The 64801-nt window shown below is 39.5% G+C and overlaps 1 protein-coding gene across 5 annotated transcripts; it reads left to right on the top strand.

The window, feature by feature from the left end:
- Positions 1-22910: 22910 nt before the first annotated feature.
- gabra1 (gamma-aminobutyric acid type A receptor subunit alpha1) lies at positions 22911-51680 on the top strand. 5 transcript variants are annotated; one of them, XM_029448482.1, is made up of 11 exons: positions 23110-23124; positions 23360-23900; positions 25364-25466; positions 29469-29581; positions 30716-30783; positions 32503-32723; positions 34396-34478; positions 35645-35788; positions 36617-36769; positions 46624-46826; positions 47568-51680. In XM_029448482.1, exons 3-11 carry the CDS (start codon positions 25387-25389, stop codon positions 47886-47888), a joined length of 1386 nt encoding a protein of 461 aa, XP_029304342.1. In that variant the 5' UTR covers positions 23110-23124; positions 23360-23900; positions 25364-25386; the 3' UTR covers positions 47889-51680. The 5 variants fall into 5 exon arrangements, with proteins under 5 accessions (XP_029304341.1, XP_029304344.1, XP_029304342.1 ...); XM_029448481.1 differs by lacking the exons at positions 23110-23124; positions 23360-23900 and adding an exon at positions 22911-23064; XM_029448484.1 differs by lacking the exon at positions 23360-23900 and having other exon boundaries at positions 23005-23124.
- The last annotated feature ends 13121 nt before the right edge of the window (positions 51681-64801 follow it).

Here is a 64801-nt window from a genome sequence, read left to right as displayed (position 1 = left end):
ATCTTAAGTGGAAGATTGATGACAGGCCTCATGCTGTGGACAGAACCTATGCTAATGAGGAACACGGGAGACCTCCCCCGGGTTTGGAAAGCATGTTGAACGAAAGAGGCAACAGTGACTCTAAGCACAGCGGGTGCTGCCTGATCCTGCTGGAAATAGGTGTGTACATACTGTACGTGTGTGGGCAAAACGGGTAAGAGCGTGTGTGTTTTTTTGTGAGTTAACTGTGTGTTGAAATAGATATCCATGTATGTGCCCATATGTGTGTATAAGTATGGACATATATGCCTAGATTATAAAAGAAAAAAAGATTTGATGAGATGGTTGGGGGGGGGGGGGAGGCAGTAGAAATATTAGACACAAATAAGGTCAAATCCACATTACCATGGTAACCCACCAGAAGACACCAGCTGGTCCATCTGTTCCTCTGCTAACTTTGAGTCGATTCTCCCACACCTCATACCAGCTGCTGTTGTTATAGTCATACAGGATCTGTGCAGTCAAGCAGCAACATCCTGCGCTATGCATTTTCACTGGAATCCAATTCTGGAGAATGGATTCACCAAAAACACAGAAACAGCTAAAGAAATAAATCCTACCCAGAATACATTGTGGCCATTATTTTTATTTAGGACAAACAAATAACACTTCCTTTTTGGTGATGGACATGGTCAGACAAAACAGGGGTACAAGTTTTATGTTTTCCATGGGTCATAAAGTTTAGCAAAACTTTGTATGTACCAGGGTTATATTTAGAAGGCCTAATATGTCCATTTTAAGAAATGCAATACATATGGATCTAATTAATACTTAGTGATTAAATCTCATCTTTTGACTTGTCTCCACACTTGTCGCTCATTTTTTCTGCATCCGAGCAGAATCCAAAGCATCCTACCTTCCACAGTTAGCTGAACTGTAACAAAGTGACACTTGAAGTTTACATTCAAGTGTCACTTTGGTCAAAAATCCAAATCAGCGTGTAACGGTGAGGCCGATGAGAGTGTGAGTCATGCACAGTTATCTTCCTCTATTCTGCAAGTCGGTGACTGGGGACTCGATATTTGCAGTACAAACTTTGGCTTAGCTATGTTAAGGCAACTAAATCTGACATTATGTAAAACATAGATATAATCAATATATTACAATATTATTTGAAATGAAGCAAGAGTGAAGTGAAAATATTATGGTGCTCAGGCGTCTGTATCCAATTCAGTAATTTAGTGGAAGTTGTAATGTGTTGACTTAGTAGCTCTTAGATAGATAGACGTATCTGGTAAACAACAGGTAAACATGATGCATCATTTGTTTTCCATACATTTGGCAATTGCCAATTTCCTTTCTAATGTATATTGTGGCACATATTGAAAAAAAAAATGTTCTATAAAGATAATACATTCAAATATTTATGCCTTTCCCCCTTTTAGTTAATAATGGCTAAATAAATTGTACCACTCCATAGTGTCATATGATTTTGAGATATTGTGGGGAAATATTCAGGTTTTTTAAAGTCAAGGAAAAGTTTTAAAGCAAATATGAATAATGCTGGAGTGTGATTTGCTTTTTTTTTAAAGTGAAACTTTGACACCAACCAAGTCAAATCATTGACTGGTGACCACCTATACCAGTACCTGCCTGGAAGCTGTTTTCTACAATAAACTGAAAATCTTCATTTTATCCTGGACCATCTGGATTTGGATCCTTCTCCTTTTGCCTCTCACACACCAGCTGTGGCAAAAAGTTAATCGTATAGTTACATTTATAAGGTCATACCTGAGTTTTCCCAATACCAAACCTAACAATTTTGCAATGCAAATATGAAGCATCATCCAGCACATACTGCCACATTAAGTGTACCCTGAGTCGATAACCATTCCCATAACACAGGCAATTTCAGCGACATATGCTCTATTCAACCACAACTGCTCCATCGGTTACCCTTAAAATTGGCAGATGAGGTACAGTAACAACCTTCTGTTGAGGAATTAAATCATATCATAACACAGCGTTAGCTTCCCAAACCCAAGTTTAAGAAGTGTCTCTTGTGCAAAACGTGCCAGTTTAAAAGGGTAGACAAATAAAGCCCTTTTTATTTGTCCCTTCAATCAACAGACTTGCCCTTTCTTTCCCACAATGCCTTCCCTGCTGCAGCGCACAGAGAGCGGGGTCACGGTTGCATAGCATTTCCGGCTGGAGAGTTTTCAGTCTGTATGTCAAATGGATACTTTTCTGGGTAATTTCTCACCATGGCGGCCACTCTGATTATCATGTGAGTGTGGGGGTCCGGAGCCGAGAAACTAATGAACTGCTTACACAAAGTCTTGTGCCAAGGTTGTCTCTCTCCGTCAGGATGTCTGGGGAAAAGGCTCACTGCTCACTGGAGCGAGACGTTCATATCATGGATGGGCTTTGGGAGAGAGAGAGAAAGCAAGCAAGAGAGAGAGATAACAGATGAGAGAGGTGGAAAAAGAAGAGGAGCGGAGCAAGGGGAAAAGTTGAGAAAATAACAGATGGCTAGCTATAGCTGGCTGGCTAGTTATGTGGATGGATGAGGGGATGAGAGGGGGATAGATGAGTGGATGGATAGAGTTATTCATTCTTGGATGTATGGTTGGATGGTTTTGGTTTAGATATCTAGAACATGTGTAATCCAAAATGGCATGGGCAGTTTGGGTGAAAACTTTTTTGTCGTCAAAAATAATTTCATTGTCCACTACAAACTACAAAGCAAAGAGAGAATGAGATTGAATTGGCAAACTAGCCCTGACCAGACAGTTGTGTCACATGGGTCAAGGCTTGGTTGATTGACTAGCTTGTCTGCCTGGACACTTGACCTAATCTTGATATCCTGATAATGTGTAAAAAAAATTATAATATGCAGTGTGTTAAGTGTGGAATTACAACATGGGCAGCTGATTCATGTTTCTATTGTCCCCCTACAATGATCATAGTTTCACCATTAAGGCTACTGCAGATCAAAACGAGGACTTGCAGTCATTAGTGTTGTGATATGTAAAGCAGAGCAATGTAAGTACGGTCTCATGTGACTGCAGCACCATAACTATTTGTTTACAAAAGTATTATGGCTCTTAAAGGATTAGTCTGGTGGTCTAGCGGGAAACGTATTAATCCGCAAATGAAAATAGTCCCCAATATAATGCACTGTTTCATCTATACGCTTTTTCAGACTTATGTCATGCAGTGGTAAAGAGAATGCACAAAACAATGTTGTATTTTTATCAGAAAGATGAATTCTTAAAATATCCCTAATTATGATGCCCCAGAACAGCTTAACATCGAGGCTACATTGGAAGGCAAGGCTTAAAATTGTATTGTTTAGGTTCAGGGGTTTTGTTTTAGTTTGTTTTTGTTTTTTGTAAACTATAAACCTGAGGTCCCTTCCTGATTTCCAACTGGCTTCCCACCCACAACACCGCCGATGGTTGGAATTCACATTCAAGCTTTAAGTACCGCTGCCTGGAACTGGACCCTGGATCTCTGTAGAAGTGTGCCCCTGGTAAAAGTTATGTTTGTGGTTATGACAAGAATATGTCAGGGACTTCTGTCAATGCACTTTTACCAAACACAATAAAAAACATACACAGCAGTACCTTCGATGTATCTCACACAGCATGCTAGAACAATGTTCCATGAGAAATATTGTGAAGGGAAATCAACATTTTGGCTTTTCAAATTAAATTGTTTAAAAAGTAGTTTGTGTTTTCAAGAATAATACGCCATTGTCTTTGACTGTCACGTATGGAAACAACATGATAATTCCCTTCGGACTAGCCATAAATCCAAACCCTTTTTTAGACTTCATGTGATTAAAGTGTACGCACAAAGAATGTTACTGTTGTGTAAGTCAATAAATTAAGCTCAATCAATACCATCACTGATTCCTGACAGCTTGCTTTAGGCTATGTAATTGATCATATTTAAAAAGCTTTGTGATTACTACTGCTGGGTGGTTTTGGATGATCAAGCTGAAAGCAAAACCTAAATAATCGCTGTTGAGTTTACAGTGTGAGATTGATATTTTTCACACTAATTTAACAGATTTGTTTTACTGGCAGTACATTGCTTGTTTCATAATATACCCCCACTGCGTAACAGGCTATGGCACAATGTGGCTTGATATGGAGGGAAAAAACATTTTGTGACAGTGTACCATTAGTTGTACAACAAAGCTTTTTCATGTGTTCATTTATGAGTCATTCGCCAACAAGACTGCTAAAAAAGATTGCCTAAAGAAGAAAAAGGACAGTGGGGGTGAGAAGAGAAGGAGAATGAGGGAGAAGTGTGTCCATTTTATAATGTAAGTAAGGGGCTGGTAGTGGAAACATGTCGGGGAGAGGGGCAATGAGGGGATGATGGAGAATGATGAAGAATGATATTTGGAAGACATGGGCAAAAGTTAAAGGTTAATGAATTTGCAGGGAAAAGGGACCAACACAAGGAAAAGGGAGGAGGGAAAGGAAAAAAATCCAGCCTGCAATGAGCAGGGGAACTTGGGGGGGACAAGTATCAAGGCAGGGCCAGAGGCAAGATTGTGCAGAGTGGTGTTACAGGTTAGCAATTGAGGAGGCAGAGGAGAGGAAAAGAGGCAATATGGGAAAGTAGTTCCCACATTGTCAAAATGGTGAAAGGAAACAGGGGAAATGTACCTTTTGTGAAATCTCCTGTGAAATGAAAAGAAAGAAAGCAAAAGGGAGAGAAAAATGTTGCGGATAAGACACGATGAGTCAAGAAAAAAGAAAGGAGGAAGGCCGAGCAAAGACTGAATTGAAAGAAGATAAATTAGCATGGCGCGTGACAGAGGAAGCAGAAGGATGGAAGACATATAACAGCACTGGTGAACACGGGATAAGGGATGAGGGCTGGACGTAATGGACACTGTAGGACGAAGATAACGGATTGGTTGGATCAACGGACTGAACATCTACGGGTGAATAAATGGATGTATGGATGGGTGGATGGATGAAGCTTTTAAATGAGAAAAGAGGAAGGTTGCCAGAGACAACAAATGAGAAGGGAGGGATCTGAACACGGTCAGTGTGCTGAACAGATAAGTGAGAGTGGATAAGGGAAGCAAATATTAAATTATAACGGAAACTGATCAGGGCAGAGACACATTAGGAACAAATTAGTATAGTGATGTAGTGCACTTATTGGTAAACAACAATAACAATGATGATGATGATGATGATGATGATTATGCTTTGCCTATTCAAGTCAACCCTCTCTATTCTCTGTGTTCGCAGAATGGATGGCCTGCTTGGCAGAGATTGCGTCCCATAGAAAGACACATAAAAACTTGTGCAGCCGAATTCTACATCAACCAATTTATCGCTTGGTCCAATATGCTGACGGTGCTCTAGTAAATACCTGCTCCAAGGAGAACCTTCAGGCCAATGTTGAGTTGACATATTTCACATCAGCATATATCACTTAAGGCCCGACACTCAACCCAAACAAAAGAAAACATTCCTCTTCCCGTATCCCTCGGAAGCACAACTGTCATCGCACAAAAGCTCAGCAAACAATAGATCGCTTGGAAATGATTACTTCCAGGAAATTTAACATAGACAGCCTATCCCGTAACATGAAGGTCACAGGTTTGATGTAATTCAGCATAAAGTGGAGTTTCTAGTCAAAACATTTGCCTTAATGTCTTAACTTAATGGTCCTAAAGAAGCTATTAAAATATAATATGCAAGGATTTGTGTGATCAATGATACAGCATGTCAGTCTATGATATATCTGTTTCACCTTCATGTTACTACTACAACTACTCACAAGCCTCCAAGGACAGAGCTGGGTAACACTGACCCAAAAATACGTTTTTCCTTCTGTACTCAATCATTACAAAAGAAGCAGCAGAATATTTTACAATATGTTTTTCAGAGTTAAAAACACGTCAAAGTGACCTTTTGTAATATCACACGTTGTATCCATTTAACTGTAAACCAAGGAATCTAAGTTTGTCTGTGTCTGTGTGTGTCCTTCACATATATCGAGAACAGTTTATCTGATCTACTTCACACTTGGCGGGTGTCTCTCCCCCATGAACAACCTCTGTCCCCCACCCCTACGCCTCAAAAAGAAAATGTGGCTTCAGGGCTGCAGGGCCGTGCAGACTGAGCGGATGTTCATTGACTGCAGTTCGCTTTTGCTGCTGCATTCTAGATATACTGACGTTACAACCAAACTCTTCCCTGAAATCAACGAGCAATGAGCGGTTGTTGAGGATGCTTTTCCAGTGCCACAAATATATCCTCATTTTAATCACTTGCAGTAATGTCTGCCTAATTTTGTCTTCTGCCAAATAGCAACTGTCAGTGAGTGATAACTGATCCAAGAGCAGGAAGAAATATTGTTTTGCAATTGTTTTACTTGGCTAAGCACTGTTGTTTAAATTACATAATGTACATCTGGTTTACCAGGTGAATTAAGTAGCTTAATTCACTGCAACCTTAATCAAACTGACTTTGAAATACCACTGTCAAAAGGCTTTATTCACAGCAGACATTTTGCCTTTTCATCAACATTGGCGCCCATTCTCTGTCCCAGTAAGTCATTGTGACAGTGAGCCAGCATGCATAATACCAGGACCCTAAAACTGAATCACCTAAATGGAATTCAGTCATCGTGAAATGTATTCTTTACACCTGTGTTTTTCTTACATTTACAAATGTCTTCCCTGAAAAAGACTCACAAAGACCCAGCAAAGACTTTATACTTAATTTTCCAAGCTCTTCGTGCAGTTGTTTCACCTGCAATTGCAATTGAATTCAACCACTGTAAATCCATTGATTGAGGTTTAAACTGTAGAGCGGCTTTGTCTCAAGGAACTGTTTGTAGAGCTCATCAAACTCACTGTGTTAACTCCGTCACACTGCTATTGAGCAACACACGACCATTCAGTGCACATGTTAAAGAGAACTGGGTGAGAGCATCAGCTGCATGCGGACATGTACATACATATGGGCAGCCGACTATCCAGTGATCTTTTAGAAATAGATACAAGAGTAAATCCCTACCTTACAATTTTGTCACAAAACAAACATTATTGAGCAAATGATCTCAACCATAACCATAAAGCAGTGACAAATTCCAATAACACTGCCTCAGAAAGATATTGGCCATCAACCAGGAAGTTAAACTAACAACCAATGTCCTGGAATTTACCACCCACTTTGACACCAAGTGCCATCACCATAAAGTGGATAAGTCACCTTAGCAGAGTGAATGGCTCCAGGTGTCCTACACAAATCTATTCCCTCTTCAGAGATTGATGTCTCGACCCCGGAGGTCAGAAAAAGCATTAATATGACAATTCCAAATCATAGCTTGAGAAATGCCACAGGTGCAGGAAGCACACAGGACACAGGGGATAAAGCTGAGGAGGATTACAGTGTTGGCTTTAGGGCCGATGTGATATATGATGAGTCAATCAGCCTCTGAAAAGGGAATACACTTTTTTTTTCACAGGACCAAATGTTCCTCAAATGTGCATCGTTTTAACTGACAAGAATCATCATGCATCCCATGAGTAGTTTACATCAGTCAAAGCTTACGTTCTTTTTCTTTAGATAATGTGAACATGTGTACAAAAACAGATGCTTAGACATAACTATGTTTGAATATTTAACATGCATATGTCCAGATGTGGAGGCACTAATATCATAGATTTCAACTGATTAGGTAGAAGCCTGAGCACCAGTTCCCAACCACATAGAAACATTATATATTTACTCTGAGAAACAAATCTCACAAGTGCCTTCACAATGAAAAGATGGCTCCTTAATGCTAATAGAAAAAAAGCAATATGATACAATTAGTCTTTAATAATAAACAAATGCATCTTTAATAATAAGGAAATGCCTCTTTAATATTAAGCAACAGTGTATGAAGGGGTTTTTGATAAATAAAATAAATAAATGGAGCTGGCAGGTGTTAAGTTACCATTAGGTTAGCATAAACGAGTATAACTAAAGTTTGTCCTGATGCATGTAACCAAATGGAAAAGTTTTCTTTAATATTCAAGTCAATAAATCAAACCGACCAATTCTTCTAACCAATTGCAGTCAAAGGTTCAGTCACAAATATGAAGGTTGCACATTCATAAGGTTAAACACTTTTGTGATGAAGATCTAGTCTGGATCAAAATGCACAATTCAATAGTTAACTAATTACATAAAACCCACAAAAAAAACATTTTGTTCAAGGAAACAGCTCCAACATAGTGTTCATGCCAGGTACAATGTTATTATGTGTTACTAAAAACAGTTTGAATGAGATGAAAAATAATAAAGGACACAAGGTTAGTGGGCTTTATTCACAAACATGTACTTTGAATGTAATGTTTTATCATTCTAACAAAGGCTCAACACACAGAATGTTGTCTTGATAACTGTTTGAAACTGAGAGCATCATAACAAGCAACGGTATCTGCAACTGGCATCTAGTGTGAATTCAAACCTTGCCTGTCAGAAATGCCATCCTTACAGTATTTAATTGAATTATGTTTTGGGTATTTACCTTCTGCTGTGGCTGTTATCCTTTGATTATGTAATTACATTTTTAATGCACCGTACATGCACATGCACTTCAAAGACTTCAATGATGTGAAGCGGTGTAAGTGCAATAAAAGTGCACTGACATACATACTTCAAATACAGAAGGTAATGAATAAAGAACAAAACCATTGCAAGTATGTTATATTCCATACGCACACACACGCACACGCACGGTGCTGTGAGTCATGTACCGCTGCTGAACACCCACACCCTAGAATTAACCTTAACCCTAACCATACATTTACTGGGAATCAAAAAACAGTATTAATTGAGCCTCTTTCCCTAAGTATAATCTTTAAACTGATACGAATACTCTTCCTGTTCTTGACCTTAGCCTTAACAATGACATCACTTTGGTGTTTCCCCCTGATGTCACTTTAAATGCAACATTTGATCCTCGCTAAGACAGAAATAGAGACACGGGACTATCCCTCCCTTACAGCGTTCCTTCATGCAACAGTTTGATCCGTTGCCATGTGCCTTTGGCAAATAAGAAAAGAAAAAAAGCCATTGTATTTTTTATATCTTGTTGTTTTAGCTTCACTACATGTTAAAAATGTGATCGACGAGAAATTTAAAGTGTCACAAAAGTACGCAAGAAATGTTAACATGGCCAGTTATCCTGAATCTTGATGAAGAATGGCTTTATAGGATTTACATGGGCAGATTGTTCAGCCTCACCATGAAGAGCATCCTGTCACGTGTGCCCTGGTAGCTGACCTGGTAGAGCATGCCCCCCATTTATTAAGGGTTAGACATTTACTTTCATTTACTGCACGTCATCCCCTCTCTCTCTCTCTCTCTCTCCCTTTCCTGTCTCTCTTTGAAAAAGGAAAAAAGAGCACATGTTTAAAATACTTCTCCCTATTTTGAGTTAGGATTTCATTTTTCCATCATCATCATCAAAGAGGGACGAGCTCTTTAAACACATTAAAGCCACAAGTCTCGTTCTCAAACTGTCATAACGTGTAAGCTCTTTTCAGCCGGAGCATTTTTTCTGAAATGGGATTGATGCTTAAGAGAATGTGAAGCTACATTCTGCTGTGTGTGGGACTAATACATCCACTGCAGCCATCTCAACCACCATCACACCTTATTACCTCTGTAAGCTCCAGTGGTCACCTCTCCCTCACCAATGTGGTCTATTGCCTTTCATCAATCATGGTCAACTAGCTATGGAGGCTGAATGGAGGCTGTAAGGGGGTTGAAAAGCAATTGGGACAAGCTGTGTAGCCTAAACACACAGCCTGTAAACACTGTTTATAGATACATGACGTCTGATCTGAATTTAATTCACACTTCTGACACAGTCTCTGTGTGACATAAACAATCCTAAGGGCAATTTTACACACGTTTGTCTTTCATTCTCACTTTTCAAAATGTTCTCGTGCCTGTTTACACACACACACACACACACACACACACACACACACACACACACACACACACACACACACACACACACACACACATACGCAATGCTGCACAGTCAATGCTGTCAATTTAAGTCCACATCACACCAACATCAATCTTCATTAAGCATCTGACCTTGGAGAAGAAAGGATGACATCACCTATAGCACAACACTAGAGGATCATTGTGCACTACATGCTTTTATGTCCATGTGTGTTCATGTGTTGTTTACTGTGCAGCACTGCATTTTCATTTCACAGCAGCAGAGTTTGTTTGCGTGCATCTTTATTTACAGAACAGAAAGAAAAAAGCAATCTTGTTTACAGGACTACTACGGCAGCAATGCATGTCAACACAGAAATAAGGCAGGCAGTGTCTTCAATCAAGAAATCATTTATAGCAGCTATGAGGAATCTATTTTAGTGTTTATTTAACAGTATTGTTGATGCCTCACGTGGCACAAGGCAAAAAAACAACAATCGGATGTTTGTATATTACGATTCCATATGCCTGCCACTGGGTCGGCAGCAGGTCGGCCCCCGGCTTTCTAATACTTTCAAATTAGGAAGCTAAAGCTGTTATTTATATTCCAGAAATGGGTGAATGAACATCTCAAAACCGTATTAGAACTTTTACTTAATGAAACTTTCACTGGTTATTGATCTCCACACAATTAGAGGTAGGATACCTCATCAGTATACAGTACATCCCGTAAGCTGTTTATCCAAAACACTCTTCTGTTTCCAGCTCTTCAACACAGTTGCATGTCTGAAGGTCAGGGATGAAGGCAGCTCTTTCTGACAGGAGGCGATGGTACTCATGCTAATCTCTGGGGGTTTTGTCCACAGGGGCTTAGAGAGTGAGCCAAAAGCAAAAGTCTAAGTCTGGTTTTCATTTTCCATTAAATCACAGGCTGCACTGTGATGTTTTATTAACACGACTGCTTTAGATTTGTTAGTGATTGGACAGCAGAGCATTTTCCAAGTGCCATTTTGTTGATGGTTTGTTGCATGCTGTCATGGAATCTCTATTAAGTTTGTTGACCAGTCAAAGTGACATCTCAGACTTTGTCAGAGAGTCCCAGTCTCATAAATGACGTGGCCCACATTGCTCTCGAGGGGGCTCAGCTCAGGATACCTCATTGTGGCTTTTAGAGACTCGTTTATTTCATCATCTTATGCAAATGCTGATGTCAGCTGATCGGGAAGAAGCCCTGAGAACCAGTTCCCAAACACGTAAAAACAAAAAAGTAAAAACAATGCCTCCCTGATAATAATAATGAAAAAATACCTCTTCAATTATATTAAAATGCCTCTTTAATAATAAGTAAATGTGTACGAAGGGCGTTTCGATAAAAATAAACCAATAAACAAAGTAAAGCCTGAGGGAAGTAGGTCATCGTTGGGAAAGCATAAACTCTTGCATAATGTTACTAAAATCTGCCCTAGTACAGGTAACCTAGGAAAGGTGTTATTTTATATTCACTCCAACTAGGTTTCAGAACGCTCATCCTCGATCAGAAAAGCTAAGGTAGGATATGTACCAAGCTGCACTCAATTCTGTTGTTTTTTGTGGGAGCCAGTCCCCACATCCTGCGCAAAGCAATCAATTCAGGGGAATTGTGACATTCAGCTAAAATGAATTAGGAAAAAGTGAAATGACAACAAGTACCAAAGTACGAGGCCAAAATCTAACCGCTTATTACAAGTAAAGAAATGCTTGTTGTAGTAGAGAACCAATCGTGTTGCTTGAATCACATGGAATGAATTATTATGTAAAAGAAGAATATGTACAGCGTTGATATTTGACACTGGAGGCTCTGACCTCATCGCTCCCCACGAGGAGACACCATAGCCTCAGAGCCTACAGGTGGATGTTACGGTGGAGATGTGTTTTTGTGAAATGCCATACTGTATGAGCAAAACAGCAGTGACGGCAGCTGCAAGCGACCGCATCGCTTTCAGGAAAGCACGGTTAGTTTGCTTTTTGAACATTTGTAATGAGCATTGTTTACATAATGGAACCGATGGAAAACAATGGGTGTCAATTAAAATCAATTAGTACATCACATTTGTTCAAATAAGTCTAATGAGCCGGTTACTTGTGGTTTATCATAACTTTACGCAAAACTCTTTGTCGTGCATGACTTTTTCTCTCTGCAGTTTACAAGGTTTACCCTCTATTTAACAACATGTATGGAGAGCTGCTGAAGACCAATCAGCTGTATCTGACAGCTGTGAGGCAGACTTATATTGCTGTTATTCCAAAATATGACTCTCTCTCTCTCTCTCTCTCTCTCTGTTTCTCTTTCACTGCCTTTAACACATTCTGAGTGGCAGCTAAAAGAGCGAAAACTAAAATATAACATATTTTTCCCCTTGTGTTCCTGTTAGACTCGGATCAAGGAGGGTTAATCGTAGGTCTGTGTCTGTTCGATTTGCTCATGCCAGCGACAAGAGATGAAAGTGACGATGTCTGAAGTACGGCAAAAAAAAAAAGGCCACGTAATAAGATGTCAGAAGTTTTGTCTGGTGTCTTATGACGTCTCATTGTTTAACTCCTTCTGCATCTGAGTGACCCTGCTTATATTTCTTCTGTCTCTACCTTCTTTGTTTGTCTGTTAAACTTAACCTATATGTCAGATATGTGGTAACCAATGACAATAATAACATAACACTTTAAATAGTGTTGCTAGTAGCGTGTTGTCATTACTTTACCCTTTTATTATATTGTAGGCAGTTAATATATATATATATTTTAAGTTACATCATTTACATTACATTACCAGTTTCTATAGTGGCTTCAATACTACAGTATTATCTTTTTTATAATACAGCATTTAACACAGAGCAATGTAAAACTGCTTCTCTCGTTAATCCATATAAGCAGGTTTTTCTTTTTCCTACAGGGGCCTTACGGCAAGGGCTAACTTCAAAGCACGCTGCATTGCACAACAGCAAAAGCGGCATCACTTTCTACACATTTCATTCAATAGGGGGTGGAAATATGTGCTTGTTCCAATGAAATTCAGGACAGTAAAGTGATCTTCAGAAAGACATAGATACATTCAATTGATGTCTTTCCAGTGTGTGCTTTCTTCATGTATATAGGAGAAGATGATGAGGATGATGATGTATGTTGAGTTGTGTACTGTATGCTTTTTTCTTTTTGCACTTAGGTTTATTATGTTTGCACTGATGTTATATGTGCTGGACTGTCCCAGTCATTCCGTGTGTACTGAGATTAATTCCACCAGCCTCGCCTTTTGGTAATATAAGAAACTTAGACTTGAGCGTGTACAGCAGGCCATTGCTCTGCATATCTTACCATTTGACATTCGGACATATGCTAAGAACAACTCTTAAGGCTTTCCTCATATTGATATTAAGAAATATCCGCAAGCTTTGCTGCGTGACGGGAATCGAAGAGCAACTTTTTTTTTGGTGGCTTCAACCCAGAATAGCATATTCACAGTTTTACTGAATGACTGAATGATAGGCTCTAATGAGGTAGGAGATGTGTGAAAAAATCTTTCTTTTCCCTCCATTCCCTCTCTCTATTATGTCACTTTCCTTCTTTCACAGACACACACTCTCTCTCTCACACACACACACACACACACACACACACACAAACACTCCTACACCTCCAGAAATAGCGGTAGCAACAGTCTCACTGAATTTCTCAGCCCACATGTTGATAATGTCACCTTTTTCAGTGTTTCATTACCTTGTGCTAACAATGAGAGAACATCACTCTCTCCCTCTCTCTCTATCTTGCTCTCTCTCTCTGTCTTTATTTTGGGATCAGTGGGATGTTTGAGAGGAGCTGCCATTCCATATAATTGCAGTAGTTACATTAATGGTGCTACACTGCAATTTCTCCATCGCATCTGGAGAGGAAAGAGAGTTTATGATGCATTAAAGTCAGAATGCTAACTTGTAAACTGCACTCAGAGGAAATGCTGGACAAAGGCAAGGAGGTCACATGGAAGCGAGGTCTATCGCAGAGGAGGCTGAGTCATAATTACGGATGCAGAGGGCTCCTCGACTGTAACATTCTGTTGATGTTCATAACGCTAACGACCGCTGACATGATCACATATCAGTTCTCAGAGAAGCGCAACTCAATAGGGTTGCATCCGAAGCGTTAACCCTAATCTTGTTTTTGAGAGCATAGCAGACGGACACAACACATACTAGGTAATATATAATATTATATATTAATATATAATAGTCACAGTCGAAAGTCACAAAGCAGTTTTTCTTTAAAAGTGTATATGAAAAAAAATGAATATACACAGCAAGGTGCATTACACTTGACATAACACGCTAGTGCTCACCCTGAAACATTTTCAGTACATGTTCCCAAATCTTACTAAACACCTCTGTGTCCTGTATCTTCTCTCCAGATGTGATGTTTTTGTTATTTCTCTCCACCACAAATCACGCATGGCTGGAGTCCATTTTCCACACTCGCAAGATTTACTTTTTTTTTCCAATCACCGTTCCAAACCAAAAGAGAGCCATTTTTTTTTTCAAACTTATTGTCAAGAGATAAGGAGCTTGTTGCTCTAAGGATGGCTTTGAGCGGATCGGGTTCCAAATTCGTTCGAAAAGCCTACGAGAAACAATGAAAGATGCTTTTCCAATATGTGTACAGTTTACTGCATGGCCAGAAAGGATGTGTTAAATTACAGATCAATGACTTACATCGATTCATCAGTCTGTGTAACATTTTAAACTGTATGAGACCATGTATAACGGTGACCAAACAATCACGTATACTTCTAAAACACTCGTCCCAGACCTAGTCTTTTAGGTTTCTACATTCAGCCCGTCTGCCTACGCCTGTTTGAGTCCTGACGTGTTCAACAGAGTTCTGTTATGTAGAAAAGTGATACCGCCCTGCGAGTAACAGGATCACATGTATTTATTGCCTCCGGGGACTCATGCTTCTTCAAGATCTCAAAGTTAGGCGTATGCTTCCTGACATAGTACGATGTCCTTGTTGTTGTGACACTTGCAACAGTTTGATTTCATAAACACTGATGACTACAGTCAACCTACATCACAGAGAGACATAAAAAGGTAGATAAACTGAGTGTAGCTTTACCCTTGACTGCATCCCTGGCCACTATTTCTCATAGACCATGTGAAGACAAATGGTCACTGAAGGGTCAGCTAACTTTAGAAAAATGTACAGAAATGAAGACTTCATAGGTTTGTGCTGGAATAGCTTCTTTTTTTTTAAAAGATGAGCAGTTATTTCTGGTTGTATCCCAGAGCTGGCTGAGATAACTTTCACTGATCTTAAGGTGCTGCCAAGCTATCTTTGTAGAAGCAGAGTAATAAGTATCAAAATGCAATTAACATATCAATGTAGCTGTCACTGAAATAATACCTGGTATGCAGTGTAGAAGTTATGAAATGAAAACTACATATTTGCATGACACATTCCTGTACATTCATGTACAGTCATAAGATTACTAGCATTATAAAAGTATGGTAAAGAGAGAGAGAGAGAGAGAGAGAGAGAGAGAGAGAGAGAGAGAGAGAGAGAGAGAGAGAGAGAGAGAGAGAGACGTATCCATTATCAAACAACTATTAGATACAATAAATACCAATAAAACATTCATTAAGACTGTATAATAATACTAAAATAGAGCTCTTTCTCATTCTCAATCAGCATATTTATGTATCTGTCATCAATAAGTTAATCAGTCTGTGATCAGTCTGCAACGCTGAACATTTAATTGTCTACCAATTTTTAGTATTTCCTCAAAATGTGGATATTTTGTGGGTGAAGTCAAAGTGTGAACACAAACCTGGTAACCATCATATTGAGTGCAGCGAGCTCCCTTTGTCTCTACAAGCTCCTTATATATTTAATATCAGTCCTGCAAATCCACTGTGACATTAAAATGATTGAAAATAGTGATCTATCCCATTATAGCAATATAAAGGGATATGGTCACTGTCAGAAAGATAGCTTATGGCAAATATGGTTTGCAATTTTCTTTTCAGCCATGTTGTTTTAGTGAACATTAAATTGCTTCAACCTCCAAGAGCATATTGATAACTTACCAAGAGTGTTCACTCAACTTTAAATGTGTAGCTACACATAAGATACACACGTTATGCACGCCAATATCCACATAGACTGCATTCATATAGTGCTTTTGAAATCCTTGGACATATTGACAGCAGGGGACGGGGACTCGAACCGCTGACCCTCTGACTGGTGGAGGACCACTCCTCCTGAGCCTCAGCTGCCCCACAGAGGATAAGAAATGTGAGAGAGCAACCCACTGTCATATACCTGCTATTTTGAATCATACATTGGAAATAGCTCTCATGTTTTTTTATAATCATGTATTCCCATATGTATTTATTACAAAGGAAGTACAGGAGCTCAAAGTGCTTTACGACAAGGAGAATAATTTGAGAAAGTAAATTCCCATTATTGCTCTGTGATGCTTAAGTAGCGTACAGTTTCAAGAGGTAGAATCAAAATCCAGGAAAAGTATTTGAAGGAAAGAAACTAAGCAGTAGAGCAGATGGTCAGTGAGATTGTAATGCCTAGGCCAAACTAAACTGTTGCACGTCGGTTGGCTAAATCTCAGGGTTATAATCAGTGTTATGTAAACTGACGAGTGAGAGTGCTGCTGCTGTGCAGTCTGCCTCCGCTCAGTGGCCCTACTCGCTCGCAAACCACAGCGCTGTGAGTGTGTATATGTTCAGAGTGTATGCACTGGTCAGACGTCAATGTTGGACGTAAACCAAGAAGCATCAGATGGAGAAACCTAGAGAAAGATCAATGCCAGTAGGAAGAGGACATTTAATGGAATTCAAATATATTTTCTAAAGCAGGGGCATTTGAATAACACCTACATGTCTAAAGGGAACATGAGTTCATCACAGCATGCAGCAACGACCACCACTGAATGCTGAAGCCAATGCCAGAGGGTCGACTGAATGCACTTCTTCTAATGGCCACTAGAGGCTGGCTCCAAGAAGCTTTGATTGAAGTGACTGGGAAAAACCCCAGTATATCCAAGAGATTTATAAATCCACTGCACAGGATAACAAAACACAGCTCCTAGACGGTTCCATCTTTTACATTTCTGACCACATAAATATACTGAATATCCGTCCACTGAGAACTGTACATGTGAATGGCTTCATAGAACGCTGAGGTAGAATGAACTAACAGTGAGTGGGAAACTACTGAATTGTTATAACATGAAAAATCAATGTAACCTTGCTGGAAACTGTGTCACTGTTAAGATAAGATGCTGACATAGTAGTACAAAAATATAATACAAAAATGTTTCTTTATTCGTCTCCACGGGGTCTAATACCTGCTATTCCTTTTGAAAGATAAGGTATGAAAAGGAGTAACTATGTGAACATACTGAGAAGTACAGGCTTATTGTAAGTCGAGAGCGTTCACACACATTATGTAAAGTGTATACATGCATGCACATTTCCACCCAGTATGATAGAAGTAGTCAATTGGGTGTCTTGGTGTACAAATAAATAAATGGTATACTGTGTGTACTTGAGGCAACAGAGAAGTCTCTGAATTCTTTATCCCAGGTTAGCACATATATTCTAAAATTAGAGCTGAGCAGTGTACTTTGTTTTAATATTCATTCGCATTGTGTTTATAAATTATGACGTTTCATTGCCAATCATGAATATTTGAGTGTGAAAGAATCAACTGGTTGCCTAGTGGAGAGATTTGCAGACTATCTCTAGCTTTAGCTTTGCATTTAACTCCTTATTTTGTCCTACATTGTGTTGTGCACGTGTGTGTTTGTGTGCGTGTCAGTAGACAGACGTGGCTTTGCGTATGTTTGAGGCTAATTCTCAAGCCTTTATCATTGTGGACATAATGGAAGATAAAAAGGATTTGTGTGCACAACCTTTAATGCATGCATATGCAGAATGAATGAATAATTATCTAAATAATTATTAATTAATATAATTATTAATTATATTAATTAGTATGACTTGATTTACACCAAGTCGCCTCGATAGGGCACCACCCTATGACAGACAGTTAATGTAGTTGCATGAACTAGCCTCATAAAATATACTAGACAATTAATTACTTTAATTATAATAAACAAAAGTTAGCTCCTTGCTTGTTACTCCCATTGTGAAGGCTAGCCGGCTGCTGCATGGACTAAACTTGTTTACTTCGGGTGCTTGCGGAGAGAAAGGAGAAAGTCCAGAGATCAGAGAGATCACATACACACAGGATATGTTTGTATGTGCTTCTGCAAACACACACTGTACTGTAGATTTGCTTTAGCGTTTGTAAAAGGTACTAGTGACTATTGTTGTGCAATGAAGCTGTACAATATACACTGGTAAATGATTTATTTTTAAGCTGGGATATTAAATATGGACCATTGCAGAAATACATTTGACTTTTATTACTCCGATGGTTATTACATCATCATCTCTATCACTTACGGCACAATAACTGTTATTGTTTAGGTGTTATTTCAGTTACTTATTCATGGGTGGGGATGGTCCTAGTGGTCTAGTGGTACGCCTTCCAAACAAAACTCTAGAAGATGAGGAGTTCAATGCCAGGCTTCTACCATTGTACCCCTGAGCAAGGTACTTAACCCTGAGTTGCTCCCTGTCCCTGTACTTGGTTCAATGTAAGTCCCTCTGGATAAGAGCGTCTGCTAAATGACCTGTAATGTCCAGTTGTGAGAGTAACAGTACGGGGGGGGAATGCAGCAGTAGAGAAGGAGCGTGCACCTTTAATTTACAGTAAGATCTGTGCAAGAGAAACCACTTATTAGCCACAGCCCTCACTTTCTTAATTATGTGCAGTATGGATAGTCACAATACATTTTGTATATGTTTGTTTCAAATACTGTATGTAAATATATGTTTTTGACTATGTGGAGTCATGTCTATTATAATTCAGGACTGTATTGGTCAAGTACAATGTCAAACATAAATGTTTTTTGTAATTGCAATTAAAACCTAAAGATGGAATTCTTCACCTTCTCTCAGAGAGTTCCCCTGGGCAGTGGCTTACACAGACTATCCTTGATTCCAAAATGTGTTATGGCCAAAGGGTATATTTTAATCTGTTATGGAAAATATTCTACAAAATTAAATGTATTCTCAGACCAAAGAGAGTTATTTAAAATCCTATGCAGCAGACTTACATTTAAATAAAAGCTGTTTGTCTCAGAACTTGAAATATTTGTATTGAATTGTTTTGTATTTATTGTGCTGAAACTGAAGGGACTTTTTTTATACAAGGTTTACCCACCACCAAACTTTTAAACACTGGTGCCGAACCTACTTACGCCACTAAAGTGTTTGACATGTCGTTTAATACTCAAGTAAACAAAAGTCATTAATGCTTTCCGGTGCTGTTAAATGTTTGTTTACATCAGTAATGTGGGAAAGGATCAAGTGATTTATAAACGCTGTATGCTGGCAGCACTGATGCAAAAATAATTCCTCGCTTATCAAAAAAAAAAAAAAGGCTTTCATTTCTTTACATTTTAAGTCTAAAAAGATACTTTTGAGTCAATAACTATACCAATCCTTTGGCTTTTTTTTTTTATCAAACAAGAAACATGCCCATCACCGTTTTCACAAAATCTTATTTTAACACACAACTGACCAAACCACTGAACGATCTTTACCATAGATGTTGTAAGATTATCCACAGCAGTCGTACACATCTGTATATGTGTACACGTACATAAAGTGCTGTTAATTTCACGAGTGCACGTGCAGTATTTCTGTGTACATTATACCTTTATGTACGCATATAAACATCCACATAGGTATTTATATGTATCTACATGTGAGCATCTCTGTCTACATGAGCAAGTGTGTATGAGTATGTAATAATGTGAACATTTGCACCTGTGTGTGTGTGTGTGTGTGTGTGTGTGTGTGTGTGTGTGTGTGTGTGTGTGTGTGTGTGTGTGTGTGTCGTATTGGACCTTGCCTGACACAGGGAGTCAGAGGAGATGCCAGATTATGGCTGATTGCAGGGAGCAGCTCACAGAGGGGAAGCACTCTTTTGTCTTTAACAACAGCCTGATTTATTCCTCAGGACGACTGATTGAGGCAAGTCACCCTTAATTCTTTGCAGAAAAGGAACTACAGGCTACAGCCACAAATTGCTAAAAGGGCAGATACCCAGCAATTTGGCAGAATCAACTTCTAGCACTCTAAAATCATTCTGGTCCACTCTGGTGCCTTCATTCCTTCTTTTTTTTTTTGCTGTCAGTATTTCTCCCCCTCTTGGTACCAAATGTGGGTAGCATGTCACCGAAAGAAAATTCCCGGGATTCATCCTCACCTGTGGAAAGTCTTAATTAGCCTGCTCCAGAATGGATGGATGATGCATAACAGATGAAACCGTGAGCTCGACAGGAGGGAATTTAGACACCAAGTCCGGGGTTCAAGAGAGTTTTTAACCCGCTGGCACTTTTAAATGCACAAGCCCAAGGGGCGAAAAAGGCAAGCAGAAATGAAGCTTTACTGCAGTAATTGAACTGAAGTACTGCACTTGGGTTTATCTCTCTCTCTCTCTCTCTCTCTCTCTCTCTCTCTCTCTCTCTCTCTCTCTCTCTCTCTCTCTCTCTCTCTCTCTCTCTCTCTCTCTCTCTCTCTCTTGCTACAGGCTCAGTTGAAGGCCAGATGGGAGCCCTAACCGCTGTTGCATACTGGACAAAGAGTGGTCTTGAGCGACCTCTTCATCGAAGAGCAGCCCCGACCTAACAGGAGCTACAACGTACCACTCTCCACGAGCAGAGAGACTCACAGAGCCTCAGGAATCTCCAATTGAGTGACATCACATGCCAAATTAAAACATTCCTCCCCTGTCAAGAGTGCTCTGGTCCACCTCAGGAAAAAATAAAAAGCTGAAGAAGCCCTCTCCTGCTTTTATCCTTTTTAGAAACGTTATTTACTGCCTACAAAAAAAACTGAAGCTGAGACTTCATCTGCTGTTGTACGTGTGTTTGTGGACCAGGATTCTAAAATAATCTGGGGTTGTTACGATTGGGACAGCGTCATTAAAAGGAATGTGTTCACTGAACTAAAAAGAGGTCAGCAAATCCTTTCAGGGTCACCAGTGTTCACAAGACCACTTTTCCTTTGAGAGTCAACAATCCTGCTGGACAAAGGCTCCATCGGACTCCCCGAGGAGCAAATGGTTGTCCACTTGCATGTGATAAAATGTGAATGACTTCACTTTAAAAGGTCAAATGGACAAATACTAAAAACACGCTGACATGTTTAAGATTGATTGTGCACCTGAGAAAAACATACACATTCACAAACACACATGCACATTGACACCAATGTGAAGCGCGACCACACGCAGGTTACCACAAGATTGACTCTGCCACACATTGCTTCTGAATATCAATTCACCACAGTTGGTGCTAAGTTTGTGTGAAACAAAACAAATGATTACCACATATGGCCCCATGATGGATGTACAAACAGAGAGGGGAGGGGGGGGGGGGGGGGGGGGGCGTAGTCCGTCAATATCAGATCTTTTAAAATTCAAAAGCACTGTTCACAGCGAGTGATTATTTCTCCATAACCTGCACATCTCTCACCTAAATTACCGTCATCCATCTCTCTCCGTTTAGCCCTGCACACACACTCACACACGCACACGCACACACGCACACACCTCACTTAGCTATCCGTTCCCATCACCTGCCCAGAGATGGAGCTGCCTCTGCCTGTCCTTATTTGTTAAGCGCTGTCACTGGACATTCGTCTAAAGAGATCACTTACAGCGTTTTGGGGAAGATGGGTTTTGTTGCCCACGAAGAAATGATCCTCGTTGGCACAACGGAAGGTTATTAAAAACGTGAGGAGGCGGGTGGAGAGAGTCGTATACTTGTTCTCCTCTCCACTATCCGTCTCGGGCGTGCTCGCCAACACAACACGCACGCGGGCACGTGTTGGTTATGCATGCCCGCACGTGCACGCGCGCGCACAGGCAATTCGAGTCACATGCAGCGGTGGCGTCTGGCTTAAAAGAGAAGGGAAGCAGCTTGAAATGATACTCCACTTGCATTACAATAGCATTAATTCCACGGGAGGAGCCCGGTGGGGTTGTGAAGGGTTTTTCTTGTTGTCATTATTTAAAAAAAAAAGAAATGTGCGCGTGCACCGGCAGCATCAGGTTATAGGGACAGAATATGAGCAGAGCGCAAGAAGAAGGGAAAAAAGTCCATGTCAAATATTTGGGTTGATTTCTTGTCATTGTTGTCATTCTTTGAATTATGTTGTATTCAGAAGGTTTGGAAATTATTTTAACATGTATATCCTTAGACGTCGAACAATTTGATTTGAGATAGATAAAGATATAAATATGTATCTATATATATAGATATATATATATATATATCTATATAGATTGAGAGATTGATAGATATATAGATAGATTTGTCATTGAATACGGACGCAAATATAAGCCCGTGACGTCCCTCATAACTAATAACGCTCATGCACTACTTTAACCACGCGTGAGGAGGCAACACACACACACACAAACACGCACACTCGGTGGAAACGTTGCACTGCAGACCAGACTGACGTGACTACACTGCCAGCTCACTCTGCCTGCTCTGATGAAAATAAACCCCTAGTCAGAACTAAAGGCAAAAAATGAGTCCTCTGTCAAAAGCATTCTAAAATCAACAGCTGGGATTTATAGGAGGCTTATGCAACCATGAATTACACTGATGTGATATAAACTGGCCATAAGAATGTCCTTGTTTTCCTCTTATGCCTCCTGCTGTAGTCCTTGGAGATGAAAATGTCTTCTGATTTGTAGTTTAACTTGAAATACGCAGATGACTACAAAAATATACGCTGGGTATCATCAGCCCAATTTTTTTTTCCTGCCTTGCAGATGCACGCAGCTCAGCGCTCCTCGCCGTTCTGAGCTCAGTCTGGAGTGGCGCGGCTGTAGCAGCAGAATATTTGGCTGTAAACAGAGACACAGTGCTGTTGTCTCGATGCGAAACGCAGGCTTTTAGGAGACGGTGAGTGATTCAAGGAGGATTTTTATTGTAGAGAGAGGCTCGTCTCATCAGTGCAAGCTGGTGAGAGAACACGATTTTCTTAACATTTTGGAGGTGTCTGTTCCGTTGCTTGTGTGCGCGCGTATCCGAACCGTGTAATCCATTCGTGTTTCATTCGCTTTTTTTTTTGCTTCATCGTAAATACTTACTGTCCGTTTTATGACTGCTACTCTTGTCCATAAGATGTCCTAGCTGTCTTGGTTGCAACGGTCTTTTGATGTATGTCAATTTTATCTCCTTGGAAATCATCACGTAGGAGCGAGACAGAGAAAGCGCGATGGGGAAAAAACAAGGGATCCCAGTTGAAAATGTAAGAGGATTTTTATTTAGCAGCCACTGAAAAGAGATTAGGGCGACAGCAGTGGAAGTTAAATTGTGCTGCATATAAAATGGGCGGGCTAGTCTTTATATTAGGTTGGTACAGCCTATTCCAAAATTAAATGGTCTGCGCTTGGACACAGTCTGTTTGCCATGCACTTTATTTTCAGGCACGATTGATGAACTAAAACCCTTATTTTGGATAGAGACCTCGGTCCACAGACCATATTTGTTAGTTTAGAAGAACATTTTTTTTTGTTGCTGACAGACTGAGAGAGTTCAACTCACTACAGCACCACCAATGAACAGTGAGAGAGACCTGCGCATATCGTCAGCAGCCGCTTCTCCAGCCTCAAGCTAAAATTCGTCAGATCTGAGATCACAGAGGATTTTTCTCATTCAGTCCGGCTAGAAAAGATATTCTCAAAAGTTTGAGGATATAGCCAGCGGACACCGAATATACCCCCGACTCATCTGCTGTAAGTGATTTTCTCCATTTTTCTCGCCTTTTTTTTATCAGGCACAAGAAGAGGAGAGGGGAGTAACACTCGTATTTAGAAAGGGATGGTTTGTGCTGCTGGACACCGCTAGAATTGAAGACGAGTTTTATTGGGGAGAAGGGGGAGTTTGCCGTCGAAATTGGGACCGTTTAAGAGGTATTTTATGGCAAAGAAGAGCCGTTTGGTGTTTTTAACGGGAGGCAGCCTGGTTTCAGCACTACGGACAGCGCTCCGAATAAAACAGCATCAACGCACATTTGCTTAATTACTCCGCCACGCACCAATTGGATCGCCATGCATGCATTTAGACCAACCTTGCAGGGATGCCAGTTGCATGCTAAATGTCTACCCGGCTCAAATATATGCATGTATTGTAGAGGAGCGGGTGACATTTCCTCTGAATAACTTAGAAAGTGTGCTTGTGCGGGATTTTCTCTTCCAGTCGTTAATCTGCATCATCCCCGCTTTGTCAAATCCTTGTCAACCAAAGGATTTATTTTATTTGTATTTCATTTTAGAAGAGCATTGTACGTCCACTGACTGCCATCCGCTCACAGTTGCACCTTGGAACATCACAAGCAAGTAGCAGGGGCATTGTCTTCTGTATGGGCTGTGTTTCACTGGCAGGATTTGTGGTCGTGAAATACTGGTTTAGCGCTTTTCTATAAGTAAGTAATTGGTGCTCGCGTCGACACATCGATTATGCCTTCAAAAATGGACCGTGAATCTGAGCATTATGTTATGCATGTAACAGTAGCTCAGGCTAATTGCTTACATACTTTATGACCCGGCTGACATTATTGCTTAATGATTAAGGAGGAAGCAAGCGGTCTTCTTTTAGGTGGATTTGATATGATATTGCGGTAATGCGCGTTTCACATTGCAGAGCATCAGAGGAGGTTGTGTACAGGTGCTACAAGCTCACACAGGGTGTTATTTGGTCGATGATGTGTTGCTTTGTTATTTCGTCTCAATTATTATGCGTTACATATGCAACCATATCGTATGCTGGTGTTGTGAGTCTCAGTTATGAAAGTCGTTTTTCCACTGTGTCCCTTTCTGATCATCGAAATGCTGAGCAGCTATTTAAATTCGGTCTTCCACATAGTTAGGGTGCCTGTCAACGTGACACATCATTCTAAATGATGATGTGAAATCTTTGAGGGGTGCGTGTGTCAAGTGGCACGTGATGGCCCAATGCATGTGGCAGGGCCATTTGGTTTGATTCATGTGCTGTCAGTGAATCTGTGAGATGTTAAGGAGCTGGACTAAAAAACCTAATCTCTACAGGAACAAGCCTCCACCTCCACATCGGCTGTTGTTTCAGCACATCTACATGTTTGCTGACACTTGGTGTGATGACATGTTTGGGATAATGGTGGACCATTGGCTCACATGACTTGGTAATGATGATCATTCTCTCTCTCTTTGACCTCCAACAGTGAAAGGTCCTCATATTGCAACTATGTGTGGACGGAGCAGGACGGCCTTTCTGTGTCTGTGGGCTTGCTTGCTTGTGGCCAACAGCGTACTGGGTGGGAAAAGGTAAGAACAAAACTTTAACTTACAAATGCATATGTACCTGTACTTTGGATCGCTTGGTAATTACAAATATGTGAACGCCACAAATATCATAGACACTGTTCATATGATTTGGTTTTGAAGCCTTACGCAGTGCATACTAAATATTGCCTTTATGATCAAGATATTACTGGAACACTGCAATTGCACCTAGTGACATTTGGAGGACAAAGTGTGGAGACCACACTGCATTGGGCAAAATGTTGAATGCACTTTTGTTGAAGAGAACAAATTACATTGTATTACTGGTCTCAGTTCTTGCCGAATGGTTTGTAAATGTGTCATTAAATCAGTCAGGCAGTCAACCAAAGAAGGGGGAAAACATTGGTACACCTGCTGAGCTGGAATTCTGTCTTCCTGCCTATTGCTTGGTTTATTGGGTTGCACCCTTACAAAGCATATTCACTGTGTTTGTAACTGGGGCATCCCCACAGGACACCTCCATGCTTATAATTGCATGCAAGGAATAAGAAGTGCAACGCAGAGAGAGGAGATGAGAAGGCAACAATTCCACTATCAATGCTACCATAGTATTGCACTCCTTTTTTTGTTTCACTCGCCGTTCAGGGACAACATCTACATTCTCAGTATTCAGACCTGGGTTATGTACAGTAGATGATGTGTGTTGCATTGGAAAATTTGGCAGCGATTTGTGCACGTGTTTCTCACAGTGACTGCGGGGATGGTAGGGTCGATGTACAGACACAATCTCAATGTCAACACTGAGGTGTCGGATGTCGCCTAACCACGAGAAGACAAACAGAGTGAGAGAAAGAGAGAGAATGATTGGATAAGAGTGTCAGCAATTCACCGTCATATGTCTGCAACTGCATTAATTCCCACATGAGTCAAATGCCGGGCAGCCATTCGTGTGTAGCATACCTCAAAGTATCTTATTCTGACTCCACTCTTTGGATTAATGTGGATGACTTTGACTGTGAACCCTACAGTAAATAAACACGCAGACCATTCACGGTCACAATTAAAACACCCAAAAGTGCAATTCATTAGCTGTTGCAGCTGCATGAGATCATCTCAGCTACCCCACTGTGGTTCTTCTGGAGAATCTTGGAAAGACTCAAGAGATCAGGCTTTTTCGCCTGGTTGAATTATTCAGTAGAACTGTCACAGACAGTTGACTTGAATGGCGATGTGTTGAGATGGACCTGCTTGCTTTTCTCTCAGTTACTACAGCTACACCACAGAAACACACATGCACACGGTATACAGTACATGTTTCAGCTCACACGCTCTGAGCACATGCAGAACACAGATGGAATGTGTCTTATTTTAAATGTATGATGAACTGCAATACGTCACGATCGCATACTGGTTTGATCAAACTGATTACTCACGGCTGTTGCTCAGGTTTGAGACACTGAGAATGACAAAAGGAGGGTTTGATTTACTGAGTTTGATGTGCAGTATGTTGAGGACATGAGAGAAAATGTAAAAGTACTGATTACTTTACTGAGGAACTGTCTGCAAACTGCAAAGCAATTATCAGCCAAAGATTTACTGTATAATCCAGTCCCCCTTTTGAAGTCAAATACAGAATTGCACACACACACATGCGCACACACACGTACACACCTTGGGGGATTTCAACGAGACACGATAATCAGGAAGACCTAGCACTCTGGTACAGTATGTTGCAACGAAATAAATTGCCTTATAATTAGATATCCGAGTGACGAGAGAGAAAGAGAGAGAAAGAGAGAGAGAGAGAGAGAGAGAGAGAGAGAGACGTACAGTAAAATGGAGAAAAGGAGAGAGAGAGAGTGAAAGAGAGACATTGGCAGAGTGAGTGTGAACGGCACTGTTGCTGTTCAGATGACCTGTAGATGGGGATGGTGTACAATGTTTTATGAGAAAGTGGCCCCTGGCTGATAAACATGTGTATTCTTCCACAGCACCTTTTTCCTCTCCATTTTCTTTTCTTTTCCTTGACATACAACCCTAACCCCCCCTTCCCTCCCCCCCCCCACACCCGTGTTTCCCATATACACTCTAAAAATTCTCAAAGAAAGATATGTGGTATATTATTCCATCCACTGCTTATGTGTAAAACAAAAATGTGTTTTCTTACTTGTGGGTATCTTGAAATCAAGGTCAACTAGACGAGACTATCATTAAGAAAACGCAAGGTCAAAGAATATGCCCTTTGATATATTATTTCATTGATTTGAACAAAAAAAAGTGTTTCTTACACTGATTATCAATGACTTTTTAGAATGAATTTCCCCTGTTTAATTACATTTTAATTATAGTTGAACTTTAAAAGTGCTAAAGGACATCATGGCTTGTTTTCTATGTTGGTGGAGACAATAACAAGAGGACTGTAACACTTGGGGCCAGACCAAAAACTGTTTTGGTGTTTTTTTTGTTGATGTGGCAAATTGAAAATGCATAAATACATATAGAAAGTAGGAATATTAATCAGGACAGGAAGAGGAGGTTGCCTCATTTTAGTCTCAGCTGAAATCCCATGGATCCAATTTATGCTTTGTGTATTTATACATAATTGCCTTCCCAGACCTGAACAAAACAGATTAGTTATTGTTTTGAATTGTAATATTTTTAAAGTTGGTACCTCCCAGATTGACGCAAAAACAAAAAATGCTCATCGCACTTTTTACAGTTTAAATGTTGGCTCAGAGAGTTGTTGGTTTTTTTTGGCAGATTGAAGGACGCTCGTGAATTATGTGAAATTAGTGGCAGAGAGATGCGAATTAACCCTTTTATACAAATCCACGTGTGACACGGACACGGCATCCTTATTTGGAAAGAAAAATGTTTACCAGCTCACATTCAAAGCTGTAGGATCTGCCTTAATCCCACAGCTTTAAACGTGAGCTGAGTATCTCTAGAACGCCCCTCCCCACTTTCACATCACAATTTCTTTACCTTTTCCCCACCTCACTCTTCTGCCTTTTATCTGCCCCTCATCCATCTCTGTTATCTCCATCTTATTGTTCCTCTTCTTTGTCTTTCCTTCTGAGCTTTCTTCCCATGTTTCTCCAGAAGCTACTCTCCATCCCTCTTACTTTTCCTTCCCTCCCGTTGCAGGTCCCTGCTAAATAATCTTGATGACCTCTCCCTCTCCTTGGAGCCGTGAAGCTTGCAGAGCTTGTTTCCAAACACTCGCTGTTTATTTAGGATGCAATCAAACCAAACGCTATTGGCATAAAAAAAAAAGAGGGAGAGGATGATTGCTTAGAGGCATACAATACATTGTGAGATAGTTTCATCTGATTATTATCAGCATACATGCAAACACATGCATGGATATGTACACAAGCTTTGCGTAGACCCTGAGCGTACAGTGCATAGATTTAGGTATGCAAACACACACATGGACACACATACATTCCTGTCGCATTCTGCCTTCATACAATGTCATTAGGGGCAGTATTCCTGATTATGAGTGTGTTGAAATATTTATGCATGGAGATGCTGCAAACTCTGCTCTTACAATTACTGATTGTGATCGTTTTCGGCATTGCTCGAAGCATTTTGTTTCATGTTGTTCATAAAGCACATTCAGCAAGGCCTTTGTTGTGTAAAAGACCATATTAAGGTATAAATAATGTATTATGATTTCTCTCTCTCTCTCTGTGAGATTGTGCCTACGTGGAGGTGTGTGTGTGTGTGTGTGCGCGCACGCACATGTGTGCTCTGCATGCCCAGATTTACATTTCGACGAAAATAACTTTAACACTTGCTCAACTTTCCAAAGGGATAATACAGGATCATTTGCCCTTTGGCAAAGACAGCAACATGCGTCAGTGTTGCCCATGTACAACAGAGCGTTCAGCTAACTACAGAGCAGAGATCTTTCTTTTTTCTGTCTTTGATATACAGTGTGATTTATATTCAGAGTTTGTTCTTACTCTTTTGGCACTTTTGAATGTGGTTTTGGAGTCTCGCTGTGACGACTTAAAATCTTCTTCTTTGCTTTGCCAGCTCTGGGCAGAACGGCATGACAGATGAACAGAAAGATAACACTACAGTGTTCACCAAGATCTTAGACAGCCTTCTGGATGGCTATGACAATCGCCTCAGGCCAGGACTAGGAGGTCAGTAAACGCAAGTCATTCAATGTCTTTTTTCCCTCATGGTGATTGTTTGAATCTTTTGTCTTTTTATTTTATTTCTCTGTAAATATCATGTAAAACACCCTCTACAAATAGCTTACTATTTGTAGAGATATTACAAGTACAAACTTCTATAATATCTATATGACTAAATCTTATGGAGGTGGTTTTGCTTACAGTGTGTGAGCATGTTGTGTGTGTGATAATTAAAAAATAAGAACAAGAGACTTATTCTCCACCTGCTGCTTTTGTAAAAACAGTGCATTGTCATAGATTCAGCCCTTCTAATATAACAAAGTGAATGACATTTCATTATGTGGGTTGCTCTTCACTCTATTGTCAACTGTCCATTGTTAGAGAGTGAAACAAAATGGCAGGGAGACTGAGACACAAAATCCAGAAATGGAAATTGAGAGAAAATAGAGAAAGAGAAAGAAAAGCGAGTAAAAGGTGAAAAGAGAGGAGTGATAATGTGAGAATTGGTGTGTGAAGGACGCAGAGGATCGCACAGTGTGATGCAGCAGGCATCAAACAGACAGGCGAATAAAACCAGGACTGCTAAAAGTTCAGCAGCCGCGGGGAAGAAATTATGGATTATGATGGGTATCATTCATAAATCATGCTGTCATATTTCAGTTTCTAAATCACAAGGAACAAACCCTCTCACACACACACACACACACACACACACACACACACACACACACACACACACACACACACACACACACACCGCCTCTGCCACCCCCTCCAATTGAATCCCCAGTGGACCCATTTTGGCTATCAGTATTATGGGACCAGAGTGGCATATTTTCAGTAACACAGCAATGCGCAAATTTATTAAGAGATTGAACCACTGTCCGGGTAATGGAGCTGACACTGAAGCCAATACCAGCAGAAATGGTTATCGACATACAAAATGGGCATTTTTATGGTGTTTTTTTTATTTTTTCCAATTTGTGTGTGTGTGTGTGAGAATGTGTCTAAGTGTTAAAAATAATGCTGAAGAGATTGAATGGATCAGAGGCTATAGCCAGGTGGTCTTGTATTAACAGGTAGTTAGGAGCTAATGAATGCCACTGATAGTCACTCACCGGCAATTTCCTGCTTCAACAGAGCGTGTAACTGAAGTCAAGACTGACATTTTCGTGACTAGTATTGGGCCAGTTTCGGACCATGAAATGGTAAGACTCTTTTCCCTTTCTTTAAATGTCACCAGTTTCCCCCCCCCTGTCCCCGTTCCTCCACCCTCACCCCTGTCTTCTAAACCTCTCTGTGCACAATGTTCTTTAAACTGTAAAATAAGTATTCATTTGATGATTCATTCCATTAACTCCTGATGTGTTAATAAAACTGTCACACGTGTGAAACGCCTTTTCTGGTGCGTGGTTTGTAAACCCCCGGTCTGCATTAATGCCACTTCTACTCGTAAATATAACCGCGTGTGACTATATATGAAATATGCTTTGAAATCTGACCCCAAATTGTGTTTATTTGTTATTTAATGTACTGTTTGTTGAGCTTGTTGATAGTGTATTCAGTATTTCAGAACTATACCAATGCTGATCTGTCTTTACTAAAACATCTGGAGCTGAGAAATGTGTGGATATTGAGGTTCAAGGACCGAAGAACATGTAATTAAAGTGCAGCAAGCATAGCCATTATGAGTTGCAGCGATTTGGGAAAGTCAAGCCGTTGTCACTTTCCATTTTGAGATTCTTGAAAAACATTACTGTATGATGAGATGATTTGAAAGTTGGAGGCAATAAAACAAAAAGAAAAAGAGCTACATTGCAATATCAAATTAAAATGCAACATCCACATATGAGTCATCACATTTATGGTTTCTTTAGTCTTCTTCAATATGCTATCTATAAAAAAAAAGAAAAAAGCCGTGGGCTGAACTTTACTCTCTGCACTGGAAACCAATTAATCTCATCCAAATGTCTCAATGCCTCTCCTTTACCACTTGAAAAAAAAAGAGAAGACTCCTGTTATCTGCGCGTGAAGTGTTGTACGCTATTTGACATAATCTCAGTTAATTGCGCTGGCTGACATGCGGGGCCAGGACTATTTTTCTGCCGCGTTAAGGCCAGAAGGAAGAGCTGAAGAACCTTTTCTCCATCTCCAGTCTTTCCCTTTGCCCCTCTATTACCTTGAAGCTCTGTTTCAGCTCATACTAATTATCTTACGTGGGCCAAGTGAAAATGGGGGGAGAAGAGAACAAAAAAAAAAAACAGGCTGCGCTGTAATTTTGACTCTGCCGGGCAGTCATGTGGAACCATTAGAATCTGCTCTCAGCTATAGTCATTAGCTGCCTTCAAACTGAAATGTCTTCCTAATGTTGTGTCCAGTGCTTCCTTTTTTGTGTCCAATGTAATTTAGATTATTAAGCAAAGAAGTTTTCCCAAAAGATGAATGCTAACAATGATCATTTTTGGCACTTACCTAACAATGGCCCATTTGCAACACATTCAACTGACCAGAACCATAATTATGTAAACAACTATAATGAAAGAAAAGTGGGAAGAGCAAACACACATTATTCTATCTGAAATAGAAAACAATTACTGTACTTAACAATGGAGGCATTATTTTAGAAAAGATACCAGCCAGAACACCATGCACCTCCGTCCACTAGATCCTCCCTATATGTACCAAAGCCTTTAACATGAAGAGACAGCTACCAGCAGGGAAACAAGGACACGACTACCATGAGAAAGTCAAAGTGACATGAGGAAAAGAAAAAAAAGTGAGACGACCAAAAGGGTACAAAGGAAAAAGAAAAAGGTTGGATTACTAGATGAAGGTGGGGGCATAAAACAGCTACAGGGTTGGGGGTTTTCTTTTTGGTCTTCTTCTTGACATGTATTGTTCTCTCACCTCTCACCGTCCACCTGTAGGAGTACACCATTGATGTCTTCTTCAGACAGAGCTGGAAGGATGAAAGGTTAAAGTTCAAAGGCCCAATGGCCGTGCTACGTCTCAACAACTTGATGGCCAGCAAAATCTGGACCCCCGATACCTTCTTCCACAATGGCAAGAAGTCAGTGGCTCACAACATGACCATGCCCAACAAGCTGTTGCGAATTACAGAGGAAGGCACTCTGCTGTACACCATGAGGTAGGCTGACTTTGGATTTCAGAACAAGCCAGAGACTGAAATGTTTTTGAGTTGACACTGAAACTTAACATTACTCAAACCGAAGTACATATTGCATTTGTTAGGGACCCTTTTCAGCTGTGGATTAATGCACATTTGGTGCACTAATACGTATTTCCGGCACCATAATGCTGTATGTGGAATTGACTCATGATATATATCAGTGCTCATGTTCATGGTAATGAAGGAACAAAGCAGTGGGGTTTATTGATGTGTTCTTTATAGTTTTGGGACAACTAAAGAAGATATATGGCCGACAGGGAAAAGCTTCATCAGGCTTTAGCTACACAGAAAAAAAAACTAGTTGTTAGTGAGATCCATTTATTGTTGATTTTGGTCTTGGTTGTTAAAAATGGTATTTGTTGCGACTGAGGATAAAATAGAAAATAACCAGCTTTATCTTTTAAGCTATTACATAAAACAGTTTATGGAGTAACCTTTCTGAGGTGCATTGCTTCTACCTTGTTAAACTGTGAATACACACCATACACTACTTTATAGTGCTGCATATACACGTATTCTTACACAAAGATGATTCAGTACGCTAGTAAATTTATATTTCTATCTCTATATATCATATATATATATAAACATTATATATACATGAACACTACAACAGAAAAATTACAAATTGTAGTGAAAATGCATGTGGTACACAGAATTTATAAATAGCTGAGCATAATCTCAGAAGAATAAAAATATATATTTAATTTCTAATATATATTTATATACAGTATATAATATACATTATATATATTTATATATATGTATACTGTATATAAACTGTATATACATATATTTATTTAATTTATAATATATATACATATATAATATATATATTATAAATGATATATATTTATTTATTGTTCCGAGATTATGGTCAGCCATTAATAAATTCTGTGTACCACATGCATTTGTCATTTTTCCATGGTCGTGTTCACAAGGAAAAATAAAATAGTGTCATCCTGTCATGATTTATTACTTTGGGGATGCTCCGTGACAGTTGCGAGCAGGAAGATAAGGTGTTTGACCAGCTGAGCTGAGTTTAGAACCAATCGTGGCAGCTCTGCATCCCTCAGCAGAATGCGGGTAAATATAAGCCTTAGAAACGGTACAAACCTTGATGCACTGCACACTGCGGAGTGATGCTAATGTGAGATGTCTAAGGCAAGGATTGTACAACATTTGTTTTAGCATGTTATTTAGCAGGGGGAGGGGGTAGAGGCGGAGCCCATATTGCTGTCACAGATGAGCGAGATGAAGGATGGATGGGAGATTAGTGTGTCACGGGTGGCCTGACGAGCCGTTTTTCACCAAGCTGTCAGGAAATAGAAACCCACAGCTCAGGGAACTGGAGCATTTCTGCTGGTTTGGGGGAAAGTATAGCTGCAGTTTGACAGTGTTTGGTGGAATATTGGGAAACAACTAAAACAGTACGCCACATGTTCCTTGTGCCTGACTGTGAATTGTCATTTTTGTGCCTTAATCCTTCTAGTCCTCTTCCTCATCCCTCTAGCAGCTTTGTCACCATCTTTCTTCCTGGCTTTGCCACATGCTGTGTTTTTCTTATTTCCTTGCTACTGTTTTTTTTGTTTTTCTAATTCACTATCCATGTCTGTGTGACTCTCTCTAGGCTTACAGTAAGAGCAGAATGTCCCATGCACCTGGAAGACTTCCCTATGGATGCCCACGCTTGTCCACTAAAGTTTGGCAGCTGTAAGTGTCCCCTTGCACTCACACACACTGCACAGACACACACATGCCTCGCTGACACGCTTGTCACTACCTCAACCAACTGGAAGCGCGACCCCGCACCAGTCCCTGATAAGGGATGACAGTGTGGTAACAGCTGTTCTCCCAGAGGAACTGTCCGCCAAGTCCCCTCTGGTCCCCCCCATTCAACCCTGCCAGGCCCTGCAAGACCCCGCAAGACCCTGGCAGGCGTGCAGACCTGTGTTTATCCAAGGCAGCACTCTTTGTAACGTTTCCAGAGCATCACACCAGCTGCTCACCGCTGACAGCTACCCCCACCCTGCATCATCCTTGAGAAGACATAACAAGATATAGAGTGATTGAGGTTGGAGACAAAGTAGAGAGTGGGAGAAAAAACTAGAGGGAAGGAAAAGAAAGCAAAAAGTATTATCGCTTGCTTGAGAAAGCGAGCAAAAAGAAAGCAAAAGTTAAAAGAGAAAGAGAAGTGAACGTCACACCGTCTCTGAGCCATCCTTCAGAGAGCTGCACAGCGTGAGTGAGAGGACCTAGCATCAACCCCCCCTTTAAATTGAACTCACTCCCTAAATATTTCAGTGATGAGCTCTCTTCCTTATGCTGCAGTCTGCAGTGGAGCCATCCTTTCCTCTGCAGTGGTCGAGCCACACTGCAGCTTTGACAGGTTGGGTGGCCGGAGGGAAGAAAACACTGACTTGGCTGTTTTAAGGTCATGTTGTCCTGTTGGGATGTTGTTTGTTTGTTTTCTTACAAGACAAGGGATGACATGATGTGATGTGACACGACATCACATCACAAAATGCTAAAATGTTTGAAAAGAGACAACAAAATAGAGCTGAAAAAGATTAAACTGTGGAGAGGTGAGAGATACAAGGTGAAAGACAATTACATGCTTAAATAGTAAATGAGACAAGACAGGCAAAATTAAGATGAGAGCAGACTAGACAAGATGAGAGAAGACAAGATGAGGCCAAATGAGATGAGGTAAAATAAAACTAGAGGATTTCAGTGGAAGACCACATTTCAGATTAATCTTTTTTTTTCCAGCTGGCATCCCTAGCAACTCCAAAAATATAACCTGCAAGGCAGCACGTGACAGCAGACAACCAGCAGCAAAATAATGTATAACTTTGCGCTCCGTTCGTCCCTGTCAGATGCCTACACTCGAGCAGAGGTGGTGTACGTGTGGACCAGAGGAGCGGCCCAGTCCGTGGTGGTGGCAGAGGATGGATCCAGATTAAATCAGTACGATCTGATGGGGCAGAGTGTGGATTCTGGTGTGGTGCAGTCCAGCACAGGTAGGTTTCAGTTAGTTTACAATGTGCTCTGAATGACACAGTTTACTGGGAAATAAATGAATGTTTTGAGGGGAAATGTTGCCATGTTTAATTGTTCACACTGCATTATCCCAGATTAAAGCTCAGTACAGACTCTCACCACTGAACACACTGTTGGTCTGAAACTGTACATTTTGACACAGCTGCATCTTCAGTAGCATCAGTTTGTGGCTTTACAAATGACAGTCCATGCCCTAGATTCATAATTTCCCTACTGGCAATTACGTATTTGCTCCACCTCCTCTTTTCTCCATTGATAGTGGCAAATACTAGTGACAGCAGAAAATGGGTGACCTGTTTGCAGTGACGCTGTCTGCAGGCAGAAAGTAATGCTTACTGTAAAACAGCCCTAGACCCCAATCCACGCTTTGCTTTATTAGCGACAAACTCCCAAGTGACTGCATCTGCCAAGCCTGATTGAATAAGCTATATTCATATTTAAAGGCATTATTCTTTTTTTTTTGTTCCAGCTGTTTATGTCTCTGGAAAGCCTTAAAACAAACATATTGTTATAACCAGATAAAACACCAACGCTGTTCCTTTGACAGTCGTATTATCTATCCGACTGAGTCAGATCACTCTGATGAAATGGATCATGCCTGGGTATAGAGTGTATTGAAAAATAACAGCCATAACTAGTGCTAATAAATCTCAACTATAATAAGCCAAAACACAGCAAACCGCTTAGAAAAAAAACCCTTTAGGGACAGGTACAATAGATTTCCTAAATATATATTTTGAAGTGTGAAAGTTCTTTCTGACTGTATGTCTTTTGCCTGCTCACCACAGGAGAGTATGTTGTGATGACAACCCACTTCCACCTGAAGAGGAAAATTGGTTACTTTGTAATCCAGACATATCTACCCTGCATCATGACAGTCATCCTCTCTCAAGTGTCTTTCTGGCTCAACAGAGAGTCCGTCCCTGCCAGGACTGTCTTTGGTGAGTAGTCTGCTCGTCTCTCTACTAACTAAACTAAATATCCTGAATCACCTCAAGGTTTCAAATCTGTGGAAGAAATTAAGGCGTGACATCAGGTTCTTACTCAAAGGTTATAAAAAAATATAAATTTCAGATTAAATATTTAGATATTATAGATATTATATATAGTTTAATTCTTAGAATACTGTAATAGGTGCCTAATGACAGAGAATTCAGAGTTATATAATTTGTATTACATGGTTTCCAAAATGTTACACTATGATTTCAAACCTGTTATTACGTAATTAGTAATGGCAAACATAATGATGAGGTGGTATTACACTGTGCAGCAACTTATTATAGCAAATTAAAGCAATTTGAGTCAAAATACATGTTTAAAAAAAAAAAAATATATATATATATATATATATATATATATATATATATATATATATATATATATATATAAGTGTATTTGGATGATTGATCCTAAATATATGTCTGTAACATTATCTGATTAAATGTTCAAATTAAATACTTTTGACACTTTCCTTGGAACTAAACAGAATAGAAATTAAAAAATAGGACATGCTGTAACAATTTCTGGTGTCTCTGCTGGTTGCCTAGGCAACCTCACAGTGATAACACAGTGGTATCAATCTTCATATCTTATTCTCGGGAAGAGAGCTAGTAAGCACACTCGCCAAAATGTCAAACTATTCCGTTAAAGGATATCAAATGTTGAAAAGGACGGGAGAAATTGCATGTTGGGTCCAAACGTCACTGAACAATAGTTCTGCTGTGTTCTCTTCTATTCTCTTCCTGCGCCAATGAGGAGAACAAGAGCTTTAATCAGTTGTGGCTGCAGTAGAAATTCAAGCACAAGGCTTAGTGTGAATTTAGATGTACGTGCTCGGAATGTTTGCCTACAAGTGTGTGTGAGTGTGTGTGTGATGTAAATGTTCGTCTGTGTGAGTGTGTGTGTCTGTGTGCGAACTGATTGGACTATGTGTGTTGTGCCCATGTGTCTGGGCATGTGTATAAGTGTGTTTGTATGTGTGTGTTTCTGGTGTGTATCTGTCTGCCTGCCTGTCACACTAAGGTCTTACATAATACCGCCCAAAAGGAAAGCTCTTGCTAGTCTGCAGCATGCTCTGTAGCAGCAAAGCACAGCAGCAGCAGGCAGAATGTCCTTGAGTTACCTCACCCCACACTCTTTCTTCCTCTTTTTCTTCTCGCTCTCTCTCTCTCTCTCTCTCTCTCTCTCTCTCTCTCGCTCTCTCTCTCTCTCCTTCTCATGGACGTCAGTGTTTCCCCTGCCCTATTACTTAAAGATCTTTCACAGAAACATTATACAGGCTCCAAATGTTGCAGCTCCGCATTCTCCTGCAGATCTTTCTACTGTTCCTGCAATGTTTTGGTGTCTGTTTGTGTGAGTTGTGAGTGTCTTCATGTGTCACAGCTAGCTACCTGCGGTGCTTGTCACGTGTCGAGGGGAATTGAGGATGGCCTAGATTAGATTCGAACAACTATCTAGGGCATGTGTGTGTCCCTCATGCTATCATTGCTGGTTCTGCTTCACGAGATTACATGCATGCAGCGTGTGCACACATGCGCACGCACACACAGTCGAATAAGCCCATGTACGCGCTTTGACGAAGACGCAGAGCAGCGCAGCATCGCAGTATACTAGGTAGGTCATTCATGTGATTAATATGCATCATCTGAAACAGCAGATGAATGAGCCTGTTCTTCAAAGATGTTACAATGTCAATATCGCTGTAAATGAATCATTAAAAAGACATAGCAGACAATCGGGATCTTTCATTGCCATCTTAATCCTTTGGCTATCATCTAAGTCAAGGATTTATGTGCTATATCAAACCATTGTACATGTGCCTAGTGCTATTAGGATGAAAGAGTACACTGAGCTGTCTTCACACAGAAGCTATTATATATAGTGTGTTTCTATCGTGGTGAATCATATGCAAAGTGTAACCTAAATAACAAGCTAGCTGGCGATGTTCAGCGTAAACTCAGATGAATGTGTTAATGTTAGACAAGAGGTTACGGTCTCAGTGCTTGCAACGTTTGCTGTTGCTGTATTATTTTGAGAGCCGGGCTTGTAAACGATGCTTTAAACATTCAACGAGTGATGTGATGCAGACAGATGTCAGAGTTTTGAGACGGGCAGCTTGGCAGGAACAGATTCAGAATGCTGATAAACACAAACAACACTTGATGTAGTGTAGTTTGAAGTCACATTCAGAAATGCACCTCATTACGTACACGTGATACCAATTTTACAATCTTTCACATGTCTGAGTAAGCGCCTAAGTCACAATGATCATTTTACTGCATCTGACCTAGTAACATGTCCAAAACAGCACAACGCAGTCACATTGACAAGAAGGTTAGCGGAACACGAGGTTAAATACACAGAGATGTATTTAAATTAAGAGCACTGTAATAAATCTATCACTTAATTATTACCTCGTATGCACAAATAAAGTCAAATACATTGGTTTAATAACCAAAATGTCAATCAGACCAGCATTGCCTACATATGGGCAAATATGATTTAAATGAGAGTCCTGATTTGTCTTTTAATTTTTGTTATAATGTATTTGGCAGACTTCTCTATAAATGATAAAATTAATGAGAGTTTGTATTAAGGGGACTCACAGTGGGAAGTATAGACAAGCGTCACTAATGCCCACAATGGTCATTAATTAAATCTTCAAAGGTAAAATAAAATCCATCATTGCGTGACAGATGAAGAGAAAAAAACTTTTCTTCCTTCATTTCTGTGTCATGACTTTTCCATTCACCGCTGTTCTCCAGTCGTACCACCGCATTATAGCTCTTTCCATAATCGTCCTGTCAAGCCCGAATAAAGCTGTGAGGAGTATTTACATAAAACACATCTACAGGTATGTCGGGAAGACAAAAAGCCATTATTGAAGCCAACAATGCTGCGTGTGGCATATCTGGAAAGGCCTTTAAGAGGAACAAAAACAAACCTGTGGTGTTTTAAATATATTGTATTTACTGCAGGAGTGTTACCTAAATTGCAGAAATGCACATTAGTCATTCCTCCCGCAGACACCTATTCACAGCTTGACTTCTCTTTGTTTTCATTTCAGAACAGAAACACGATGTATCAAATGGTGCACTGATACTAAAAATAAACAAACCACTACTGTAATTGTTCTGTGTTCTCTTGTTACTACAGATGTGTTCAGGTCTATGTTTCCAACACAGATGTCCAAATTTGACACAGAAACCCCATTAACATGGACAAATATAGCATTGGAAACACTGTTTGAATTACATTATGACCATGAAGCATGACCTCTGCTTTAAATCTCTTTTCCTAAAGCTTTCCCTGTAGATGAATAGGCAATTTAAAAACACAGCAGTGGGAAGAGTTATCTTATTTATCATTGTGCCGATTAGGAGGCTGATTAGCTTAAAGCCAGTTTAGTGTAGTGGGAAACTGTTGGTAATGTATTTATTTGCAGTCCAAATGAAAACCAAAAGGAAACAGCCCCTGATGGTGCTCTGTCTCACTCTCGCTCTCTCGGCGTCTCTCTCTCGCTCGGTCTCTAAGCTGTCAGGGACAGCAGTGCTCAGATTATCTCGCTTCCTCCGCACCTCTTTAAGCGATTGGCTGGGTATTTATTAGTTTTCCCATGATGCTGTTTAATGTATCTGCTCATTAAGGAATAACACCTTGTGTGTGTGTGGGTGTGTGTGTATTGAAGTTTGGTTGTGTACGTACACAAGTGAGACTGTGTATGTGTTGCGGCGTGTGTTTGTTTGCTATATGTGCTCACGCTGGTTGTGTGCCAGTGGGTGCTCATAAATTCATGATTACTAGCTGACAACATTGTAGGCAGTGCAACTATGTACTCTATGTGTGTCTATGCATTTGTGTGTGTGCGTGAGTGCGTGGCACAGTTCTCACAGCTGTGGTGCTGGCACAGTCATTTAACTCACCCGCCAATCAATATGTCAATTTATTTCTTCATTTATGTAAATGAGAGGTGACGTAGTGGGGCTGAATGGCATGTGTTTGTGAGTCAGGCCCCCCTGAGGCTTCGGTTATTGATAAGACATGAATAAATAAGTAGAAGCAACACTGGGGAGATGTTGATTGACGTTCAAAAAAGACAGCGTCACTCCTGGGACCGGTTGAAGGAATATAGAAAGTTGTTTGACAACTCTCTACACAAAAATCATGTTCATTCATCAATACTCTTTACAAATGATACACCAGTAGTACCTTCACTAATTCATTTTGTCAAAATCCAGACTGTGTTTCCCCTTCAATATTACAAGATCAGTATTTGTATGGTTATGCTTATTCAGCTCAAAGCACTTAAGGTTTGGGACTGAGAGATTATGCTCATGGTTAAATAATTGAAAAGTCTTTGCTGACTTGAAGCTCAAGATGGGATATTGACTTTCCATGTTTGAATATCTCTTCAATATATTTCTATAACCTTAACCAAGTCTCTGATGTCAACAGTTCACTTATATTGAAATTGGTATTATCCAAATGTCAGAGATATGGCTGATGCAGGAGAGAAAACATGTTCCACTCGAGATGTTCTAAAAGTCTTTTTAAAAGCTTTATTTCCCACATTGTAAAAAGTAAGATTACCATGTCAGTTTGTTTTATTGTTAAGCAGTTCTCGTTGCTAAATGCTAGAAAAGTATCAAAACGCTCAATCCAGGGAGAGATGACACAGCCATTATTCAGACATTTTGCCTTTAGCCAACTTCAGGTCTTCTGTGAGGTTGTGATGTCACAACTATACATCATATAGCTCTTCCCCGGCTGCAATGATGGTGCAGAGACAGAAACACATCGGAGCAGACCTGGCTTAAAGAGACAGGCGCTAGAACGGAGCGTTTCAGACAGGCTGTAAGTCACACATGAAGGACTACTTATTCTTTGAGCGAGCAGGCATCCCACTTCACTATGTACTTTTGACCTCGTCCCACATTGTGATTGTCATGTTTGATTGGTTGCCTACTCAGTCAGAGGCAAATTTCCGCCTAGAAAGAAGGAACATAAGAAAAGAGAGAGAGAGAGAGAGAGAGAGAGAGAGAGGACGGCCAATTTCCTAAAGGCTCACTCTCCCCAACTTGGCTGCGGTCCAAAGGTTGAGCAGCACATTTTACTCACTGGCTTGAGATGGGTCAGATTAGCAGAAGCCTGTCATTCAAGGGTTGTCAATCAAGCTGTCAAGTCGGAACCAACAAATATAACATTAAAATGATAGAAAAATCAATATTAATTATAAACAATGACTTTACACCTAATATGGTTTGACCTTAAAGGACAAACAAAGTTAAGCTCAAAAAGCCTATAAATGTATTTTTAGCCGTTCACGGAGCAATTTATTTCTTAATCCGCAGCTTCCTACAGGCAGTCGAGCGTTCAATGTCTATCGGATTGATTAACCTGATAAACATGAAGTCAGAATTCTATAAGCTTTACCGAGCTGTGTCAGAAACCTATTAACCAAGTAAACATTATCTCTCCCACATTATCCAAAAAATGCACATTTGGACTGTTTGCCTGCGTGTAGTCATATCAAACTTTTCCATGCCTGAGGCAGCAGTGATATACTTCCTACCTTGAAATAGCTTGTGACACATTGTCATTCATCACCATAAATCTCTAATTTAGTTTCCCCAAATGTGCTTTCTCACACAATCTTTCCCCATATACCTTGTCATCTTTCTTTTTCCCACATCACCTTGAATGTATGTAGGCTATGTGTATTTGACAGAACCTGCAAAAAGAGGCAAAAAGAACCCCTTGCTTGTGCACACTGAGCTCAATTAAGTGTAAAGGTTTCTCAAGAATTGAGTTGCACCACTATTAATCCAGTTATAACTTTCCAGATCAGTGACTTTGTTCATTAACAGCCTTCAAAGCCTCAAGTCTATTAGTTACAACATGTCAAACGGAGTCATTTAAAACCAGCTCTGCAGTCATGTTATAATGAATCAACTTACTGGTGTTCTAAATTATTCCTAAGTAGGCCTCCCACTAAACAGACACAAAGGGGAACCAGTCTTCCTAGGAAGTGGGATGTCATACCTGTCCACACTCACACACACACACACACACACACACACACATACACACACACACACACACACACACACACACACACATACACACTTACACATAGACTTTTACATGCAGTGCATACATGTAGACATACTGTAAGCAAAGACACACATGAAACCTTCAAACACAAGCAACAAAGCACTTTTGTTTCCGATTTCATCTTGTGGTATTACGATGTTGGAAGACTTGTTTCCATGACAACACGGCTTGTCAAACACAGTAAAGTATATATGATTCCAAGCATCGGGGCGCTTATACGAGGAGTTGTGTAATACCCAACGGTGCTGCCTTCCTCCTCCCCCACACAAATTAACTGATTTACTGGCAAAGAAAATACGTGACAGATTGACACCACTCTGTTGCCACCCATCTTTCCATTCCTTCCCTTACCTGCCTCCATCTCTTCCTACTATTATAGCCCACGTATCTCTAAATATGCATATAGCCCTTATTTCTCCTCCCACACTGGTTGTTTTTGTGTAACACATATTCCCTTCTTCATCTTCCTTTACTCCATTTTACCTCCGTAGCTCTCAGTAGAGAAGCAAAGGATGTGAGGTGCCGTGTGTTTGTGCTCCAGCATCCTGCTGACGCTATAAGCACACATGATTGCTGGCAAAATCACTTTGCACTGGCTGTTGTCCAATGGAGAATGTGCTGGCACCCACTGCATGCACCTTGGTGTTATGGTTACACTCCACTGGAAAGACACAGCTCTCATACCTAAAAGGATTTAAACTATTCCACAACTTATATTGACATGCAACTAATTTAAATGAGCAATTTAGGTAAACTGTCAGCATTTTGTTCCAATTGAAAAACAGTTTTTATAGCTCAGTGCCTCATCTCGTTCTTTAAGCATTCACTTTTAATTATTTATAACCAACAGCACAGTGCTTCCCTAACCAAGTTTTTATAGTCGTCTTAACATCAATAGTTCTACCATAATCATGCTTAATTCGTCTTGCGCATATACTTTATGGAAAACAAATGTGAACAAATGGTGAACAGACGTTATCAGCCCAGCACCTGATTTAGTTTTTCGTAGCGTGTGTTTTGTTTTGTATTCCTAGAGGGCAAACAAACGCTAAGATGTAGTCAGGGAACATTTGCAGCAAAGTTAATAAGATTGTTTTGTGACATTTTCCTAAAAAAAAAAATGCAGCATACATTCCCCCAAAATGTTATTAAGCTAATACAAATGAGCTGTATATGAACATAACTCTTGGTTGAGATGGAAGGTATGAAAATCTGGTATGAATACGTGACTAAGCATCATTTAATATTTTCATATCTCCTGCCACCATGCATTCCCATAACAATACATCAACAAACCATTCAATGCCCTACTTAGCAGTGGGTGCAGTGCAGCACATGGTCATGTGTGGATTTTATGACATCACATAACTGTAGCATAAAAATGCCTTTTTTACTTATGCTGATGCGATGTGGAGATACGTGTGATGATGAAGCAGATGTAACTCTTTGTTATTCCTGTATGTCCTTGTGTTTAATCTAATTAAACAACATATATTTCAGGGACATTTGATAAAAAAAAAAAAAAACACGAAATGAAAAGCAAATTTCAAAATAAAATACATCAGAATAAATAATTGTGACCTACTTATTTGTTGGTCCCTTTGGAGCTATAATGACTACCAGATAATGCATGACCACCCACTCTATGTACCTGCTATGCCGATCCAGTAAATCAATCAGAGGTGTCTTGTTCACTTATGGCTAATGACCAATTATTTATTTGGCTCTGACTAATGAGAACATAACAATCAGCTTTTATGCTTCATGTCACAGCACCAACTCAGTAATGCCAAAAGCATGTGCAAGTGAGTGGGAGGATGAGGAGTCTGTGATTCATCTCTTAACACTTCATCATAACTGAGGAGGAAGAAGGAGAAGAATCCTTCTGAAGTAGCATTTCAGGACACGTGTAATAACTCGGTACCAGCTGCTTAGGCTTGTGCTTGTAGGTGGTGGATACAGACACAGGAACACTGTTCAATATAATGTAATCCAATACAAACACTATCGTTCTCTTTGACTTTGTCAGAAAGGAGTCGTATCGAACTCAACGGTCATCTTTTGAAGCTATGGTTGGTGATTTTTTCTGGAGCAAATACTATAGGATCACCTTTTCTTTCATGTTGACGTATTTCATCATAAAGCCTGCGAACTGAATATGATCATTGTTTCGTAACTGTCTTTGTAGATTTGTAATAATAATGTTAAAGGCAACAGGCTGTAAATCACAAAGGCAGCTCTAAAATAACTAAAGGACCAATTTAGCAGCTTGAAAATATTTTTATTTTGTTTTATTTCTTTGAAATAAAAGCTCACGGGGGATTTTAAACATGGCAGATCTTTTAAACATGGACGTGTGTATGCGGGGGGTATCATGTACACGTGTGTTTTTACATTTACATCTCTCTCCACATGTGTGGGAGGGTCCTCTCTGCATATTTCATCATTCCTGAACAAGCCAGCTGTTCTTCAGCTCCCTTCATGGCAGCCCAAGCTGAATTGCTGGATTGTTTGCTCCTTGGGCTGATGTTATTTAGTGTGTAAACATCTGCAGTAGCCTGTTCTGTGACGAGCACCGCATCATCAGAGATGCTCTGACCCAGTTACTCTCTCTCTATACGTGCAGCGTCTTATCTCAGCGTCCGTTAGCTGATGTCGTAGTTTAGTGAATCGGTTCTCCAGGTTTAACATTTACCCTGAATGTCAGGCACTTTGGTTAAAAACATGCATCTACTGTACTAATTGATGCTTTTTCATTGCTTCATAACTGCTTGTGTATTGTTGTGCGGAGGAAAGAAAACAATTTTGCCTGGTATTAGTCAGCAGCAGTATCTTTGAGGCCAACTGCATCTTCCAGCTGCATCTGTGGAAATCTCCACCTCCACTCAGAGTCTATTAAAAGCACAAGCTGCAAGACTTTATCAGCTGCTCACATAGAAATAATGTGAATGCACTGCTTGCTCATTTTATTTAAGAAACAAAACTTGCCCCACAAAGTCCTTATGTGATGGAACATTAAGATTGATCCATTTAAGCAAATATAGTCCACATATAGAATTCAATGTTTCCTGCACAATGTTGGATTATATCAACAGCAAATGTACATTCATACCACACTACTTCAGCTCTAGAGATGTCTTATGTATAAACAACAATGAACGTGGTTGTTTCTAGTGATTCTTTCCTCCTAGAAAATCGGGCATGCAGGCTTTTGCAATTATGCACCAAAGCTATGGAACACTTTACCTGCAGACATTAGGGAGGCAAGCTCTCAGTATCTTCAAAAGTAAGCTAAAAACATATCTCTTTACTTTAGCATTTTAATAGTGATATTTTATACAATATTTAATGCTGCTACTCCACTTTAAACTCATTTAAATGCTTTTATTAAAGCTGCTATTTTATCTCTTTACTTTTAATGGTGATATTTTACTATTTTTAATGCTATTTCACACTCATTTACATCAACACTGTGATTATTGTACTGTACTTTTAGGTTTTTGCTGTGAAGCACTTGTATGAAAGGTGCTATACAAATAAAGTTTTTATTATTATTATTACTTCATATCTGATACTATATGACACATTTTCATACATTTTTGGGACACACTTGACCATAGCAACTGAATAATCTGAGATTTGATCAGATTTCACATATGCATCTTGTCTTGTCTCTCTGCAGGAGTGACCACTGTCCTGACCATGACCACACTCAGTATCAGCGCCAGGAACTCTCTCCCTAAAGTGGCCTATGCCACAGCTATGGACTGGTTCATCGCTGTCTGCTATGCCTTTGTCTTCTCGGCCCTCATTGAGTTTGCCACAGTCAACTACTTCACCAAGAGGGGTTACGCCTGGGATGGAAAAAGTGTGGTTCCAGAGAAGGTATTTGAAGCCATTTTTATCTTACTTATACTCCCCAAGGGATCCCCATATAACTAACAGACAACATATGCTTTGTTAGGCAATGCTTTTGCACATTAATTCTCACTATTTATTCAGTTACAGTGTTTTGACCCAAAAAAATATTCAAAAAATGCCTTCTGGCAAAATGAGGGTGAATTCATGTACGTATGTATGAAAGATAATGTCATTAGGCCAGACACCAGTTACCAAACATATAATTCTAGAAATAATATATACGACTTTTGTTTTTAAGAGTCATTTTTGCACGAGGACAGTTAGCACTTAACTGTTGAGGGAGCCAGACCACGCAGGGAACATGTAGATGTTGTTGCCAGCTCATCTCATAGAAAATACAATTTGAGTAACATGATGTGAACATTAATAGTTTAGTGTTCATCTTGTGCTTTCTGCTCCACTTGTCTCTATAATGCAGTTAGCAGCACCACACTCTGTAAATTTCCAGCTGCTTTTGAAAGAAAAAGAAATAGAGCTCAATATTATTTCTTATATATTTGATTTTTAATGTGTCTCTTTGGAAATATGTAGGTGTAAGAATTAATGTTTCTCAACTTATGACATGTTAACTTCACCAGGCTGCTATGTTACATATTCACATCAGTGATTGTGCAAAATATACTGAAATTATGAAATGCATCTTTAAAGAATCTGAACTTTATCCTTTTTACTTTTCCAAATGCTTTCCCCAACAAACTAAATCAGCAAAAGAAGAAGAAGGAGTCTCTCCTCAAGAAGAACAACACCACAGCCTACCCAGCTGCCACTGCTACAGCCTTTGCCCCTAATATTGCCAGGGACCCTGGATTGGCCACTATTGCCAAAAGCGCCCCACCCCCCCCAACTGAGCCCAAGGAGGAGCCAAAGCCCAAACCTCCAGAGGCCAAGAAGACCTTTAACAGTGTGAGCAAGATAGACAGGATTGCCAGAATAGCCTTCCCGCTGCTCTTTGGAACCTTTAACTTGGTCTACTGGGCAACTTACTTGAATAAGAAGCCCAAATTGCAGGGGATGGGTCCACACTAATCCATGTTTCATTCCTTTAAAAATTATACCTGTATTTTCTTTTCTTTTCATTTTCTTTCTTACTCCTCCTAAAACAGGTGTTTACTTTTATTTTCAGACAAACATGGTGTCCATGCTGGTTTGAATTCCCAGTTGTTGCATTGCTTCTATGTTTACCTAAAGTTTGAAGATTTTGAAAAAACTAAATAGAGAAAAAAAGAAAGATTACGATACAGACTTTTGAAAGGGTGTTTGTTCTGGTCTCGGGTGATGCTACTAAGAAAATGCTACTATAAATATATAGCCAAGAGAATGCTATTCTACGACTGCACATAGCCCGATCTTGTTAAGGGGCTTTTGTTTCTATGTTTTTTTTTTAATTTAAATCACAGACACGGTAAAAGGCAATTGTGTATATGCATGGGCAGGGCATCTTATTATTTATGTTTATTTATTCAAAATACAGATTAACATCGACTGATAGCTTAGTTTATTTGATATCAGCAGCAAAAATGCTACGCTCATTCTCTGTCAACATATCTTCAATTCTCTGTAGATGTTTTATGAGATTAATTATGTCATCCTTCAAAATATGTTAGGGTTTCTGCAATAGCAATAAAACATGTCTCAGTGGACACACCATTTATTTAGGGATAAAAAATACGAAAATTCAATCATTTCTGTGCTCAGCATTGAAAATATTATTTATTTCCTTTCACGGCGTTGTAAATATTATTAAGTGTTAGAGATGTCAATATTATGTTTAAGCTTTGCAAAGTGTAACTAAAGGGTATGTTTATTGAATACATGGACAAGAAAACTTTTTTTATTTCATTGATTTTTATTTCTGTTTATGATACTTTCTACAAATTGAGTATATACTTGTCTAATTCACGCTTAAGTGACTGTTTCTCGCCACCTTCGCGTTTCATTCAAAGCTGCTTTCACACTGAAGTAAAAAATATTATTCAACTGTGTGTTTGTGTACACACTGACGGCAACAACAGCAACAACATCAACGGTGTAATCTGAGATTGGCTAGTTATGAGTAAAAAAATGTAAACATCATCTCGAATCCTGCAGTGCATTTGACATTTAGAATTAAAACACTAACTATTTACTTCTTTTGTTTGTTTTATTAATGGTGTGGGCCTCGTTACCCAAAAACGCCATTTATAGCAAAGTACGCTAGGCATCGCTTAAAGACGGGCGGGGCACATTGAGAAGGAGAAGTGCCTTTTTTATTGTCAGAGTTGAAGCTGTGATGGCTACTACTTTGTTGATTGATGGCGCGTCTGTAATTCCCATCCCACTGTGTCCCCTGACCCCTGTTTGCCATAGACCCCATCTCCTTTCAGTTGAAAATTGAGACATAACACTCAGAAAGTACCAGCTACACTGCCTTCAGTATCACATGCCCGTTTGGACTCATTTGTTGCTGCTTGTTGGTGAGCAACAGCGAGAGACAGGGACAGAGACAGAAAGAGACAAAGAGAGGAAGGAGACATTGAGTAGAAGTGGCACTGTAATCTTGCTTTAGCCGGCGCTGTGTTTCGCACAGAGGACTTGTCTAGTAGTTCCACGATAGTGACGAAGATGAATATATTTTTGTAGCATGATGTCAATCCCTCTTCCGAAAAAAAACAAAAAACAGAAACTAACGCAAATGTGAAAAGAATGCTTTTGTTTTTGTCTTGAACATTGCTTGCTCTTTTTTCTTTGAACTTATAAAAACACACATATTACGGACATGCTTCTTCTCTGATGTGGCACGTTGAGGTTTCTGAACAGTCCATTTTAAATTATGTTAATGTAGCAATATTAATTAGCAAGGGCTTTTCTTAGGACCTGAACCTGACACTCAGTCTTGAGGCGATATCCATTGTAGCTTCACATTGACCCCTCTCTAACTGTAATTGCATCCATATACATGGATATCTATAGAATTATTTAGATTTGGTCAGAGATAACAGGCATCACATCGTGTGTCCATGTAAGATTCTGGAGCCTTTGGCTCTCACTCCAACCTTTGTTAAAAAACAATCTCCACATTTCTTGTCCGGCAGTGGGGGTGCATTGTATTGCATTATGGGTTCTGGGTGTGCTTTTTTCAACATGTTTCACAGGGCACTGAACAGGCTAAAAGGCACGTACAAACCCTGCAGCATGTGTGTTTGTGCGCTGGGGTGAAGAGATCACACTATCGCCAGAGGAAAACGAAAAAGAGATCGGTGGTTGTTGCTATTGTTATTATTTGCATTATCATTATGACCAATGCTGAACCTATCACCTAATGGCAGACGTCTTTGCAGGCATATGCAAGCGGTCTACTGTTAACAGCCACTTAACCTACACGCGGAAGGTCAAGGAACTGCAAAGTTCAGGGTGAAGAGTTGTATAAAGATATTTGAATTCTAAACTATTGTATGTATGTTTATTATCATGAAGAAAAAATATATATACATATGTAAAATACATAATGCATACAGTATTTGATTATATTAATGAAGATATTAGCTAAGATGATGATGAATATTGTTTGTAATATCAACTTATTGTTATGCATTTTGCACATTTAGAAGAACAATAACATTACGTTTATGTAGTCAGCTTCGTGCTATGCAAGGACAGCTTTGAACCACATCATTGACCTTCTCTCCCTGACCATTGTGTTTCAGATTTACAAGCTATTAAAAAAAAAAGAAATTAAAAAAAGCTTAGCTTTTATATCAGCTGTGCACCCACTAGATTTTTTTTCTTCTTCTGTCAACCATGGCTATACAGGGTGACATCAAAGAAAACAGTGGATTATCTCTTTTGTTTGCGCTTTGGATTTGTCGGTGGTTGAAGGGAAAATGGCTTTCATTGTTGATTGCACTTTTTCTCCAGAGACATGCAATAAAGTGATTGAACTGAAGAAACCAGGAGCAAAACTGTAACAAGATCACCTTGTTAATAATATTTCTGTTCATTTTTTGAGCTTGTTTGTCATTACAAAAATGGAGGCAGGTGAACATGCTACTTTGCTAAATAGATTGTTTTGTTTATGTTTTGCTTTCCAAAGCTCAATGATATTACAGGGAGCGCCAGAGAGTTTTGACATTGACAAAAGTGAATTTTGTAAACTTTTCTGTTTGGAATATCTTTGCAAAGCCCCTATCTTGTACTCCAAGCAGGATCAAACAAATGCTATAGACCATTTACAGATATTTTAAAGCCAGGTCTGATTTTGCTACATGTAATGCTCCAGAGAGAGAATGTGAAATATGAGGCACAGTGCAATCATGAGCTTCCAACTTTTACCTTCACGCTCATATGCAGAGTATTCATGTAAATATCACATTTGTAGGCACATCAGTCATTTCTTTCATTATGTTTGATGCAAGGTCCATTGCAGTTCTCAGCAGCACTTGCTTTTCAACATTGAGTCTTTGGTTATTCCTAGATACCTACTGGAGTTTTTTCTTGTATTTTTATCAAGCAAAATATGTTCTGATTTTCACTGAAATGTAAAAAAAAAAACTAATTTTCTAAAGCACAAAAGTTGATTAGGGTAAGAGAAATTAGAGTGAGACTGTATACATATGGACATCGACAAAAACACGCTTTCAAAACGCACACAAACACACATACCCACAAGCAGTACACAGGAATGTGTTGGTAGTCCAATGATACTGGCAAAGGGTTCTGATTGATGTAGATGAAATGGTGAACCTTCTGTAAATGTTTTCTTTTGTTTCTTTTGGTTATGATATTGCCCTGTAGAATCTGATTCTCTGCATTAGTCTTTAAATAAAAAGAAAACAAATGAAAGTTGTGACTATACCTCTGTCCTTGTGCTATGGCAGGGGTCGGGAACCTATGGCTCACGAGCCATATATGGCTCTTTCAATGATGCGATATGGCTCGCAGACAATTTTGAGCTCACATTTTTTAACATGATTAATGAACAAGTAATACATAATTATACTGTGTCATTTTAAAGTAAAACATTTAGCAGCGGATTTGTTTTTAGTTCTCCCCTCTCCTTTCCTCCGCTCTGTCTCTGACTGCACAGAGCACACACTTACGTGTAAAATCTGGGACTATGTCGAGGGCCAAACACGGTCCACATGTATTGAACAGGATACACATATTGGATAAAGTGCAAAAAGATATGGAACATATTAAAGTCAACTGCAAACGGATTGCTGAGCAGTTCAATTTTAATTTCTGAGCTGCAAAGTCGGCACATGCGCTCAGTTGATCAGCAGAATGCTGTCGGGAACACAGAGGTGGAGATGTGTGTCAGTGTTTGGAAACACGTAGTGACCAAAGTTTCCTTCTGCATCAGAGTCTCCCACAGGTGCAGCTTGGCATCACACATGTCCGTGATCACACGGCCCTGAAGCTGCAGGTTTAACAGTGAGATGCTTCGTCATGTCACACAAACAGTCCAGCTCACATCGTCCCAGAGATCTGTGCTGTGTTTCCCTTTGCTTTCCAAAAACTTTCATTTCATTCACACATTTAGATTCTTCCTCAAATGTCTTTTCCCGTGGTTGTGCCATGCATTGATTTAATTACCAAAACCGGCGGGCCAGTTATGACAGACATATGATATTTTCTCAGCGCACCGGATATAATAATAATAATAATAATAATAATAATAATAATAATAATAATAATAATAATAATAATAATAATAATAATAATAATAATAAATTGTATTTGTAAAGCGCCTTTCAAAGCTAAAATGCAGGACAACAACAAAAACAACACCAACAACAACATACATAAGAGGTTAAATAGGTCATAGTTTCCTTGAGTTTGACACCAGTGCAGTAAACACTGAAACATGCACATAAATGAGATAAATAACGTAAGTGTTTAGTTTATTTAATAAAAGAGCACGTGTTCAATGCAACACTGATACCGCTATTAGTACTCAGAGACGTGTTATTCTTAAAAAAAATGCATGCATAAAGTTGCGTTTAAATTTATTAAATATATGGCTCTCAAGGAAATACATTAAAAAAAGATTTGGCTTTTATGGCTCTCCCAGCCAAAAAGGTTCCCGACCCCTGTGCTATGGAGTACCAGACGAAGACACAACGATGAGTTGTTTTGCACCGTTAACCTCACAAATAGTAAAAGTAGCAATAACGTAGAAGTTTTAGAATATGTGTCACTCAACACACAGTATATAATATTTAATGTTTGTACATTTCAATAACAACTTTTCTGACATTTTTCTACTGGTTTGATGAAGGAACTGACAAGCCTTATATTGCACCAGCAAATGAAGAGTAACTGAGCATAACTGATGCATCAGTATAATGTAAACTGGCCCATTCCAAATTACACACTCATTTAAAAATAATTTGATACATACACTGACACACACTTGTGTACAAACATCCATAGTTCCCAGGCAATGAATCCCTGTGACTCTGGTGATCCCCTGACGTTTCCTTTAACACCACCAACAGGGCAAGGTTTTTACGTAACAATGCGAAATACTTCAACATATACTTGATCAATTCTATGAAATCGTCAGATCTCATTTTTGATTCCCTGAATACTTTGGTTTGTGACAAGAAAGACTTGCATAGCTAACGGAATTCCCATCAGCCTTGTGATGTAATATGTGTGTTACAAATGAGCTCATCTTAGCATGCTAACAAACTAATCTAAGATGGTGAACATGATTAACATTATACTTGCTTAACATCAGCATGTCCTTGTGAGCATGTTAGCATGTTAGCATGCTGATGTTAGCATTTAGCAAAGTACAGCGTCACAGAACCGCGAGTGTAGCTGTAGTTTTGAAGTTTGCAAAATGGCCGTTGGGTTTGATATACTGCAGAGCCCTTGTTAATAATATTTAGAATTTTAAAAAAGTACTTATATTCCCAAACCTCACACCCCTAAGCATTACAGCATGTTTCCCTAAAAAAAGTAACTTTCATTTCCATCCAATCAACCACCTTTTAAAATCAATTTGGTTTCCCAACCTCCTACGAACTGCATCATGGTGCATCAATGTATTTTATTATAAATCAATTACAGTCAAATCAGTCACTTTCTCTTGATCTGCTTTATTCTCTTAACACAATATATGTAAGTAGTTAGTTCAAAGTTCCAAAGATTAATTTGCAGTGTAATATTGCTAATGCTAATGCAAGGCATCTGCAAGACCCTTTTCCTTAAATATTCTAACGATGAATTTGGATGTTACTTTATTATTTGTGGTCTCTTTCCAGCAAACTACTGTTCCGGTTTTACTGTTGCACGCATGTATTGGTACATTTAATAAATCACTGTTTACATTACAGGTTTTTCTATGTTATATATTGTTTTGATATGTTATTTCATCCCTATATTTTAACTTTACACTATTTTATGTTTTATGTCTTATTTTTACTTGCATTATTATCTTTTTATACTTATTTATTTAGCGCTGTTTCCATTGCCAACAACTGCTCTCTGTATTTGTTGTGCATATGTCAATAAATAACTTGAAACACAATTTCCTTTGGACCCTTAATTTCTAGCCAAAGAGTTTAACCTAATACAAATTAATAATACAAGGAAAAGTACATGTTCAATATTTATTATTATTATTATTATTTTATTTTTTAAATTATTATTATTATTATTATTATTATTATTATTATTATTACTAGTATTATTATTATTATTATTATTATTATTATTATTATTATTATTTTGAATTAGTGACAGTATAGTAGCAGTAGTAATTAGTCAGTAATTGGCTGATGCCTGTCTTCAAATCTCCAAAAAATGGCAGTCCAGCCATCTCTTAACTGACATCTGAATGTTGTTCCTCATTGCTTTTCTCTTCACCTTTCTTCTCTTGCTGCCCCTGGTCTCAAGTCTCCACCTCATCCCCATCTTCTCCCACCCTGCAATGACATTTCAGGTGCAGGGGAACATGTGCTTCTTCCTTAAAAGCATGTGAGCTGCCAAGCCCTGAGACTGTTATGTAATAAAGCTGCTTCTTGCTGGCAGAAGAGCAGGGAGAAGAGGCTTTTTCTCTTTCTCTCTACCTGGTTCTCCTCCTCCTCCCTCTCTCTATGTCTGCCACTTCCCCCCCCCCCCCCACCCCCCCCTCATAGGCACAGATTTGGGGTGGGGGTGGGGGGCATGGGGACATGTCCCACTCAGTCTTATGTACAGGATGAATTGTACTCCAATTGTTGCTCAAAAGCATATACCGTGTTTTCCCCTTGATCTGCGTTTTTAGACGCACATTTGAATTGAACAAAAGCATTGTGTGGATGGCTATTGTCAAACCCTTCTTTTCCTTTTAAGAAAGATAGTCCTTCTCCTCGTCTCTTGGTTTCCCTGGGAACTCTATTTAGAGGCCCATTGAACAGTCTGTCCATGAATGGTGTTTTTGCAGAAATGAATAGAAATTCAAGCAATCCCTTCATTATACACAAGAGCTTGCAGATCAGTCAAAACGTAGCAATAGCTGCACAAAAATAGGAAAATCAGCAAAATGCTTACTAGCGATCACCATTCTTAAAACAACATAATCCAACTCAAAACCGCTGGGCTTTGACTCACAGTGACTAATGGGATCTATTGTGACTGCGGTGAATTAAAGCTGAATAAAACTGATGACTTCTGCAAAGGAACAAGCTACACGTTTTTTTTTTCTTCTCAGAACCAGCTTTCAGTAAGTTTTTTTTGGTGGGGTATTTCTTTTACACTGTCATCATTAACTGAATTGTGTTAATGAAGAAAGGGAAAGATTGTGCTGCATTTAGCTAATTGCTGAGCTCAGATTTCACTTCTATTTCACATGGATGTCCACGTTCTCCTTATGGAGATGCTCCAGATCAACCAAAAGGGAACGAGGAGTCCCTCTGTCTTTCTCACACAAAGTACATTCTGCCACGTCCGATTTTCCAGGCTTTAAATTCTTAAGCAGTAGGCACAACACGGACTCACATCTACTGAGATTTCTATTAGTTCTCTTCCTATATGCTCATTTTTCTGTCTCTTTGCTTCAGTGTCTCTTCCAATGCATGCTGTCTCTCTTTCCTCAATTATCCTTTGGAAGACTCTACAGATTCCTTGGCCAGGTATCAGGATCTGTGATTTGCCTTTCTCCTTACTCAATTACAATGAATAAATGAATGCATAAACAGCAAGGAAAACACAATTGGAGCAAAAGATAATTACTTTACATTCCGCTTCTGGCATAAAGATGTGTTTTGTACCAATATTCTCCATCTGTGCATGTGCTGCAAACTGTTTATGTACAAATAGAAACTCCTTAGACCCTAATACATGTCCCCCCCCCCCCCCACCCCAGGGTAGTTGTTTTATAAAAATTCAAATCAGTCATTTATTTTTGTAAACGGGGCTTAAGGAGTCATGATTGGAACGGACTTTTCAAGGCTGCCCTTGTGAATTCCGTCCATTGTCAAAAGCTCTTCCTGAATAGAAGTAGATAAAATTGAATGTCTAGTCCATAACAGCAAAATGGCAGTAATGTGAGGTAGTATTATAACACAAAGTGCCAACCTTTTTATGATGACTCAGTGAGACAGACTGGTAGAAGCAGGAAGATCAGCAGTTTTCAGCCCATGTGCTGTAATTTAACAGACATTATTGTAACAGTGCATTAACTCAAGTACTGTACATCAAGTACTGTACTTAAGTACACCTTTGAGGTACTCTACTATAATCTCCCAATGTATGCTACATATGCTTTTATATCAAGTACAATTTTCCAACAATACTTTGACAGGAGTACATTTTTTCAATATACTGTATTACGGCTGTAGCCTAAAACATTACCACAGTGCCAATGTGGAGCAGTCAAACAAGCTAATACAACAATATTAACATTATGTACATATTAACATACCTTATAATGTTGTTGTGGCAAACATGTTACCACATGAAGCAAACACAGGGCAACATTAGCATTCATTTGGAGCCATGTGTCTGTCCACCCAATCAATATAAGCCCAATATTTACTCTCCTTTTAGCTCTGTTTTGGTCTCCACCAATGTCTTGTTGCTAGCTTCTAAATGCTCCACTACCAGCTAGTTGTTAACATGTGGCTTATGAGGATGGATTTGGGTTTACGAGAGCGGTGAAAGTCAACCAGAGCAGAAAGGTTAGGGAACGTAAAATCAAAACAATGAGCTGAAAGACGCTAAAATTGAGTAGAGTTGAGAATTATATCTGGGCGTCACTATGATTGACTCCTTTCACATTACACATAGTCACTTGATCCATATACAAATATTGTTTAGATGTTTTAGCAAATGCATTCTTTAATTCTTCTTCCTGATAATTTGTACTTTTTAAAATACTAAGACATACAGTATGGTATTCAAATAAATGCATATCTGCATTGCTGCAGTGAGAACAATTGGTGTCACTATACTCTTCAGGGATGGGAAACGTTTGGCTGGTGTAACTACAAAAAAAAATTGCTTTACAAAAGAAAGGCAACAGTTCTAAAATGTGAAAAGCGAAGTTATCTCTGGCATGTTTTCTGTCCATGACGTTCAACCCCAAACTGAACTCCAGAACTGAGCTTTTTTTTCATTTCAACCTCATTGGACGACAGCGCAGTTTCCCCGAGGGGCTCTGTCGCACTGCATGAGATTTCCACAAATTACCAAGACACAAAGCAGCCACTTATAACGACAGTATCAACCTCAAATGTGCTTGGATGCAACAAAAAAAAAGAAAAAAAAAAAAGAAGTCCCTCTTGGGGGAAGTTACCATTTGCAGCCGTAATATTGTAGCGAACACAGAACATGGCTTGCTAAACTTGGCAAGGGCAGCCCGTGGAAACAGAGCGATACAGACTTCAGCCCAAGAGCTGTTCTTTTGCAATAAGGATAATGTTAGTCATATAACAAGACATTTGCAGAGCCACCACAGTGACAGGTCTATCTAAACGAGCTAGTCGTTAAGTCTTGTTTGAAGGCTGCAGAATACAGGGCATCAACTAATGATGGTGGAAGCAGCCGAAGGCAAGACTCATCGGTCCAGAGGAAAGACTGGGTGATGGGAGGGATGACAATGGGACATATTCTCTAGGCCATCATGATATCATCAGAATATTATCTTTCCTCCTGCAGCTCTCATTAGAACACAAACATATTCTTTTGTCATCTCCCTTTCTATCATTCACATACAAATTAACTTTTTTAGGACTGTAGCGGTGCGTATACCTTGTCTCCACTGTTTTGTATTTCTGTTTTTTTTGTTTTTTCTTTCTCTATGTCTTTCTCATTGTTTTGAAGTTGACATCCAGGGTCAGCATGGCCACTGAGTCATTGATCTCCGATTCAACCATCCCATCAGTTCTGACAACCGTTGATGTTTTGTTGCTCGAGAAGAAGTGCACTTGTGCCAAGACTGAAATGAGGTACGGCAGATAGAGAGCACACGTAACTAAAGGTGAACAGAGATAATAGGAGAGAAGGAGCTGGGTGGATAGCAGGTCTTAGGGTGGCAGGAGGGGGGGGGGGGGAGGCTACCACAAGGGCATGTAAAATGATAGATTAAGGGAAAGGGGAAGCTGATCAATAAGGATGAGAGACGGTCAGGAGGCAGGAATCATCAGAGAATAACATAAGAGTAAAGAATAAGGAAAAAGGAGGAGTAGAAGGATGAAAGAATGAAAGGCAAAGAGAAAAACAAGGGCAACTACCGTACAAAGTAAAGTATACTAGAAGTTAAGGATTTTGGAAGTGAATATAGGGATGAGGGAGGAGGCGGTAGAGAGAAATAGAAGGAGAAAAAGATGACAATGAGTTGAAAGAAGTGCCCAGAAACAATCACGAGTTGGAGAAGAGAGAGCAGTGATGTAAGTAGAGCATATAACCACTTTATAGAAAGTGTAACGTACAAGAAAGTAAACTGCTTAAAGAAGGTATTTTGAAAATGTATTGTAATTATTGTAAGGTGTATTGTATTCTGTGCTAGTCTTGCACTTGTCCATGAGTATTGTCCCCTCCCAGCTCACCTTCTATTCATAGACATTCCTCAAATGTCTCTTCTCATCTTCCTTTTTCCCATTTCTTTGTAAATTACACATCTGCTTCTTTTGAATCACAAACTACATCCTCCTCCACCACCTCGAAATGAGTATGCTGGACTTTAATAAGACAAAAAACGCTTTGTCATGTACACAATTGCTTTCTTTTCTTTTTCATGTAATACAGATTGTGTTTCGTCTGTAGGGTTGTCTTATATAATGGCAGTTATGTAACATAATTAAAAGTTGCTCTTTTACCATCATTGGATTACATTCGTGTGCGCTCTCCACTTGCCAGCCAAGCAGCCGAGGTTATATTTAATACTAGACAACAGAGGGGTAATTTATTTGGCTTACATATCCAAATGCATCCTGTTCCACCACATTGCAAGTGACGGATTTAATGTGGAATTAACCCGTTTTCTGACAGAAACACCGCTTCAACTCTACCAGTTATTAGAAATACATTATAGAGGCATTATGGAGCCTCCTGTTATTTCTGGACCACTACTAAAACACAATTAGTTTTGCTCTTGTGAAATAATGGAACTTTAATAATTACATTAGATAACTGTGGTATTTCAAGTTGCACCAAATAAATAGGTACACTCATTGAAGTGTATACAGTGTGTATGACTTCTATGTGCAGTGTACTTTCTCCTTGTGTGCAGCAAGTGAGGTGGTGCTTGTGGATTCGGTGATCATATCTGCAGCGTACAATCCACTCTTTGTGGTAATACAACTGGATTTATGTGGAACGAATTCGACCCGTTTGCGGTTTTGAATTATTTTCTTCCACACAATGGCCCTGGCTTCAGTTTTGCTGCAGTAAGCTTGTTGGCTATGCAGTCAGTAAACACTGCCTAATTCTTGAAGGTCAAAGCATAAATACTCTTGGATCCAACGTGGACAATGTGCATGCATGGTTCAGTGTAAGGCTATTTGGAACTTTTTGTTGTTTTGAAATGACTTTCTTTACAGGGTGTTATCAGAATGTGTGTGTGTGCTGTCAGCTGTCTAGTATTAATGTAAGCTCCAGTAGGTGTGTTCACTATTGACCCAGGCACACACGCATTTGCCCACAGCTACGTATAAAGCTGACACACATAATTAATGTACAGCTTCACCTTCAGTGTGATTTGGCTTCTATGTTGAGTGTTTTCTATGTGTGCACATACTATCCTCATACGGTATGTGCTTCATGCACAAATGTGTGTGAATGTGCATGGGCTTGTGTGTGCCCCACCTAGAGCTGTGTTTCTCTCATTTCCACTGCTATAAATCACAGTGTAAACCCACATTCACCGTGGTCAGCGCAAGCATCACCTCTTTACGGTTCATCTTAATCTTGTGCCTTGTTCAACCTGAGCACCGTTTCCCCCTTCAGGGATTCAGAGGATCTCTTGTGTTCAATCTTCTCTTTTAATATTCCTTTCCCTTTCTCTCCGTCTGTTTCAATCCCTCCCGATTGTACTTCCCTCTCCAAGGCCTTTCAGATGTTTTTTATCAAAACCAATATTTGCTATGCATATCACTCACTAACAAGTTTTGCAGTTCAAAAAGCTATGAAGCTCACTTCTGCTCAGCCACACATTGCCATTCAATCATATCTTGTTACCATGGCATGCCCCTTTGAAACCATCTATTCTGGGAGGGAAAATTGCCTTTCAAAGGGCAGAAGTTGTATCGAAATCCATCACAAGAGTATAACTTTTCTCTTTTTACTGCCTATCACATTTTCCTAATTGCACTATGGACTTTCAGAAAGAGGTCTGTCCTGTTTTCCACTAGGGATTACCCTGCTAAACTGACTTCCTGATAGTATGACAAAGTGTCAGCTGTAACCTTAATACATGTATTGACTTGTACAGGTACAAAATATGATTTCCTCTCGAGGCCAGTGCTTTTCCAGTCTCAAAGACATAAATCAATAAAGAACTTAAGGGATAACACGGTGTGTGACCGAGGAAGTACACGTTAAAACATTGATTGAATGTAACATAAAGATGCATCATGCTTTTGCAATGCAGTTATGAGGGGAATCATCTCAAGAAAACCAGATTTGAGGAGGACATGCTTCTCCGCTTTCATTTCCGTTGTCATATTTTCACATAATACCACACAGCTATCTCCACCAAACCAGGTCCTGCACAGAGCCTTTTATCGTTAGATGTATGGTTTGGATCTCAATCTGCTGGTGTGTGAAGGTAGGCAGCACATACTGCATGTGTGTTGAAGCATAAATCAAGCCTCGATAGACTGTGTACACTGAATCGACACATATCTCACATCACCTCCCAAGGGATGCATGGGAGGCTAAGGCATCCGTCAACAGTTAGCAGGTTAAATGCAAATGGTGGGGAAGGCAAATGAATCCTGATCAGACGAGAAGAAAATCAAAACATATGGCGCTTTATTCGGGAGTGTTTCCAAACAGGCTGTTGTTACAATGTGTAGTCAAGCGATATTATGTGCAGGGTAAGAATTGCAGCTTGTTACCAGGGACATGACAAGGATACATATAAAAATAACATGCAGTAGATGTATTACAAAGCACAACTGTAGACTTCAGACTTGGCCTCCAAGACACAACAATCCTGACTTGACTCTCGACTCGGTCTTTATTGCTTTGAGACTTTAGCTTCTTGACACTCTACTGCCTAGAGACTCGACTCGACATGAGAGTTAAACAAGACCGAGAACAACATATTTAGTTTTTTCCACCTATGCCTTGAACGTGAATCTGTGTTGATGGGTTGCTCAATGCTCATAATGCCTTTTAGAAAGTCAGTTTGCTTGTAAAGGCTAAGTGTTAGCCAATATACTGTAATTAGGTTTGTAAGAAAGACATCAATTTTGTTTTATAATGCATTTGAAAATTCCCGTAAAAACCCTACCCTTTTATCGCAATGCACTATGCATTTTTCATTTTCATTTTACAATGAACTACATTTTATTTTCTGTCCTTTTTTGAAAGCTAATAGAGCTCCTCCTTAGCTCCCCCAGTCACCATTGTATGTTGCAGATATTGGTTTTGGCTGTGTAAAAACACAGCTTGCCACAGCTTTGAAAGGAACATGAGTAAGTAGCATGTCATTATAATGGTGAAATGGCTTAAAAATTACATATTGCAATTTGTTCAAAGACTTGAGACCTTACTTGGGCTTGCCTTCAAAGACTTGAGACTTGATCCAAAATACTCTAATGCCTTTTTTTTTAGCATTTAAAATCTCTCAAGAACAACTGCTCTATTTAAAGTTCTTTAGAGATTCAGATATTTAACTTTTAGATGTAATGGGACATAGAGGGGAAGATTGGAAAAACGTGTCATTCTGATAAAGAATTACAGATGCACAACTGTTCTTTTTGGGTAACAATTTTACATTACATGAGAGTACGCCTGAGGATCTCTCTAGCTTCTGCTCTCTCTCTCTCTCTCTCTCTCTCTCTCTCTCTCTCTCTCTCTCTCTCTCTCTCTCTCTCTCTCTCTCTCTCACACACACATGGGACATTTGTGTGATTCAAAATAAATGTGTGTTTGTGCATGTTGTGTCTACTGTACATGGACCCATGCCTCATACACACACACACACACACACACACACACACAAACATGCATACGCACACACACAGATACAATCACCTTGAGGACAAATAAATCCAATATCCATCATAATTTAATCCAGTATATAATTGTGTGGTTGATTACCATAACCACTGCCACATACAGTATATCAAATTCCTTCAGGAAAACTTGCTGTTTGTGTGAAACCCCTACACTCTCTTACACCCAGACACACACACACACACACACACACACACACACACACACACACACACAGCTACTGCTGATGTAATTTGTTAATATTGACATTTCTTCATCCGCCCCCTTATTGTGTCATCTGGCATTCTGACCCCACACACCATGTAAACAACAACAGAGACAGGTGATAGATAGATAGATAGATAGATAGATAGATAGATAGATAGATAGATAGATAGATAGATAGATAGATAGATAGATAGATAGATAGATAGATAGATAGATAGATAGATAGATAGATAGATAGATAGATAGATCAATAGATACATACATACATACATACATACATACATACATACATACATACATACATACATACATACATACATACATATAAACACACATAGATGTCTCCTTAAAACACTCAAAACATCAAACTCCTTGATTTATATTACACTAAGAAGAGAGAGAAAGCGTCAGAGGGTAAGAGACTGAAAGATTGGAGGGAGAGATAGAGAGAGCGCCTCCATTATTCATCTGCTCATCTCACTGCAGTAGATCCAGCAGGGGGAGGTGTTGCAATATTTGGTTGATTGCTGGCCGTCCGTTGCAAAAACCCAACAAGATACACAATCAGACTCACATATAAATTAATTATATATTTTTTCTCCACACACGAGAAGGGTCCCAACAAAAAGGTGCACATGGTTCAAAACAGAGTCCATTGAAATCGAATAGACAGTTGTTGTGACTTTTGTCCGTCCTCTCTCTCTCTCTCTCTCTCTCTCTCTCTCTCCCTCTCTATGTATGTCTCTTTCGCTCTCCCCTTCTCCCCTCTTTTGTGCGCGAGTCCAACTCACTTGGTCAGGGGGAAAGGTATGTTTGGAGCGTAGTATTGAAAGAGCTGTTCAAAACCATGAAATGTCTCCCCTCACTAGGGAGGTTCTGACATTTTGTCTTGAAGGCAAGGAGAGTGGAAAAGAGAGAGAGAGAGAGAGAGAGAGAAGAGAGAGAGAGAGAGAGAGAGAGAGAGAGAGAGCAGGATATTGAGATGCAAAGAGTTCTTATACGAGAGTTGTTCTATATGTTAGGTCTGCAGCTACACAAGCTAGTGTTCCTACTTTATGTAGCTCTCAGTCCGTTTTAGGTATTTTAAATGCTTTGATTTGATTAGTCAGCTAAACATATCACAACAATGGTTGTTATACAACTGCCTCGCCAAGCTAATGAGCCCCTTTTATGTACCATACATTTGACAGGTTGTGAAGAGTAGGACTCTCATCGGATCAGGGACCCACTCTCACCACTCTTTAGGGGGCCCTCGGGCAAAAATGAGTTCTGGGCCCCTAATGAGCCCCCCCATTTATCTGCACTGTCTCTGCGTGTTGCATGCATTAGTTAAATATGTTCTGTAATTTAACTAAGCAGAAATGTATTTAGGAATATGCACCTTGCAGCATTGACAGGTTGTGTAGCTGTAGGTCACATTATTAAAAACATGTTTGACACCAAGTTGTCAGCTTTATAATACTTATGCTCCTACTGTGGCTTACAATGTGAATACCCACACACACACACACACACACACACACACACACACACACACACGAACATCTTGCGAGGAAACGCACTTTCCATCACCAATACGTAATTATTTAATGAATAATAGATGTTTACTGTCTTTTTTTCTGTGCACAACAAGCGGCAGATATGGATGCCGATATTGAGATGAAGTCTAATTTTCTGTTACATTATTAACACATCGCCCAGGCACACGCACAGCCAGGCAGGGACATGCCTTGGGTGGCAGCTATTATTCATTCTGCAACTTGCCACATGTATGACTGTGGTTTCTTAGTACTGAATACATCATTGTTGTATTTTAAACCTAACCACTGACAAAATCTCTCTCTCTCTCTCTCTCTCTCTCTCTCTCTCTCTCTCTCTCTCTCTCTCTCTCTCTCTCTCTCTCTCTCCCCTTATTTATCTTTCTGTTCCACATTATGTCTTAGAGCCAAACTCATAACATTCTTGCATTTACATTTCTCCTAAATTGTTGATTTGTTTTGTGAAGAAATGCTCCCTCAGACTGAAATTCAATTAGGTAAAGGAAGCAAATTGTGTTTCATGAACATGCTGGGCAACCA

This window comes from Cottoperca gobio, chromosome 14, assembly GCF_900634415.1.
Source record: "Cottoperca gobio chromosome 14, fCotGob3.1, whole genome shotgun sequence".
NCBI lineage: Eukaryota > Metazoa > Chordata > Actinopteri > Perciformes > Bovichtidae > Cottoperca > Cottoperca gobio.
This window is presented reverse-complemented; position numbering and strand designations above follow the sequence as displayed.

Coding starts and splice junctions, on each gene's coding strand:
- gabra1 (XM_029448481.1), top strand. CDS start 25,387: ATGTGTGGACGGAGCAGGACGGCCTTTCTGTGTCTGTGGGCTTGCTTG. Junction 34,479..35,644: donor TCCACTAAAGTTTGGCAGCT/GTAAGTGTCCCC, acceptor CGTCCCTGTCAG/ATGCCTACACTCGAGCAGAG. Junction 35,789..36,616: donor TGTGGTGCAGTCCAGCACAG/GTAGGTTTCAGT, acceptor TGCTCACCACAG/GAGAGTATGTTGTGATGACA.